The following is a 72,089-nucleotide window of genomic DNA, read 5'->3' as shown; positions in this document are numbered from 1 at the left end:
CTTCCAAATATCACTTTGCCAATTCCACAAGAACTGTCTTAGCGAAAGGCTTCTTGAGGGGAAAGCTGTAACTCTGTGAGATGATTTCACGGAACACAAAGAAGTTTCTCAGAAAGCTTCTTTCTCTTTGTTACCGGAGGATATTACCTTTGGCCCTATAGTCTTCAAAGGGATCCGAAATATCTGTTCTCAGATTCCACAGAAGTAAGGCTAGCAAAGAGTTCCACGAAATACAGATGTAACTCTGCGAGATGAATTAACAGAACACTAAGCAGTTTCTCAGAAAGCTTCTTTCCAGATTTCATCTGAGGATATTTCCTTTTTCACCCTAGCCCTCTATGGGCTTCCAAATATCACTTTGCCAATTCCACAAGAACTGTCTTAGCCAAAGGCTTCTTGAGGGGAAAGCTGTAACTCTGTGAGATGATTTCACAGAACACAAAGAAGTTTCTCAGAAAGCTTCTTTCTGTTTGTTATCGGAGGATATTTCCTTTGGCCCTATAGTCTTCAAAGGGATCCGAAATATCTGTTCTCAGGTTCCACAGAAATAAGGCCAGCAAAGAGATCCACGAAATAAAGATGTAACACTGTGAGATGAATTAACAGAACACTAAGCAGTTTCTCAGAAAGCTTCTTTCCAGATTTCATCTGAGGATATTTCCTTTTTCACCATAGCCCTCTATGGGCTTCCAAATATCACTTTGCCTATTCCACAAGAACTGTCTTAGCGAAAGGCATATTGAGGGGAAAGCTGTAACTCTGTGAGATGATTTCACAGAACACAAAGAAGTTTCTCAGAAAGCTTCTTTCTCTTTGTTACCGGAGGATATTACCTTTGGCCCTATAGTCTTCTAAGGGATCCGAAATATCTGTGCTCAGATTCCACAGAAATAAGGCTAGCAAAGAGATCCACGAAATACAGATGTAACTCTGTGAGATGAATTAACAGAACACTAAGCAGTTTCTCAGAAAGCTTCTTTCCAGATTTCATGTGAGGATATTTCCTTTTTCACCATAGCCCTCTATGGGCTTCCAAATATCACGTTGCCAATTCCACAAGAACTGTCTTAGCGAAAGGTTCCTTGAGGGGAAAGCTGTAACTCTGTGAGATGATTGCACAGAACACAAAGAAGTTTCTCAGAAAGCTTCTTTCCCTTTGTTTTCGGAGGATATTTCCTTTGGCCCCATAATCTTCAAAGGGATCCAAAATATCTGTTCTCAGATTCCACAGAAATAAGGCTAGCAAAGAGTTCCACGAAATACTGATGTAACACTGTGAGATGAATTAACAGAACACTAAGCAGTTTCTCAGAAAGCTTCTTTCCAGATTTCATCTGAGGATATATCCTTTTTCACCCTAGCCCTCTAAGGGCTTCCAAATATCACTTTGCCAATTCCCCAAGAACTGTCTTAGCGAAAGGCTTCTTGAGGGGAAAGCTGTAACTCTGTGAGATGATTTCACAGAACACAAAGAAGTTTCTCAGAAAGCTTCTTTCTGTTTGTTATCGGAGGATATTTCCTTTGGCCCTATAGTCTTCAAAGGGATCCGAAATATCTGTTCTCAGGTTCCACAGAAATAAGGCTAGCAAAGAGATCCACGAAATAAAGATGTAACACTGTGAGATGAATTAACAGAACCCTAAGCAGTTTCTCAGAAAGCTTCTTTCCAGATTTCATCTGAGGATATTTCCTTTTTCACCATAGCCCTCTATGGGCTTCCAAATATCACTTTGCCTATTCCACAAGAACTGTCTTAGCGAAAGGCTTCTTGAGGGGAAAGCTGTAACTCTGTGAGATGATTTCACAGAACACAAAGAAGTTTCTCAGAAAGCTTCTTTCTCTTTGTTACCGGAGGATATTTCCTTTGGCCCTATAGTCTTCAAAGGGATTCGAAATATCTGTTCTCAGGTTCCACAGAAATAAGGCTAGCAAAGAGATCCACGAAATAAAGATGTAACACTGTGAGATGAATTAACAGAACACTAAGCAGTTTCTCAGAAAGCTTCTTTCCAGATTTCATCTGAGGATATTTCCTTTTTCACCATAGCCCTCTATGGGCTTCCAAATATCACTTTGCCTATTCCACAAGAACTGTCTTAGCGAAAGGCTTCTTGAGGGGAAAGCTGTAACTCTGTGAGATGATTTCACAGAACACAAAGAAGTTTCTCAGAAAGGTTCTTTCTCTTTGTTACCGGAGGATATTACCTTTGGCCCTATAGTCTTCCAAGGGATCCGAAATATCTGTGCTCAGATTCCACAGAAATAAGGCTAGCAAAGAGATCCACGAAATACAGATGTAACTCTGTGAGATGAATTAACAGAACACTAAGCAGTTTCTCAGAAAGCTTCTTTCCAGATTTCATGTGAGGATATTTCCTTTTTCACCATAGCCCTCTATGGGCTTCCAAATATCACATTGCCAATTCCACAAGAACTATCTTAGCGAAAGGTTTCTTGAGGGGAAAGCTGTAACTCTGTGAGATGATTGCACAGAACACAAAGAAGTTTCTCAGAAAGCTTCTTTCCCTTTGTTATCGGAGGATATTTCCTTTGGCCCCATAATCTTCAAAGGGATCCGAAATATCTGTTCTCAGATTCCACAGAAATAAGGCTAGCAAAGAGTTCCACGAAATACAGATGTAACACTGTGAGATGAATTAACAGACACTAAGCAGTTTCTCAGAAAGCTTCTTTCCAGATTTCATCTGAGGATATTTCCTTTTTCACCCTAGCCCTCTATGGGCTTCCAAATATCACTTTGCCAATTCCACAAGACCTGTCTTAGCGAAAGGCTTCTTGAGGGGAAAGCTGTAACTCTGTGAGATGATTTCACAGAACACAAAGAAGTTTCTCAGAAAGCTTCTTTCTGTTTGTTATCGGAGGATATTTCCTTTGGCCCTATAGTCTTCAAAGGGATCCGAAATATCTGTTCTCAGGTTCCACAGAAATAAGGCTAGCAAAGAGATCCACGAAATAAAGATGTAACACTGTGAGATGAATTAACAGAACACTAAGCAGTTTCTCAGAAAGCTTCTTTCCAGATTTCATCTGAGGATATTTCCTTTTTCACCATAGCCCTCTATGGGCTTCCAAATATCACTTTGCCTATTCCACAAGAACTGTCTTAGCGAAAGGCTTCTTGAGGGGAAAGCTGTCACTCTGTGAGATGATTTCACAGAACACAAAGAAGTTTCTCAGAAAGCTTCTTTCTCTTTGTTACCGGAGGATATTACCTTTGGCCCTATAGTCTTCTAAGGGATCCGAAATATCTGTGCTCAGATTCCACAGAAATAAGGCTAGCAAAGAGATCCACGAAATACAGATGTAACTCTGTGAGATGAATTAACAGAACACTAAGCAGTTTCTCAGAAAGCTTCTTTCCAGATTTCATGTGAGGATATTTCCTTTTTCACCATAGCCCTCTATGGGCTTCCAAATATCACGTTGCCAATTCCACAAGAACTGTCTTAGCGAAAGATTTCTTGAGGGGAAAGCTGTAACTCTGTGAGATGATTGCACAGAACACAAAGAAGTTTCTCAGAAAGCTTCTTTCCCTTTGTTATCGGAGGATATTTCCTTTGGCCCCATAATCTTCAAAGGGATCCGAAATATCTGTTCTCAGATTCCACAGAAATAAGGCTAGCAAAGAGTTCCACGAAATACAGATGTAAAACTGTGAGATGAATTAACAGAACACTAAGCAGTTTCTCAGAAAGCTTCTTTCCAGATTTCATCTGAGGATATTTCCTTTTTCACCCTAGACCTCTATGGGCTTCCAAATATCACTTTGCCAATTCCACAAGAACTGTCTTAGCGAAAGGCTTCTTGAGGGGAAAGCTGTAACTCTGTGAGATGATTTCACAGAACACAAAGAAGTTTCTCAGAAAGCTTCTTTCTGTTTGTTATCGGAGGATATTTCCTTTGGTCCTATAGTCTTCAAAGGGATCCGAAATATCTGTTCTTGGATTCCACAGAAATAAGGCTAGAAAAGAGATCCACGAAATACAGATGTAACACTGTGAGATGAATTAACAGAACACTAAGCAGTTTCTCAGAAAGCTTCTTTCCAGATTTCATCTGAGGATATTTCCTTTTCCACCATAGTCCTCTATGGGCTACCAAGTATCATTTTGTCAATTCCACAAGAACGTTCTTAGCGAAAGGCTTCTTGAGGGGAAAGCTGTAAGTATGTGAGATGATTTCACAGAACACAAAGAAGTTTCTCAGAAAGCTTCTTTCTCTTTGTTATCGGAGGATAGTTCCTTTGGCCCTATAGTCTTCAAAGGGATCCGAAATATCTGTGCTCAGATTGCACAGAAATAAGGCTAGGAAAGAGATCTACGAAATACAGATGTAACTCTGTGAGATGAATTAACAGAACACTAAGCAGTTTCTCAGAAAGCTTCTTTCCAGATTCCATCTGAGGATATTTCCTTTTTCACCATAGCCCTCTATGGGCTTCCAAATATCACTTTGCCAATTCCACAAGAACTGTCTTAGCGAAAGGCTTCTTGAGTGGAAAGCTGTAATTCTGTGAGATGATTTCACAGAACACAAGGAAGTTTCTCAGAAAGCTTCTTTCTCTTTGTTATCCGAGGATATTTCCTTTAGCCCTATAGTCTTCAAAGGGATCCGAAATATCTGTGCTCAGATTCCACAGAAATAAGGCTAGCAAAGAGATCCACGAAATACAGATGTAACTCTGTGAGTGGAAGTCACAGAACACTAAGCGGTTTCTCAGAAAGCTTCTTTCCAGATTTCATCTGAGGATATTTCCTTTTTCACCATAGTCCTCTATGGGCTTCCAAATATCACTTTGCCAATTCCACAAGAACTGTCTTAGCGAAAGGCTTCTTGAGGGGAAAGCTGTAAGTATGTGAGATGATTTCACAGAACACAAAGAAGTTTCTCAGAAAGCTTCTTTCTCTTTGTTATCGGAGGATATTTCCTTTGGCCCTATAGTCTTCAAAGGGATCCGAAATATCTGTGCTCAGATTGCACAGAAATAAGGCTAGCAAAGAGATCCACGAAATACAGATGTAACTCTGTGAGATGAATTAACAGAACACTAAGCAGTTTCTCAGAAAGCTTCTTTCCAGATTTCATGTGAGGATATTTCCTTTTTCACCATAGCCCTCTAAGGGCTTCCAAATATCACGTTGCCAATTCCACAAGAACTGTCTTAGCGAAAGGCTTCTTGAGGGGAAAGCTGTAACTCTGTGAGATGATTTCACAGAACACAAAGAAGTTTCTCAGAAAGCTTCCTTCTCTTCGTTATCGGAGGATATTTCCTTTGGCCCTATAGTCTTCAAAGGGATCCGAAATATCTGTTCTCAGATTCCACAGAAATAAGGCTAGCAAAGAGGTCCACGAAATACAGATGTAACACTGTGAGATGAATTAACAGAACACTAAGCAGTTTCTCAGAAAGCTTCTTTCCAGATTTCATCTGAGGATATTTCCTTTTTCACCCTAGCCCTCTATGGGCTTCCAAATATCACTTTGCCAATTCCACAAGAACTGTCTTAGAGAAAGGCTTCTTGAGGGGAAAGCTGTAACTCTGTGAGATGATTTCACAGAACACAAAGCAGTTTCTCAGAAAGCTTCTTTCTCTTTGTTATCGGAGGATATTTCCTTTGGCCCTATAGTCTTCTAAGGGATCCGAAATATCTGTGCTCAGATTCCACAGAAATAAGGTTAGCAAAGAGATCCACGAAATACAGATGTAACTCTGTGAGATGAATTAACAGAACACTAAGCAGTTTCTCAGAAAGCTTCTTTCCAGATTTCATCTGAGAATATTTCCTTTTTCACCCTAGCCCTCTAGGGGCTTCCAAATATCACTTTGCCAATTCCACAAGAACTGTCTTAGCGAAAGGCTTCTTGAGGGGAAAGCTGTAACTCTGTGAGAATGATTTCACAGTACACAAAGAAGTTTCTCAGAAAGCTTCTTTCTCTTTGTTACCGGAGGATATTACCTTTGGCCCTATAGTCTTCCAAGGGATCCGAAATATCTGTTCTCAGATTCCACAGAAATAAGGGTAGCAAAGAGATCCACGAAATACAGATGTAACACTGTGAGATGAATTAACAGAACACTAAGCAGTTTCTCAGAAAGCTTCTTTCCAGATTTCATCTGAGGATATTTCCTTTTTCACCATAGCCCTCTATGGGCTTCCAAATATCACTTTGCCAATTCCACAAGAACTGTCTTAGCGAAAGTCTTCGTGAGTGGAAAGCTGTAACTCTGTGAGACGATTTCACAGAACACAAAGAAGTTTCTCAGAAAGCTTCTTTCTCTTTGTTATCGGGGGATATTTCCTTTGGCCCTACAGTCTTCAAAGGGATCCGAAATATCTGTGCTCAGATTCCACAGAAATAAGGCTAGGAAAGAGATCCACGAAATACAGATGTAACTCTGTGAGATGAATTAACATAACACTAAGAAGTTTCTCAGAAAGCTTCTTTTCAGATTTCACCTTAGGATATTTCCTTTTTCACCATAGCCCTCCATGGGCTTCCAAATATCACTTTGCCAATTCCACAAGAACTGTCTTAGCGAAAGGCTTCTTGAGGGGAAAGCAGTAAGTATGTGAGATGATTTCACAGAACCCAAAGAAGTTTCTCAGAAAGCTTCTTTCTCTTTGTTATCGGAGGATATTTCCTTTGGCCCTATAGTCTTCAAAGGGATCCGAAATATCTGTGCTCAGATTCCACAGAAATAAGGCTAGCAAAGAGATCCACGAAATACAGATGTAACTCTGTGAGATGAGTTAAAAGAACACTAAGCAGTTTCTCAGAAAGCTTCTTTCCAGATTTCATGTGAGGATATTTCCTTTTTCACCATAGCCCTCTATGGGCTTCCAAATATCACGTTGCCAATTCCACACGAACTGTCTTAGCAAAAGGCTTCTTGAGGGGAAAGCTGTAAGTATGTGAGATGATTTCACAGAACACAAAGAAGTTTCTCAGAAACCTTCTTTCTCTTTTTTATCGGAGGATATTTCCTTTGGCCCTATAGTCTTCAAAGGGACCTGAAATATCTGTTCTCAGATTCCACAGAAATGAGGCGAGCAAAGAGGTCCACGAAATACAGATGTAACACTGTGAGATGAATTAACAGAACACTAAGCAGTTTCTCAGAAAGCTTCTTTCCAGATTTCATCTGAGGATATTTCCTTTTTCAACCTAGCCCTCTATGGGCTTCCAAATATCACTTTGCCAATTCCACAAGAACTGTCTTAGCGAAAGGCTTCTTGAGGGGAAAGCTGTAAGTATGTGAGATGATTTCACAGAACACAAAGAAGTTTCTCAGAAAGCTTCTTTCTCTTTGTTATCGGAGGATATTTCCTTTGGCCCTATAGTCTTCCAAGGGATCTGAAATATCTGTGCTCAGATTCCACAGAAATAAGGCTAGCAAAGAGATCCACGAAATACAGATGTAACTCTGTGAGATGAATTAACAGAACACTAAGCAGTTTCTCAGAAAGCTTCTTTCCAGATTTCATCTTAGGATATTTCCTTTTTCACCGTAGCCCTCTATGGGCTTCCATATATCACGTTGCCAATTCCACAAGAACTGTCTTAGCAAAAGGCTTCTTGAGGGGAAAGCTGTAACTCTGTGAGATGATTTCACAGAACACAAAGAAGTTTCTCAGAAAGCTTCTTTCTCTTTGTTATCGGAGGATAATTCCTTTGGCCCCATAGTCTTCAAAGGGATCCGAAATATCTGTTCTCAGATTCCACAGAAATAAGGCTAGCAAAGAGGTCCACGAAATACAGATGTAACACTGTGAGATGAATTAACAGAACACTAAGCAGTTTGTCAGAAAGCTTCTTTCCAGATTTCATCTGAGGATATTTCCTTTTTCACCCTAGCCCTCTGTGGGCTTCCAAATATCACTTTGCCAATTCCACAAGAACTGTCTTAGCGAAAGGCTTCTTGAGGGGAAAGCTGTAACTCTGTGAGATGATTTCACAGAACACAAAGAAGTTTCTCAGAAAGCTTCTTTCTCTTTGTTATCGGAGGATATTTCCTTTGGCCCTATAGTCTTCAAAGGGATCCGAAATATCTGTTCTCAGATTCCACAGAAATAAGGCTAGCAATGAGTTCCACGAAATACAGATGTAACTCTGCGAGATGAATTAACAGAACACTAAGCAGTTTCTCAGAAAGCTTCTTTCCAGATTTCATGTGAGGATATTTCCTTTTTCACCATAGCCCTCTATGGGCTTCCAAATATCACGTTGCCAATTCCACAAGAACTGCCTTAGCGAAAGGTTTCTTGAGGGGAAAGCTGTAACTCTGTGAGATGATTGCACAGAACACAAAGAAGTTTCTCAGAAAGCTTCTTTCCCTTTGTTATCGGAGGATATTTACTTTGGCCCCATAATCTTCAAAGGGATCCGAAATATCTAAGCTCAGATTCCACAGAAATAAGGCTAGCAAAGAGTTCCACGAAATACAGATGTAACACTGTGAGATGAATTAACAGAACACTAAGCAGTTTCTCAGAAAGCTTCTTTCCAGATTTCATCTGAGGATATTTCCTTTTTCACCCTAGCCCTCTAAGGGCTTCCAAATATCACTTTGCCAATTCCACAAGAACTGTCTTAGCGAAAGGCTTCTTGAGGGGAAAGCTGTAACTCTGTGAGATGATTTCACAGAACACAAAGAAGTTTCTCAGAAAGCTTCTTTCTGTTTGTTATCGGAGGATATTTCCTTTGGCCCTATAGTCTTCAAAGGGATCCGAAATATCTGTTCTCAGGTTCCACAGAAATAAGGCTAGCAAAGAGATCCACGAAATAAAGATGTAACACTGTGAGATGAATTAACAGAACACTAAGCAGTTTCTCAGAAAGCTTCTTTCCAGATTTCATCTGAGGATATTTCCTTTTTCACCATAGCCCTCTATGGGCTTCCAAATATCACTTTGCCTATTCCACAAGAACTGTCTTAGCGAAAGGCTTCTTGAGGGGAAAGCTGTAACTCTGTGACATGATTTCACAGAACACAAAGAAGTTTCTCAGAAAGCTTCTTTCTCTTTGTTACCGGAGGATATTACCTTTGGCCCTATAGTCTTCTAAGGGATCCGAAATATCTGTGCTCAGATTCCACAGAAATAAGGCAAGCAAAGAGATCCACGAAATACAGATGTAACTCTGTGAGATGAATTAACAGAACACTAAGCAGTTTCTCAGAAAGCTTCTTTCCAGATTTCATGTGAGGATATTTCCTTTTTCACCATAGCCCTCTGTGGGCTTCCAAATATCACGTTGCCAATTCCACAAGAACTGTCTTAGCGAAAGGTTTCTTGAGGGGAAAGCTGTAACTCTGTGAGATGATTGCACAGAACACAAAGAAGTTTCTCAGAAAGCTTCTTTCCCTTTGTTATCGGAGGATATTTCCTTTGGCCCCATTATCTTCAAAGGGATCCGAAATATCTGTTCTCAGATTCCACAGAAATAAGGCTAGCAAAGAGTTCCACGAAATACAGATGTAACACTGTGAGATGAATTAACAGAACACTAAGCAGTTTCTCAGAAAGCTTCTTTCCAGATTTCATCTGAGGATATTTCCTTTTTCACCATAGCCCTCTATGGGCTTCCAAATATCACTTTGCCAATTCCACAAGAACTGTCTTAGCGAAAGGCTTCTTGAGGGGAAAGCTGTCACTCTGTGAGATGATTTCACAGAACACAAAGAAGTTTCTCAGAAAGCTTCTTTCTCTTTGTTATCGGAGGATATTTCCTTTGGCCCTATAGTCTTCAAAGGTATCTGAAATATCTGTGCTCAGGTTCCACAGAAATAAGGCTAGCAAAGAGTTCCACGAAATAAAGATGTAACACTGTGAGATGAATTAACAGAACACTAAGCAGTTTCTCAGAAAGCTTCTTTCCAGATTTCATGTGAGGATATTTCCTTTTTCACCATAGCCCTCTATGGGCTTCCAAATATCACTTTGCCTATTCCACAAGAACTGTCTTAGCGTAAGGCTTCTTGAGGGGAAAGCTGTAACTCTGTGAGATGATTTCACAGAACACAAAGAAGTTTCTCAGAAATCTTCTTTCTCTTTGTTATCGGAGGATATTTCCTTTGGTCCTATAGTCTTCAAAGGGATCCGAAATATCTGTTCTCGGATTCCACAGAAATAAGGCTAGCAAAGAGATCCACGAAATACAGATGTAACACTGTGAGATGAATTAACAGAACACTAAACAGTTTCTCAGAAAGCTTCTTTCCAGATTTCATCTGAGGATATTTCCTTTTTCACCATAGTCCTCTATGGGCTACCAAGTATCATTTTGTCAATTCCACAAGAACGTTCTTAGCGAAAGGCTTCTTGAGGGGAAAGCTGTAAGTATGTGAGATGATTTCACAGAACACAAAGAAGTTTCTCAGAAAGCTTCTTTCTCTTTTTATCGGAGGATATTTCCTTTGGCCCTATAGTCTTCAAAGGGATCCGAAATATCTGTGCTCAGATTGCACAGAAATAAGGCTAGGAAAGAGATCCACGAAATACAGATGTAACTCTGTGAGATGAATTAACAGAACACTAAGCAGTTTCTCAGAAAGCTTCTTTCCAGATTCCATCTGAGGATATTTCCTTTTTCACCATAGCCCTCTATGGTCTTCCAAATATCACTTTGCCAATTCCACAAGAACTGTCTTAGGGAAAGGCTTCTTGAGTGGAAAGCTGTAATTCTGTGAGATGATTTCACAGAACACAAAGAAGTTTCTCAGAAAGCTTCTTTCTCTTTGTTATCCGAGGATATTTCCTTTGGCCCTATAGTCTTCAAAGGGATCCGAAATATCTGTGCTCAGATTCCACAGAAATAAGGCTAGCAAAGAGATCCACGAAATACAGATGTAACTCTGTGAGTGGAAGTCACAGAACACTAAGCGGTTTCTCAGAAAGCTTCTTTCCAGATTTCATCTGAGGATATTTCCTTTTTCACCATAGTCCTCTATGGGCTTCAAATATCACTTTGCCAATTCCACAAGAACTGTCTTAGCGAAAGGCTTCTTGAGGGGAAAGCTGTAAGTATGTGAGATGATTTCACAGAACACAAAGAAGTTTCTCAGAAAGCTTCTTTCTCTTTGTTATCGGAGGATATTTCCTTTGGCCCTATAGTCTTCAAAGGGATCCCAAATATCTGTTCTCAGATTCCATAGAAATAAGGCTAGCAAATAGATCCACGAAATAAAGATGTAACACTGTGAGATGAATTAACAGAACACTAAGCAGTTTCTCAGAAAGCTTCTTTCCAGATTTCATCTGAGGATATTTCCTTTTTCACCCTAGCCCTCTATGGGCTTCCAAATATCACTTTGCCAATTCCACAAGAACTGTCTTAGCGAAAGGCTTCTTGAGGGGAAAGCTGTAACTCTGTGAGATGATTTCACAGAACACAAAGTAGTTTCTCAGAAAGCTTCTTTCTCTTTGTTATCGGAGGATATTTCCTATGGACCTATAGTCTTCTAAGGGATCCGAAATATCTGTTCTCAGATTCCACAGAAATAAGGCTAGCAAAGAGATCCACGAAATCAAGATGTAACACTGTGAGATGAATTAACAGAACACTAAGCAGTTTCTCAGAAAGCTTCTTTCCAGATTTCATCTGAGGATATTTCCTTTTTCACCATAGCCCTCTATGGGCTTCCAAATATCACTTTGCCAATTCCACAAGAACTGTCTTAGCGAAAGGCTTCTTGAGGGGAAAGCTGTAACCCTGTGATATGATTTCACAGAACACAAAGAAGTTTCTCAGAAATCTTCTTTCTCTTTGTTACCCGAGGATATTACCTTTGGCCCTATAGTCTTCAAAGGGATCCGAAATATCTGTTCTCAGATTCCACAGAAATAAGGCTAGGAAAGAGATCCACGAAATACAGATGTAACTCTGTGAGATAAATTAACAGAACACTAAGCAGTTTCTCAGAAAGCTTCTTGCCAGATTTCATCTGAGGATATTTCCTTTTTCACCATAGCCCTCTAGGGGTTCCAAATATCACTTTGCCAATTCCACAAGATCTGTCTTAGCGAAAGGCTTCTTGAGGGGAAAGCTGTAACTCTGTGAGATGATTTCACGGAACACAAAGAAGTTTCTCAGAAAGCTTCTTTGTCTTTGTTATCGGAGGATATTTCCTTTGGCCCTATAGTCTTCTAAGGGATCCGAATTATCTGTACTCAGATTCCACAGAAATAAAGCTAGCAAAGAGATCCACGAAATACAGATGTAACTCTGTGAGTGGAAGTCACAGAACAGTAAGGGGTTTCTCAGACAGCTTCTTTCCAGATTTCATCTGAGGATATTTCCTTTTTCACCATAGCCCTCTATGGGCTTCCAAATATCACTTTGCCAATTCCACAAGAACTGTCTTAGCGAAGGGCTTCCTGAGGGGAAAGCTGTAAATCTGTTAGATGATTTCACAGAACACAAAGAAGTTTCTCAGAAAACTTCTTACTCTTTTTTATCGGAGGATATTTCCTTTCGCCCTATAGTCTTCAAAGAGATCCGAAATATCTGTTCTCAGATTCCACAGAAAAAAGCTAGCAAAGAGATCCACGAAATACAGATGTAACACTGTGAGATGAATTAACAGAACACTAAGCAGTTTCTCAGAAAGCTTCTTTCCAGATTTCATCTGAGGATATTTCCTTTTTCACCATAGTCCTCTATGGGCTTCCAAACATCACTTTGCCAATTCCACAAGAACTGTCTTAGCGAAAGGCTTCTTGAGGGGAAAGATGTAACTATGTGAGATGATTTCACAGAAAACAAAGAATTTTCTCAGAAAGCTTCTTTCTCTTTGTTATCGGAGGATATTTCCTTTGGCCGTATAGTTTTCAAAGGGATCAGAAATATCTGTTCCCAGATTCCACAGATATAAGGCTAGCAAAGACATCCACGAAATACAGATGTAACTCTGTGAGTGGAAGTCACAGAACACTAAGCAGTTTCGCAGAAAGCTTCTTTCCAGATTTCATCTGAGGATATTTCCTTTTTCAGCATAGCCCTCTATGGCCTTCCCAATATCACTTTGCCAATTCCACAAGAACTGTCTTAGCGAAAGGCTTCTTGAGGGGAAAGCTGTAACTCTGTGAGATGATTTCACAGAACACAAAGAAGTTTCTCAGAAAGCTTCTTTCTATTTGTTATCGGAGGATATTTCCTTTGGCCCTATAGTCTTAAAAGCTATGCGAAATATCTGTTCTCAGATTCCACAGAAATAAGGCTAGCAAAGAGATTCACAAAACACCGATGTAACTCTGTGAGATGAATTAACAGTACACTAAGAAGTTTCACAGAAAGCTTCTTTCCAGATTTCATCTGAGGATATTTCCTTTTTCACCATAGCCCACTATGGGCTTCCAAATATCACTTCGTCAATTCCACAAGAACTGTCTTAGCGAAAGGCTTCTTGAGGGGAAATCTGTAACTCTGTGAGATGATTTCACAGAACACAAAAAAGTTTCTCAGAAAGCTTCTTTCTCTTTGTTATCGGAGGATATTTCCTTTGGCCCTATAGTCTTCAAAGGGATCCGAAATATCTGTTCTCAGATTCCACAGAAATAAGGCTGGCAAAGAGATCCACGAAATACAGATGTAACTCTGTGAGTGGAAGTCACAGAACACTAAGCGGTTTCTCAGAAACCTTCTTTCCTGATTTCATCTAAGGATATTTCCTTTTTCACCGTAGCCCTCAATGGGCTTCCAAATATCACTTTGCCAATTCCACAAGAACTGTCTTAGCGAAAGTCTTCTTGAGGGGAAAGCTGTAACTCTGTGAGATGATTTCACAGAACACAAAGGAGTTTCTCAGAAAGCTTCTTTCTCTTTGTTATCGGAGGATATTTCCTTTGGCCCTATAGTCTTCAAAGGGATCCGAAATATCTGTTCTCAGATTCCACAGAAAAAAGGCTAGCAAAGAGATCCACGAAATACAGATGTAACTCTGTGAGATGAATTAACAGAACACTAAGCAGTTTATCAGAAAGCTTCTTTCCAGATTTCATCTGAGGATATTTCCTTTTTCACCGTAGCCCTCGATGGGTTTCCAAATATCACTTTGCCAATTCCACAAGAACCGTCTAAGCGAAAGTCTTCTTGAGGGGAAAGCTGTAACTCTGTGAGATGATTTCACAGAATACAAGGAAGTTTCTCAGAAAGCTTCTTTCTCTTTGTTATCGGAGGATATTTCCTTTGGCCCTATAGTCTTCAAAGGGATCCGAAATATCTGTTCTCAGATTCCACAGAAATAAGGCTAGCAAAGAGATTCACGAAATACAGATGAAACACTGTGAGATTAATTAACAGAATACTAAGCAGTTTCTCAGAAAGGTTTTTTCCAGATTTCATCTGAGGATATTTCTTTTTTCACCATCGCCCACTATGGGCTTCCAAATATCACTTTGCCAATTCCACAAGAACTGTCTTAGCGAAAGGCTTCTAGAGGGGAAAGCTGTAACTCTGTGAGATGATTTCAGAGAACACAAAGAAGTTTCTGAGAAAGCTTCTTTCTCTTTGTTATCGGAGGATATTTCCTTTGGCTCTATAGTCTTCAAAGGGATCTGAAATATCTGTTCTCAGATTCCACAGAAATAAGGCTAGCAAAGAGATCCACGAAATACAGATGTAACTCTTTGAGTGGAAGTCACAGAACACTAAGCGGTTTCTCAGAAAGCTTCTTTCCAGATTTCATCTGAGGATATTTCCTTTTTTACCATAGCCCTCTATGGGCTTCCCAATATCACTTTGCCAATTCCACAAGAACTGTCTTAGCGAAAGGCTTCTTGAGGGGAAAGCTGTAACTCTGTGAGATGATTTCACAGAACACAAAGAGGTTTCTCAGAAAGCTTCTTTCTATTTGTTATCGTAGGATATTTCCTTAGGACCTATAGTCTTCAAAGGGATCCGAAATATCTGTTCTCAGATTCCACAGAAATAAGGCTAGCAAAGAGATCCACGAAATACAGATGTAACTCTGTGAGTGGAAGTAACAGACATTAAGCGGTTTCTCAGAAAGCTTCTTTCCAGATTTCATCTGAGGATATTTCCTTTTTCACCATAGCCCTCTATGGGCTTCCAAATATCACTTTGCCAATTCCACAAGAACTGTCTTAGCGAAAGGCTTCTTGAGGGGAAATCTGTAACTCTGTGAGATGATTTCACAGAACACAAAGAAGTTTCTCAGAAAGCTTCTTTCTCTTTGTTATCGGAGGATATTTCCTTTGGCCCTATAGTCTTCAAAGGGATCCGAAATATCTGTTCTCAGATTCCACAGAAATAAGGCTAGCAAAGACATCCACGAAATGCAGATGTAACTCTGTGAGAAGAATGAACAGAACACTAAGCAGTTTCTCAGGAAGCTTCTTTCCAGATTTCATCTGAGGATATTTCCTTTTTCACCATAGCCCTCTTTGGGCTTCCAAATATCACTTTGCCAATTCCACAAGAACTGTCTTAGCGAAAGGCTTCTTGAGGGGAAAGCTGTAACTCTGTGAAATGATATCACAGAACACAAAGAAGTTTCTCAGAAAGCTTCTTTCTCTTTGTTATCGGAGGATATTTCCTTTGGCCCTATTGTCTCCAAATGGATCCGAAATATCTGTTCTCAGATTCCACAGAAGTAAGGGTAGCAATGAGATGCACGAAATACAGATGTAACTCTGTGAGTGAAAGTCACAGAACACTAAGCAGTTTCTCAGAAAGCTTCTTTCCAGATTTCATCTGAGGATATTTCCTTTTTCACCGTATGGGCTTCCAAATATCACTTTGCCAATTCCACAAGAACTGTCTTATCGAAAGGCTTCTTGAGGGAAAAGCTGTAACTCTGTGAGATGATTTCACAGAACACAAAGAAGTTTCTCAGAAAGCTTCTTTCTCTTTGTTATCGGAGGATATTTCCTTTGGCCCTATAGTCTTCAAAGGGATCCCAAATATCTGTTCTCAGATTCCATAGAAATAAGGCTAGCAAATAGATCCACGAAATAAAGATGTAACACTGTGAGATGAATTAACAGAACACTAAGCAGTTTCTCAGAAAGCTTCTTTCCAGATTTCATCTGAGGATATTTCCTTTTTCACCCTAGCCCTCTATGGGCTTCCAAATATCACTTTGCCAATTCCACAAGAACTGTCTTAGCGAAAGGCTTCTTGAGGGGAAAGCTGTAACTCTGTGAGATGATTTCACAGAACACAAAGTAGTTTCTCAGAAAGCTTCTTTCTCTTTGTTATCGGAGGATATTTCCTATGGACCTATAGTCTTCTAAGGGATCCGAAATATCTGTTCTCAGATTCCACAGAAATAAGGCTAGCAAAGAGATCCACGAAATCAAGATGTAACACTGTGAGATGAATTAACAGAACACTAAGCAGTTTCTCAGAAAGCTTCTTTCCAGATTTCATCTGAGGATATTTCCTTTTTCACCATAGCCCTCTATGGGCTTCCAAATATCACTTTGCCAATTCCACAAGAACTGTCTTAGCGAAAGGCTTCTTGAGGGGAAAGCTGTAACCCTGTGATATGATTTCACAGAACACAAAGAAGTTTCTCAGAAATCTTCTTTCTCTTTGTTACCCGAGGATATTACCTTTGGCCCTATAGTCTTCAAAGGGATCCGAAATATCTGTTCTCAGATTCCACAGAAATAAGGCTAGGAAAGAGATCCACGAAATACAGATGTAACTCTGTGAGATAAATTAACAGAACACTAAGCAGTTTCTCAGAAAGCTTCTTGCCAGATTTCATCTGAGGATATTTCCTTTTTCACCATAGCCCTCTAGGGGTTCCAAATATCACTTTGCCAATTCCACAAGATCTGTCTTAGCGAAAGGCTTCTTGAGGGGAAAGCTGTAACTCTGTGAGATGATTTCACGGAACACAAAGAAGTTTCTCAGAAAGCTTCTTTGTCTTTGTTATCGGAGGATATTTCCTTTGGCCCTATAGTCTTCTAAGGGATCCGAATTATCTGTACTCAGATTCCACAGAAATAAAGCTAGCAAAGAGATCCACGAAATACAGATGTAACTCTGTGAGTGGAAGTCACAGAACAGTAAGGGGTTTCTCAGACAGCTTCTTTCCAGATTTCATCTGAGGATATTTCCTTTTTCACCATAGCCCTCTATGGGCTTCCAAATATCACTTTGCCAATTCCACAAGAACTGTCTTAGCGAAGGGCTTCCTGAGGGGAAAGCTGTAAATCTGTTAGATGATTTCACAGAACACAAAGAAGTTTCTCAGAAAACTTCTTACTCTTTTTTATCGGAGGATATTTCCTTTCGCCCTATAGTCTTCAAAGAGATCCGAAATATCTGTTCTCAGATTCCACAGAAAAAAGCTAGCAAAGAGATCCACGAAATACAGATGTAACACTGTGAGATGAATTAACAGAACACTAAGCAGTTTCTCAGAAAGCTTCTTTCCAGATTTCATCTGAGGATATTTCCTTTTTCACCATAGTCCTCTATGGGCTTCCAAACATCACTTTGCCAATTCCACAAGAACTGTCTTAGCGAAAGGCTTCTTGAGGGGAAAGATGTAACTATGTGAGATGATTTCACAGAAAACAAAGAATTTTCTCAGAAAGCTTCTTTCTCTTTGTTATCGGAGGATATTTCCTTTGGCCGTATAGTTTTCAAAGGGATCAGAAATATCTGTTCCCAGATTCCACAGATATAAGGCTAGCAAAGACATCCACGAAATACAGATGTAACTCTGTGAGTGGAAGTCACAGAACACTAAGCAGTTTCGCAGAAAGCTTCTTTCCAGATTTCATCTGAGGATATTTCCTTTTTCAGCATAGCCCTCTATGGCCTTCCCAATATCACTTTGCCAATTCCACAAGAACTGTCTTAGCGAAAGGCTTCTTGAGGGGAAAGCTGTAACTCTGTGAGATGATTTCACAGAACACAAAGAAGTTTCTCAGAAAGCTTCTTTCTATTTGTTATCGGAGGATATTTCCTTTGGCCCTATAGTCTTAAAAGCTATGCGAAATATCTGTTCTCAGATTCCACAGAAATAAGGCTAGCAAAGAGATTCACAAAACACCGATGTAACTCTGTGAGATGAATTAACAGTACACTAAGAAGTTTCACAGAAAGCTTCTTTCCAGATTTCATCTGAGGATATTTCCTTTTTCACCATAGCCCACTATGGGCTTCCAAATATCACTTCGTCAATTCCACAAGAACTGTCTTAGCGAAAGGCTTCTTGAGGGGAAATCTGTAACTCTGTGAGATGATTTCACAGAACACAAAAAAGTTTCTCAGAAAGCTTCTTTCTCTTTGTTATCGGAGGATATTTCCTTTGGCCCTATAGTCTTCAAAGGGATCCGAAATATCTGTTCTCAGATTCCACAGAAATAAGGCTGGCAAAGAGATCCACGAAATACAGATGTAACTCTGTGAGTGGAAGTCACAGAACACTAAGCGGTTTCTCAGAAACCTTCTTTCCTGATTTCATCTAAGGATATTTCCTTTTTCACCGTAGCCCTCAATGGGCTTCCAAATATCACTTTGCCAATTCCACAAGAACTGTCTTAGCGAAAGTCTTCTTGAGGGGAAAGCTGTAACTCTGTGAGATGATTTCACAGAACACAAAGGAGTTTCTCAGAAAGCTTCTTTCTCTTTGTTATCGGAGGATATTTCCTTTGGCCCTATAGTCTTCAAAGGGATCCGAAATATCTGTTCTCAGATTCCACAGAAAAAAGGCTAGCAAAGAGATCCACGAAATACAGATGTAACTCTGTGAGATGAATTAACAGAACACTAAGCAGTTTATCAGAAAGCTTCTTTCCAGATTTCATCTGAGGATATTTCCTTTTTCACCGTAGCCCTCGATGGGTTTCCAAATATCACTTTGCCAATTCCACAAGAACCGTCTAAGCGAAAGTCTTCTTGAGGGGAAAGCTGTAACTCTGTGAGATGATTTCACAGAATACAAGGAAGTTTCTCAGAAAGCTTCTTTCTCTTTGTTATCGGAGGATATTTCCTTTGGCCCTATAGTCTTCAAAGGGATCCGAAATATCTGTTCTCAGATTCCACAGAAATAAGGCTAGCAAAGAGATTCACGAAATACAGATGAAACACTGTGAGATTAATTAACAGAATACTAAGCAGTTTCTCAGAAAGGTTTTTTCCAGATTTCATCTGAGGATATTTCTTTTTTCACCATCGCCCACTATGGGCTTCCAAATATCACTTTGCCAATTCCACAAGAACTGTCTTAGCGAAAGGCTTCTAGAGGGGAAAGCTGTAACTCTGTGAGATGATTTCAGAGAACACAAAGAAGTTTCTGAGAAAGCTTCTTTCTCTTTGTTATCGGAGGATATTTCCTTTGGCTCTATAGTCTTCAAAGGGATCTGAAATATCTGTTCTCAGATTCCACAGAAATAAGGCTAGCAAAGAGATCCACGAAATACAGATGTAACTCTTTGAGTGGAAGTCACAGAACACTAAGCGGTTTCTCAGAAAGCTTCTTTCCAGATTTCATCTGAGGATATTTCCTTTTTCACCATAGCCCTCTATGGGCTTCCCAATATCACTTTGCCAATTCCACAAGAACTGTCTTAGCGAAAGGCTTCTTGAGGGGAAAGCTGTAACTCTGTGAGATGATTTCACAGAACACAAAGAGGTTTCTCAGAAAGCTTCTTTCTATTTGTTATCGTAGGATATTTCCTTAGGACCTATAGTCTTCAAAGGGATCCGAAATATCTGTTCTCAGATTCCACAGAAATAAGGCTAGCAAAGAGATCCACGAAATACAGATGTAACTCTGTGAGTGGAAGTAACAGACATTAAGCGGTTTCTCAGAAAGCTTCTTTCCAGATTTCATCTGAGGATATTTCCTTTTTCACCATAGCCCTCTATGGGCTTCCAAATATCACTTTGCCAATTCCACAAGAACTGTCTTAGCGAAAGGCTTCTTGAGGGGAAATCTGTAACTCTGTGAGATGATTTCACAGAACACAAAGAAGTTTCTCAGAAAGCTTCTTTCTCTTTGTTATCGGAGGATATTTCCTTTGGCCCTATAGTCTTCAAAGGGATCCGAAATATCTGTTCTCAGATTCCACAGAAATAAGGCTAGCAAAGACATCCACGAAATGCAGATGTAACTCTGTGAGAAGAATGAACAGAACACTAAGCAGTTTCTCAGGAAGCTTCTTTCCAGATTTCATCTGAGGATATTTCCTTTTTCACCATAGCCCTCTTTGGGCTTCCAAATATCACTTTGCCAATTCCACAAGAACTGTCTTAGCGAAAGGCTTCTTGAGGGGAAAGCTGTAACTCTGTGAAATGATATCACAGAACACAAAGAAGTTTCTCAGAAAGCTTCTTTCTCTTTGTTATCGGAGGATATTTCCTTTGGCCCTATTGTCTCCAAATGGATCCGAAATATCTGTTCTCAGATTCCACAGAAGTAAGGCTAGCAATGAGATGCACGAAATACAGATTTAACTCTGTGAGTGAAAGTCACAGAACACTAAGCAGTTTCTCAGAAAGCTTCTTTCCAGATTTCATCTGAGGATATTTCCTTTTTCACCGTAGCCCTCTATGGGCTTCCAAATATCACTTTGCCAATTCCACAAGAACTGTCTTATCGAAAGGCTTCTTGAGGGAAAAGCTGTAACTCTGTGAGATGATTTCACAAAACACAAAGAAGTTTCTCAGAAAGCTTCTTTCTCTTTGTTATCGGAGGATATTTCCTTTGGCCCTATAGTCTACAAAGGGATCCGAAATATCTGTTCTCAGATTCCACAGAAGTAAGGCTAGTAGAGAGATACACGAAATGCAGATGTAACTCTGTGAGTGGAAGTCACAGAATACTAAGCGGTTTCTCAGAAAGCTTCTTTCCAGATTTCATCTGAGGATATTTCTTTTTTCACCATAGCCCTCTATGGACTTCCAAATATCACTTTGCCAATTCCAGAAGAACTGTCTTAGCGAAAGGCTTCTTGAGGGGAAAGCTGTAACTCTGTGAGATGATTTCACAGAACACAAAGAAGTTTCTCAGAAAGCTTCTTTCTCTTTGTTATCGGTGGATATTTCCTTTGGCCCTATAGTCTTCAAACGGATCCGAAATATCTGTTCTCAGATTCCACAGAAAAAAGGCTAGCAAAGAGATCCACGAAATACAGATGTAACTCAGTGAGATGAATTAACAGAACACTAAGCAGTTTATCAGAAACTTCTTTCCAGATTTCATCTGAGCATATTTCCTTTTTCACCGTAGCCCTCTATGGGCTTCCAAATATCACGTTGCCAATTCCACAAGAACCGTCTTAGCGAAAGTCTTCTTGAGGGGAAAGCTGTAACTCTGTGAGATGATTTCACAGAATACAAGGAAGTTGCTCAGAAAGCTTCTTTCTCTTAGTTATCGGAGGATATTTCCTTTGGCCCTATAGTCTTCAAAGGTATCTGAAATATCTGTTTTCAGATTCCACAGAAATAAGGCTAGCAAAGAGATTCACGAAATACAGATGAAACACTGTGAGATTAATTAACAGAATACTAAGCAGTTTCGCAGAAAGGTTTTTTCCAGATTTCATCTGAGGATATTTCATTTTTCACCATCGCCCTCTATGGGCTTCCAAATATCACTTTGCCAATTCCCCAAGAACTGTCTTAGCAAAAGGCTTCTTGAGGGGAAAGCTGTAACTCTGTGAGATGATTTCAGATAACACAAAGACGTTTCTGAGAAAGCTTCTTTCTCTTTGTTATCGGAGGATATTTCCTTTGGCTCTATAGTCTTCAAAGGAATCCGAAATATTTGTTCTCAGATTCCCCAGAAATAAGGCTGGAAAAAGGATCCACGAAATACAGATGTAAGTCTATGAGATGAATTAACAGAACACTAAGCAGTTTCTCAGAAAGCTACTTTCCAGATTTCATCTGAGGATTTTTCCTTTTTAAACATAGCCCTCTATGGGCTTCCAAATATCACTTTGCCAATTCAACAAGAACTGTCTTAGCGAAAGGCTTCTTGAGAGGAAAGCTGTAACTCTGTGAGATGATTTCACGGAACACAAAGAAGTTTCTCAGAAAGCTTCTTTCTCTTTGTTATCGGAGGATATTTCCTTTGGCCCTATACTCCTCAAAGGGATCCGAAATATCTGTTCTCTGTTCCACAGAAATAAGGCTGGCAAAGAGATCCACGAAATACAGATGTAAATCTGTGAGTGGAAGTCACAGAACACTAAGCTGTTTCTCAGAAAACTTCTTTCCAGATTTCATCTGAGGATATTTCGTTTTTCAACCTAGCCCTCTATGGGCTTCCAAATATCACTTTGCCAATTCCACAAGAACTGTCTTATCGAAAGGCTTCTTAAGGGAAAAGCTTTCACTCTGTGAGATGATTTCACAGAACACAAACAAGTTTCTCAGAACGCTGCTTTCTCTTTGTTATCGGTGGATATTTCCTTTGGCCCTATAGTCTTCAAAGGGATCCGAAATATCTGTTCTCAGATTCCACAGAAGTAAGGCTAGTAGAGAGATCCACGAAATGCAGATGTAACTCTGTGAGTGGAAGTCCCAGAACACTAAGCGGTTTCTCAGAAAGCTTCTTTCCAGATTTCATCTGAGGATATTTCTTTTTTCACCATAGCCCTCTGTGGACTTCCAATTATCACTTTGCCAATTCCAGAAGAACTGTCTTAGCGAAAGGCTTCTTGAGGGGAAAGCTGTAACTCTGTGAGATGATTTCACAGAACGCAAAGAAGTTTCTCAGAAAGCTTCTTTCTCTTTGTTATCGCAGGATATTTCCTTTGGCCCTATTGCCTTCAAAGGGATCCGAAATATCTGTTCTCAGATTCCACAGAAATAAGGCTAGCAAAGAGATGCAAGAAATACAGATGTAACTCTGTGAGATGAATTAACGGAACACTAAGCAGTTTTTCAGAAAGCTTCTTTACAGATTTCATCTGAGGATATTTCCTTTTTCACCATAGCACTCTATGGACTTCCAAATATCACTTTGCCAATTCCAGAAGAACTGTCTTAGCGAAAGGCTTCTTGAGTGGAAAGCTGTATCTCTATGAGATGATTTCACAGAACACAAAGAAGTTTCTCAGAAAGCTTCTTTCTCTTTGTTATCCGAGGATATTTCCTTTGGCCCTATAGTCTTAAAAGGGATCCGAATTATCTGTTCTCAGATTCCACAGAAATAAGGCTAGCAAAGAGATCCACGAAATACAGATGTAACTCTGTGAGTGGAAGTCACACAACACTAAGCGGTTTCTCAGAAAGCTTCCTTACAGATTTCGTCTGAGGATATTTCCTTTTTCACCATAGCCCTCTATGGACTTCCAAATATCACTTTGCCAATTCCAGAAGAACTGTCTTAGCGAAAGGCTTCTTGAGTGGAAAGCTGTAACTCTGTGAGATGATTTCACAGAACACAAAGAGGTTTCTCAGAAAGCTTCTTTCTATTTGTTATCGGAGGATATTTCCTTTGGCCCTATAGTCTTAAAAGCGATTCGAAATATCTGTTCTCAGATTCCACAGAAATAAGGCTAGCAAAGAGATGCACGAAATACAGATGTAACTCTGTGAGATGAATTAACAGTACACTAAGCAGTTTCTCAGAAAGCTTCTTTCCAGATTTCATCTGAGGATATTTCCTTTTTCACCATAGCCCTCTACGGGCTTCCAAATATCACTTCGTCAATTCCACAAGAACTGACTTAGCGAAAGGCTTCTTGAGGGGAAATCTGTAACTCTGTGAGATGATTTCACAGAACACAAAAAAGTTTCTCAGAAAGCTTCTTTCTCTTTGTTATCGGAGGATATTTCCTTTGGCCCTATAGTCTTCAAAGGGATCCGAAATATCTGTTCTCAGATTCCACAGAAATAAGGCTGGCAAAGAGATCCACGAAATACAGATGTAACTCTGTGAGATGAATGAACAGAACTCTAAGCAGTTTCTCAGAAAGCTTCTTTCCAGATCTCATCTGAGGATATTTCCTTTTTCACCATAGCCCTCTATGGGCTTCCAAATATCACTTCGTCAATTCCACAAGAACTGTCTTAGCGAAAGGCTTCTTGTGGGGAAATCTGTAACTCTGTGAGATGATTTCACAGAACACAAAAAAGTTTCTCAGAAAGCTTCTTTCTCTTTGTTATCGGAGGATATTTCCTTTGGCCCTATAGTCTTCAAAGGGATCCGGAATATCTGTTCTCAGATTCCACAGAAAAAAGGCTAGGAAAGAGATCCACGAAATACAAATGTAACTCTGTGAGATGAATTAACAGAACACTAAGCAGTTTCTCAGAAAGCTTCTTTCCATATTTCATCTGAGGATATTTCCTTTTTCACCATAGCCCTCTATGGGCTTCCAAATATCACTTTGCCAATTCCACAAGAACTGTCTTAGCGAAAGTCTTCGTGAGTGGAAAGCTGTAACTCTGTGAGATGATTTCACAGAACACAAAGAAGTTTCTCAGAAAGCTTCTTTCTCTATGTTATCGGAGGATATTTCCTTTGGCCCTATTGTCTTCAAAGGGAGCCGAAAGATCTGTTCTCAGATTCCACAGAAATAAGGCTATCAAAGACATCCACAAAATACAGAGGTAACTCTGTGAGATGAATTAACAGAACACTAAGCAGTTTCTCAGAAAGCTTCTTTCCAGATTTCATCTGAGGATATTTCCTTTTTCACCATAGTCCTCTATGGGCTTCCCAATATCACTTTGCCAATTCCACAAGAACTGTCTTAGCGAAAGGCTTCTTGAGGGGAAAGCTGTAACTCTGTGAGATGATTTCACAGAACACAAAGAGGTTTCTCAGAAAGCTTCTTTCTATTTGTTATCGGAGGATATTTCCTTTGGCCCTATAGTCTTAAAAGCGATCCGAAATATCTGTTCTCAGATTCCACAGAAATAAGGCTAGCAAAGAGATGCACGAAATACAGATGTAACTCTGTGAGATGAATTAACAGTACACTTAGCATTTTCTCAGAAAGCTTCTTTCCAGATTTCATCTGAGGATATTTCCTTTTTCACCATAGCCCTCTACGGGCTTCCAAATATCACTTCGTCAATTCCACAAGAACTGTGTTAGCGAAAGGCTTATTGAGGGGTAAGCTGTAACTCTGTGAGATGATTTCAAAGAACACAAATAAGTTTCTCAGAAAGCTTCTTTCTCTTTGTTCTCGGAGGATATTTCCTTTGGCCCTATAGTCTTCAAAGGGATCCGAAATATCTGTTCTCAGATTCCACACAAATAAGGCTGGCAGAGAGATCCACGAAATACAGATGTAACTCTGTGAGATGAATGAAGAGAACACTAAGCAGTTTCTCAGAAAGCTTCTTTCCAGATTTCATCTGAGGATATTTCCTTTTTCACCATAGCCCTCTATGGGCTTCCCAATATCACTTTGCCAATTCCACAAGAACTGTCTTAGCGAAAGGCTTCTTGAGGGGAAAGCTGTAACTCTGTGAGATGATTTCACAGAACACAACGAAGTTTCTCAGAAAGCTTCTTTCTCTTTGTTATCGGAGGATATTTCCTTTGGCCCTATAGTCTTCAAAGGGATCTGAAATATCTGTTTTCAGATTCCACAGAAATAAGGCTAGCAAAGAGATTCACGAAATACTGATGAAACACTGTGAGATTAATTAACAGAATACTAAGCAGTTTCTCAGAAAGGTTTTTTCCAGATTTCATCTGAGGATATTTCTTTTTTCACCATCGCCCTCTAGGGGCTTCCAAATATCACTTTGCCAATTCCACAAGAACTGTCTTAGCGAAAGGCTTCTTGAGGGGAAAGCTGTAACTCTGTGAGATGATTTCAGAGAACACAAAGACGTTTCTGAGAAAGCTTCTTTCTCTTTGTTATCGGAGGATATTTCCTTTGGCTCTATAGTCTTCAAAGGAATCCGAAATATTTGTTCTCAGATTCCCCAGAAATAAGGCTGGAAAAGAGATCCACGAAATACAGATGTAAGTCTATGAGATGAATTAACAGAACACTAAGCAGTTTCTCAGAAAGCTACTTTCCAGATTTCATCTGAGGATTTTTCCTTTTTAAACATAGCCCTCTATGGGCTTCCAAATATCACTTTGCCAATTCCACAAGAACTGTCTTAGCGAAAGGCTTCTTGAGAGGAAAGCTGTAACTCTGTGAGATGATTTCACAGAACACAAAGAAGTTTCTCAGAAAGCTTCTTTCTCTTTGTTATCGGAGGATATTTCCTTTGGCCCTCTAGTCTTCAAAGTGATCCGAAATATCTGTTCTCAGATTCCACAGAAATAAGGCTAGCAAAGAGATTCACGAAATACAGATGAAACACTGTGAGATTAATTAACAGAATACTAAGCAGTTTCTCAGAAAGGTTTTTTCCAGATTTCATCTGAGGATATTTCTTTTTTCACCATCGCCCTCTATGGGCTTCCAAATATCACTTTGCCAATTCCCCAAGAACTGTCTTAGCAAAAGGCTTCTTGAGGGGAAAGCTGTAACTCTGTGAGATGATTTCAGAGAACACAAAGACGTTTCTGAGAAAGCTTCTTTCTCTTTGTTATCGGAGGATATTTCCTTTGGCTCTATAGTCTTCAAAGGAATCCGAAATATTTGTTCTCAGTTTCCCCAGAAATAAGGCTGGAAAAAAGATCCACGAAATACAGATGTAAGTCTATGAGATGAATTAACAGAACACTAAGCAGTTTCTCAGATAGCTACTTTCCAGATTTCATCTGAGGATTTTTCCTTTTTAAACATTCCCCTCTATGGGCTTCCAAATATCACTTTGCCAATTCAACAAGAACTGTCTTAGCGAAAGGCTTCTTGAGAGGAAAGCTGTAACTCTGTGAGATGATTTCACGGAACACAAAGAAGTTTCTCAGAAAGCTTCTTTCTCTTTGTTATCGGAGGATATTTCCTTTGGCCCTATAGTCCTCAAAGGGATCCGAAATATCTGTTCTCTGTTCCACAGAAATAAGGCTGGCAAAGAGATCCAAGAAATACAGATGTAAATCTGTGAGTGGAAGTCACAGAACACTAAGCTGTTTCTCAGAAGCTTCTTTCCAGATTTCATCTGAGGATATTTCCTTTTTCACCATAGCCCTCTATGGGCTTCCAAATATCACTTTGCCAATTCCACAAGAACTGTCTTAGCGAAAGGCTTCTTGACAGGAAAGCTGTAACTCTGTGAGATGATTTCACAGAACACAAAGAAGTTTCTCAGAAAGCTTCTTTCTCTTTGTTATTGTAGGATATTTCCTTTGGCCCTATAGTCTTCAAAGGGATCCGAAATATCTGTTTTCAGATTCCACAGAAATAAGGCTAGCAAAGACATTCACGAAATACAGATGTAAACCTGTGAGATTAATTAACAGAATACTAAGCTTTTTCTCAGAAAGCTTCTTTCCAGTTTTCATCTGAAGATATTCCTTTTTTCACCCTAGCCCTCTGAGGGCTTGCAAATATCACTTTGCCAATTCCACAGGAACTGTCTTAGCGAAAGGCTTCTTGAGGGGAAAGCTGTAACTCTGTGAGATGATTTCACAGAACACAAAGAAGTTTCTCAGAAAGCTTCTTTCTCTTTGTTATCGGAGGATATTTCCTTAGGACCTATAGTCTTCAAAGGGATCCGAAATATCTGTTCTCAGATTCCAGAGAAATAAGGCTAGCAAAGAGATCCACGAAATACAGATGTAACACTGTGAGTGGAAGTAACAGACACTAAGCGGTTTCTCAGAAAGCTTCTTTCCAGATTTCATCTGAGGCTATTTCCTTTTTCACCATAGCCCTCTATGGGCTTCCAAATATAACTTTGCCAATTCCACAAGAACTGTCTTATCGAAAGGCTTCTTTAGGGGAAATCTGTAACTCTGTGAGATGATTTCACAGAACACAAAGAAGTTTCTCAGATAGCTTCTTTCTCTTTGTTATCGGAGGATATTTCCTTTGGCCCTATATTCTTCAAAGGGATCCGAAATATCTGTTCTCAGATTCCACAGAAATAAGGCTAGCAAAGAGATCCACGAAATACAGATGTAACTCTGTGAGATGAATGAACAGAACACTAAGCAGTTTCTCAGAAAGCTTCTTTCCGGATTTCATCTGAGATATTTCCTTTTTCACCATAGCCCTCTATGGGCTTCCAAATATCACTTTGCCAATTCCACAAGAACTGTCTTAGCGAAAGGCTTCTTGAGGGGAAAGCTGTAACTCTGTGAGATGATTTCACAGAACACAAAGAAGTTTCTCAGAAAGCTTCTTTCTCTTTGTTATCGGAGGATATTTCCTTTGGCCCTATTGTCTCCAAATGGATCCGAAATATCTGTTCTCAGATTCCACAGAAATAAGGCTAGCAATGAGATGCACGAAATACAGATGTAACTCTGTGAGTGAAAGTCACAGAACACTAATCGGTTTCTCAGAAAGCGTCTTTCCAGATTTCATATGAGGATTCTTCCTTTTTCATCGTAGCCCTCTATGGTCTTCCAAATATCACTTTGCCAATTCCAGAAGAACTGTCTTATCGAAAGGCTTCTTAAGGGAAAAGCTTTAACTCTGTGAGATGATTTCACAGAACACAAACAAGTTTCTCAGAACGCTGCTTTCTCTTTGTTATCGGTGGATATTTCCTTTGGCCCTATAGTCTTCAAAGGGATCCGAAATATCTGTTCTCAGATTCCACAGAAGTAAGGCTAGTAGAGAGATCCACGAAATGCAGATGTAACTCTGTGAGTGGAAGTCCCAGAACACTAAGCGGTTTCTCAGAAAGCTTCTTTCCAGATTTCATCTGAGGATATTTCTTTTTTCACCATAGCCCTCTATGGACTTCCAATTATCACTTTGCCATTTCCAGAAGAACTGTCTTAGCGAAAGGCTTCTTGAGGGGAAAGCTGTAACTCTGTGAGATGATTTCACAGAACGCAAAGAAGTTTCTCAGAAAGCTTCTTTCTCTTTGTTATCGCAGGATATTTCCTTTGGCCCTATTGCCTTCAAAGGGATCCGAAATATCTGTTCTCAGATTCCACAGAAATAAGGCTAGCAAAGAGATGCAAGAAATACAGATGTAACTCTGTGAGATGAATTAACGGAACACTAAGCAGTTTTTCAGAAAGCTTCTTTACAGATTTCATCTGAGGATATTTCCTTTTTCACCATAGCACTCTATGGACTTCCAAATATCACTTTGCCAATTCCAGAAGAACTGTCTTAGCGAAAGGCTTCTTGAGTGGAAAGCTGTAACTCTGTGAGATGATTTCACAGAACACAAAGAAGTTTCTCAGAAAGCTTCTTTCTCTTTGTTATCCGAGGATATTTCCTTTGGCCCTATAGTCTTAAAAGGGATCCGAATTATCTGTTCTCAGATTCCACAGAAATAAGGCTAGCAAAGAGATCCACGAAATACAGATGTAACTCTGTGAGTGGAAGTCACAGAACACTAAGCGGTTTCTCAGAAAGCTTCCTTACAGATTTCGTCTGAGGATATTTCCTTTTTCACCATAGCCCTCTATGGACTTCCAAATATCACTTTGCCAATTCCAGAAGAACTGTCTTAGCGAAAGGCTTCTTGAGTGGAAAGCTGTAACTCTGTGAGATGATTTCACAGAACACAAAGAAGTTTCTCAGAAAGCTTCTTTCTCTTTGTTATCCGAGGATATTTCCTTTGGCCCTATAGTCTTCAAAGGGATCCGAATTATCTGTTTTCAGATTCCACAGAAGTAAGGCTAGCAAAGAGATTCACGAAATACAGATGAAACACTGTGAGATTAATTAACAGAATACTAAGCAGTTTCTCAGAAAGGTTTTTTCCAGATTTCATCTGAGGATATTTCTTTTTTCACCATAGCCCTCTATGGGCTTGCAAATATCAGTTTGCCAATTCCACAAGAACTGTCTTAGCGAAAGGCTTCTTGAGGGGAAAGCTGTAACTCTGTGAGACGATTTCACAAAACACAAATAAGTTTCTCAGAAATCTTTTTTCTCTTTGTTATCGGAGGATATTTCCTTTGGCTCTATAGTCTTCAAAGGGATCCGAAATATCTGTTCTCAGATTCCACAGAAATAAGGCTGGCAAAGAGATCCACGAAATACAGATGTAACTCTTTGAGTGGAAGTCACAGAACACTAAGCAGTTTCTCAGAAAGCTTCTTTCCAGATTTCATCTGAGGATATTTCCTTTTTCACCATAACCCTCTATGGGCTTCCCAATATCACATTGCCAATTCCACAAGAACTGTATTAGCGAAAGGCTTCTTGAGGGGAAAGCTGTAACTCTGTGAGATGATTTCACAGAACACAAAGAAGTTTCTCAGAAAGCTTCTTTCTATTTGTTATCGGAGGATATTTCCTTTGGCCCTATAGTCTTAAAAGCTATCCGAAATATCTGTTCTCAGATTCCACAGAAATAAGGCTAGCAAAGAGATTCACGAAATACAGATGTAACTCTGTGAAATGAATTAACAGTACACTAAGCAGTTTCTGAGAAAGCTTCTTTCCAGATTTCATCTGAGGATATTTCCTTTTTCACCTTAGCCTTCTATGGGCTTCCAAATATCACTTCGTCAATTCCACAAGAACTGTCTTAGCGAAAGGCTTCTTGAGGGGAAATCTGTAACTCTGTGAGATGATTTCACAGAACACAAAAAAGTTTCTCAGAAAGCTGCTTTCTCTTTGTTATCGGAGGATATTTCCTTTGGCCCTATAGTCTTCAAAGGGATCCGAAATATCTGTTCTCAGATTCCACAGAAATAAGGCTGGCAAAGAGATCCACGAAATACAGTTGTAACTCTTTGAGTGGAAGTCACAGAACACTAAGCGGTTTCTCAGAAAGCTTCTTTCCAGATTTCATCTGAGGATATTTCCTTTTTCACCATAGCCCTCTATGGGCTTCCCAATATTACTTTGCCAATTCCACAAGAACTGTCTTAGCGAAAGGCTTCTTGAGGGGAAAGCTGTAACTCTGTGAAATGATTTCACAGAACACAAAGAAGTTTCTCAGAAAGCTTCTTTCTCTTTGTTATCCGAGGATATTTCCTTTGGCCCTATAGTCTTAAAAGCGATCCGAAATATCTGTTCTCAGATTCCACAGAAATAAGGCTAGCAAAGAGATGCACGAAATACAGATGTAACTCTGTGAGATGAATTAACGGAACACTAAGCAGTTTTTCAGAAAGCTTCTTTACAGATTTCATCTGAGGATATTTCCTTTTTCACCATAGCCCTCTACGGGCTTCCAAATATCACTTCGTCAATTCCACAAGAACTGTCTTATCGAAAGGCTTCTTGAGGGGAAAGCTGTAACTCTGTGAGATGATTTCACAGAACACAAAGAGTTTCTCAGAAAGCTTCTTTCTCTTTGTTATCGGAGGATATTTCATTTGGCCCTGTAGTCTTCAAAGGGATCCGAAATATCTGTTCTCAGATTCCACTGAAATAAGGCTATGAAACAGTTCCACGAAATACAGATGTAACTCTGTGAGTGGAAGTCACAGAACACTAAGCGGTTTCTCAGAAGCTTCTTTCCAGATTTCATCTGAGGATATTTCCTTTTTCACCATAGCCCTCTACGGGCTTCCAAATATCACTTCGTCAATTCCACAAGAACTGTGTTAGCGAAAGGCTTATTGAGGGGTAAGCTGTAACTCTGTGAGATGATTTCAAAGAACACAAATAAGTTTCTCAGAAAGCTTCTTTCTCTTTGTTCTCGGAGGATATTTCCTTTGGCCCTATAGTCTTCAAAGGGATCCGAAATATCTGTTCTCAGATTCCACACAAATAAGGCTGGCAGAGAGATCCACGAAATACAGATGTAACTCTGTGAGATGAATGAAGAGAACACTAAGCAGTTTCTCAGAAAGCTTCTTTCCAGATTTCATCTGAGGATATTTCCTTTTTCACCATAGCCCTCTATGGGCTTCCCAATATCACTTTGCCAATTCCACAAGAACTGTCTTAGCGAAAGGCTTCTTGAGGGGAAAGCTGTAACTCTGTGAGATGATTTCACAGAACACAAAGAAGTTTCTCAGAAAGCTTCTTTCTCTTTGTTATCGGAGGATATTTCCTTTGGCCCTATAGTCTTCAAAGGGATCTGAAATATCTGTTTTCAGATTCCACAGAAATAAGGCTAGCAAAGAGATTCACGAAATACTGATGAAACACTGTGAGATTAATTAACAGAATACTAAGCAGTTTCTCAGAAAGGTTTTTTCCAGATTTCATCTGAGGATATTTCTTTTTTCACCATCGCCCACTAGGGGCTTCCAAATATCACTTTGCCAATTCCACAAGAACTGTCTTAGCGAAAGGCTTCTTGAGGGGAAAGCTGTAACTCTGTGAGATGATTTCAGAGAACACAAAGACGTTTCTGAGAAAGCTTCTTTCTCTTTGTTATCGGAGGATATTTCCTTTGGCTCTATAGTCTTCAAAGGAATCCGAAATATTTGTTCTCAGATTCCCCAGAAATAAGGCTGGAAAAGAGATCCACGAAATACAGATGTAAGTCTATGAGATGAATTAACAGAACACTAAGCAGTTTCTCAGAAAGCTACTTTCCAGATTTCATCTGAGGATTTTTCCTTTTTAAACATAGCCCTCTATGGGCTTCCAAATATCACTTTGCCAATTCCACAAGAACTGTCTTAGCGAAAGGCTTCTTGAGAGGAAAGCTGTAACTCTGTGAGATGATTTCACAGAACACAAAGAAGTTTCTCAGAAAGCTTCTTTCTCTTTGTTATCGGAGGATATTTCCTTTGGCCCTCTAGTCTTCAAAGGGATCCGAAATATCTGTTCTCAGATTCCACAGAAATAAGGCTAGCAAAGAGATTCACGAAATACAGATGAAACACTGTGAGATTAATTAACAGAATACTAACCAGTTTCTCAGAAAGGTTTTTTCCAGATTTCATCTGAGGATATTTCTTTTTTCACCATCGCCCTCTATGGGCTTCCAAATATCACTTTGCCAATTCCCCAAGAACTGTCTTAGCAAAAGGCTTCTTGAGGGGAAAGCTGTAACTCTGTGAGATGATTTCAGAGAACACAAAGACGTTTCTGAGAAAGCTTCTTTCTCTTTGTTATCGGAGGATATTTCCTTTGGCTCTATAGTTTTCAAAGGAATCCGAAATATTTGTTCTCAGTTTCCCCAGAAATAAGGCTGGAAAAAAGATCCACGAAATACAGATGTAAGTCTATGAGATGAATTAACAGAACACTAAGCAGTTTCTCAGAAAGCTACTTTCCAGATTTCATCTGAGGATTTTTCCTTTTTAAACATTCCCCTCTATGGGCTTCCAAATATCACTTTGCCAATTCAACAAGAACTGTCTTAGCGAAAGGCTTCTTGAGAGGAAAGCTGTAACTCTGTGAGATGATTTCACGGAACACAAAGAAGTTTCTCAGAAAGCTTCTTTCTCTTTGTTATCGGAGGATATTTCCTTTGGCCCTATAGTCCTCAAAGGGATCCGAAATATCTGTTCTCTGTTCCACAGAAATAAGGCTGGCAAAGAGATCCAAGAAATACAGATGTAAATCTGTGAGTGGAAGTCACAGAACACTAAGCTGTTTCTCAGAAGCTTCTTTCCAGATTTCATCTGAGGATATTTCCTTTTTCACCATAGCCCTCTATGGGCTTCCAAATATCACTTTGCCAATTCCACAAGAACTGTCTTAGCGAAAGGCTTCTTGACAGGAAAGCTGTAACTCTGTGAGATGATTTCACAGAACACAAAGAAGTTTCTCAGAAAGCTTCTTTCTCTTTGTTATTGTAGGATATTTCCTTTGGCCCTATAGTCTTCAAAGGGATCCGAAATATCTGTTTTCAGATTCCACAGAAATAAGGCTAGCAAAGACATTCACGAAATACAGATGTAAACCTGTGAGATTAATTAACAGAATACTAAGCTTTTTCTCAGAAAGCTTCTTTCCAGTTTTCATCTGAAGATATTCCTTTTTTCACCCTAGCCCTCTGAGGGCTTGCAAATATAACTTTGCAAATTCCACAGGAACTGTCTTAGCGAAAGGCTTCTTGAGGGGAAAGCTGTAACTCTGTGAGATGATTTCACAGAACACAAAGAAGTTTCTCAGAAAGCTTCTTTCTCTTTGTTATCGGAGGATATTTCCTTAGGACCTATAGTCTTCAAAGGGATCCGAAATATCTGTTCTCAGATTCCAGAGAAATAAGGCTAGCAAAGAGATCCACGAAATACAGATGTAACACTGTGAGTGGAAGTAACAGACACTAAGCGGTTTCTCAGAAAGCTTCTTTCCAGATTTCATCTGAGGCTATTTCCTTTTTCACCATAGCCCTCTATGGGCTTCCAAATATAACTTTGCCAATTCCACAAGAACTGTCTTAGCGAAAGGCTTCCTTAGGGGAAATCTGTAACTCTGTGAGATGATTTCACAGAACACAAAGAAGTTTCTCAGATAGCTTCTTTCTCTTTGTTATCTGAGGATATTTCCTTTGGCCCTATATTCTTCAAAGGGATCCGAAATATCTGTTCTCAGATTCCACAGAAATAAGGCTAGCAAAGACATCCACGAAATACAGATGTAACTCTGTGAGATGAATGAACAGAACACTAAGCAGTTTCTCAGAAAGCTTCTTTCCGGATTTCATCTGAGATATTTCCTTTTTCACCATAGCCCTCTATGGGCTTCCAAATATCACTTTGCCAATTCCACAAGAACTGTCTTAGCGAAAGGCTTCTTGAGGGGAAAGCTGTAACTCTGTGAGATGATTTCACAGAACACAAAGAAGTTTCTCAGAAAGCTTCTTTCTCTTTGTTATCGGAGGATATTTCCTTTGGCCCTCTAATCTTCAAAGGGATCCGAAATATCTGTTCTCAGATTCCACAGAAATAAGGCTAGCAAAGAGATTCACGAAATACAGATGAAACACTGTGAGATTAATTAACAGAATACTAAGCAGTTTCTCAGAAAGGTTTTTTCCAGATTTCATCTGAGGATATTTCTTTTTTCACCATCGCCCTCTATGGGCTTCCAAATATCACTTTGCCAATTCCCCAAGAACTGTCTTAGCAAAAGGCTTCTTGAGGGGAAAGCTGTAACTCTGTGAGATGATTTCAGAGAACACAAAGAAGTTTCTGAGAAAGCTTCTTTCTCTTTGTTATCGGAGGATATTTCCTTTGGCTCTATAATCTTCAAAGGAATCCGAAATATTTGTTCTCAGTTTCCCCAGAAATAAGGCTGGAAAAAAGATCCACGAAATACAGATGTAAGTCTATGAGATGAATTAACAGAACACTAAGCAGTTTCTCAGAAAGCTACTTTCCAGATTTCATCTGAGGATTTTTCCTTTTTAAACATTCCCCTCTATGGGCTTCCAAATATCACTTTGCCAATTCAACAAGAACTGTCTTAGCGAAAGGCTTCTTGAGAGGAAAGCTGTAACTCTGTGAGATGATTTCACGGAACACAAAGAAGTTTCTCAGAAAGCTTCTTTCTCTTTGTTATCGGAGGATATTTCCTTTGGCCCTATAGTCCTCAAAGGGATCCGAAATATCTGTTCTCTGTTCCACAGAAATAAGGCTGGCAAAGATATCCAAGAAATACAGATGTAAATCTGTGAGTGGAAGTCACAGAACACTAAGCTGTTTCTCAGAAGCTTCTTTCCAGATTTCATCTGAGGATATTTCCTTTTTCACCATAGCCCTCTATGGGCTTCCAAATATCACTTTGCCAATTCCACAAGAACTGTCTTAGCGAAAGGCTTCTTGACAGGAAAGCTGTAACTCTGTGAGATGATTTCACAGAACACAAAGAAGTTTCTCAGAAAGCTTCTTTCTCTTTGTTATTGTAGGATATTTCCTTTGGCCCTATAGTCTTCAAAGGGATCCGAAATATCTGTTTTCAGATTCCACAGAAATAAGGCTAGCAAAGACATTCACGAAATACAGATGTAAACCTGTGAGATTAATTAACAGAATACTAAGCTTTTTCTCAGAAAGCTTCTTTCCAGTTTTCATCTGAAGATATTCCTTTTTTCACCCTAGCCCTCTGAGGGCTTGCAAATATCACTTTGCCAATTCCACAGGAACTGTCTTAGCGAAAGGCTTCTTGAGGGGAAAGCTGTAACTCTGTGAGATGATTTCACAGAACACAAAGAAGTTTCTCAGAAAGCTTCTTTCTCTTTGTTATCGGAGGATATTTCCTTAGGACCTATAGTCTTCAAAGGGATCCGAAATATCTGTTCTCAGATTCCAGAGAAATAAGGCTAGCAAAGAGATCCACGAAATACAGATGTAACACTGTGAGTGGAAGTAACAGACACTAAGCGGTTTCTCAGAAAGCTTCTTTCCAGATTTCATCTGAGGCTATTTCCTTTTTCACCATAGCCCTCTATGGGCTTCCAAATATAACTTTGCCAATTCCACAAGAACTGTCTTAGCGAAAGGCTTCTTTAGGGGAAATCTGTAACTCTGTGAGATGATTTCACAGAACACAAAGAAGTTTCTCAGATAGCTTCTTTCTCTTTGTTATCGGAGGATATTTCCTTTGGCCCTATATTCTTCAAAGGGATCCGAAATATCTGTTCTCAGATTCCACAGAAATAAGGCTAGCAAAGACATCCACGAAATACAGATGTAACTCTGTGAGATGAATGAACAGAACACTAAGCAGTTTCTCAGAAAGCTTCTTTCCGGATTTCATCTGAGATATTTCCTTTTTCACCATAGCCCTCTATGGGCTTCCAAATATCACTTTGCCAATTCCACAAGAACTGTCTTAGCGAAAGGCTTCTTTAGGGGAAATCTGTAACTCTGTGAGATGATTTCACAGAACACAAAGAAGTTTCTCAGATAGCTTCTTTCTCTTTGTTATCGGAGGATATTTCCTTTGGCCCTATATTCTTCAAAGGGATCCGAAATATCTGTTCTCAGATTCCACAGAAATAAGGCTAGCAAAGACATCCACGAAATACAGATGTAACTCTGTGAGATGAATGAACAGAACACTAAGCAGTTTCTCAGAAAGCTTCTTTCCGGATTTCATCTGAGATATTTCCTTTTTCACCATAGCCCTCTATGGGCTTCCAAATATCACTTTGCCAATTCCACAAGAACTGTCTTAGCGAAAGGCTTCTTGAGGGGAAAGCTGTAACTCTGTGAGATGATTTCACAGAACACAAAGAAGTTTCTCAGAAAGCTTCTTTCTCTTTGTTATCGGAGGATATTTCCTTTGGCCCTATTGTCTCCAAATGGATCCTAAATATCTGTTCTCAGATTCCACAGAAATAAGGCTAGCAATGAGATGCACGAAATACAGATGTAACTCTGTGAGTGAAAGTCACAGAACACTAATCGGTTTCTCAGAAAGCGTCTTTCCAGATTTCATCTGAGGATTCTTCCTTTTTCATCGTAGCCCTCTATGGTCTTCCAAATATCACTTTGCCAATTCCAGAAGAACTGTCTTATCGAAAGGCTTCTTAAGGGAAAAGCTTTAACTCTGTGAGATGATTTCACAGAACACAAACAAGTTTCTCAGAACGCTGCTTTCTCTTTGTTATCGGTGGATATTTCCTTTGGCCCTATAGTCTTCAAAGGGATCCGAAATATCTGTTCTCAGATTCCACAGAAGTAAGGCTAGTAGAGAGATCCACGAAATGCAGATGTAACTCTGTGAGTGGAAGTCCCAGAACACTAAGCGGTTTCTCAGAAAGCTTCTTTCCAGATTTCATCTGAGGATATTTCTTTTTTCACCATAGCCCTCTATGGACTTCCAATTATCACTTTGCCATTTCCAGAAGAACTGTCTTAGCGAAAGGCTTCTTGAGGGGAAAGCTGTAACTCTGTGAGATGATTTCACAGAACGCAAAGAAGTTTCTCAGAAAGCTTCTTTCTCTTTGTTATCGCAGGATATTTCCTTTGGCCCTATTGCCTTCAAAGGGATCCGAAATATCTGTTCTCAGATTCCACAGAAATAAGGCTAGCAAAGAGATGCAAGAAATACAGATGTAACTCTGTGAGATGAATTAACGGAACACTAAGCAGTTTTTCAGAAAGCTTCTTTACAGATTTCATCTGAGGATATTTCCTTTTTCACCATAGCACTCTATGGACTTCCAAATATCACTTTGCCAATTCCAGAAGAACTGTCTTAGCGAAAGGCTTCTTGAGTGGAAAGCTGTAACTCTGTGAGATGATTTCACAGAACACAAAGAAGTTTCTCAGAAAGCTTCTTTCTCTTTGTTATCCGAGGATATTTCCTTTGGCCCTATAGTCTTAAAAGGGATCCGAATTATCTGTTCTCAGATTCCACAGAAATAAGGCTAGCAAAGAGATCCACGAAATACAGATGTAACTCTGTGAGTGGAAGTCACAGAACACTAAGCGGTTTCTCAGAAAGCTTCCTTACAGATTTCGTCTGAGGATATTTCCTTTTTCACCATAGCCCTCTATGGACTTCCAAATATCACTTTGCCAATTCCAGAAGAACTGTCTTAGCGAAAGGCTTCTTGAGTGGAAAGCTGTAACTCTGTGAGATGATTTCACAGAACACAAAGAAGTTTCTCAGAAAGCTTCTTTCTCTTTGTTATCCGAGGATATTTCCTTTGGCCCTATAGTCTTCAAAGGGATCCGAATTATCTGTTTTCAGATTCCACAGAAGTAAGGCTAGCAAAGAGATTCACGAAATACAGATGAAACACTGTGAGATTAATTAACAGAATACTAAGCAGTTTCTCAGAAAGGTTTTTTCCAGATTTCATCTGAGGATATTTCTTTTTTCACCATAGCCCTCTATGGGCTTGCAAATATCAGTTTGCCAATTCCACAAGAACTGTCTTAGCGAAAGGCTTCTTGAGGGGAAAGCTGTAACTCTGTGAGACGATTTCACAAAACACAAATAAGTTTCTCAGAAATCTTTTTTCTCTTTGTTATCGGAGGATATTTCCTTTGGCTCTATAGTCTTCAAAGGGATCCGAAATATCTGTTCTCAGATTCCACAGAAATAAGGCTGGCAAAGAGATCCACGAAATACAGATGTAACTCTTTGAGTGGAAGTCACAGAACACTAAGCAGTTTCTCAGAAAGCTTCTTTCCAGATTTCATCTGAGGATATTTCCTTTTTCACCATAACCCTCTATGGGCTTCCCAATATCACATTGCCAATTCCACAAGAACTGTATTAGCGAAAGGCTTCTTGAGGGGAAAGCTGTAACTCTGTGAGATGATTTCACAGAACACAAAGAAGTTTCTCAGAAAGCTTCTTTCTATTTGTTATCGGAGGATATTTCCTTTGGCCCTATAGTCTTAAAAGCTATCCGAAATATCTGTTCTCAGATTCCACAGAAATAAGGCTAGCAAAGAGATTCACGAAATACAGATGTAACTCTGTGAAATGAATTAACAGTACACTAAGCAGTTTCTGAGAAAGCTTCTTTCCAGATTTCATCTGAGGATATTTCCTTTTTCACCATAGCCCTCTATGGGCTTCCCAATATTACTTTGCCAATTCCACAAGAACTGTCTTAGCGAAAGGCTTCTTGAGGGGAAAGCTGTAACTCTGTGAAATGATTTCACAGAACACAAAGAAGTTTCTCAGAAAGCTTCTTTCTCTTTGTTATCCGAGGATATTTCCTTTGGCCCTATAGTCTTAAAAGCGATCCGAAATATCTGTTCTCAGATTCCACAGAAATAAGGCTAGCAAAGAGATGCACGAAATACAGATGTAACTCTGTGAGATGAATTAACGGAACACTAAGCAGTTTTTCAGAAAGCTTCTTTACAGATTTCATCTGAGGATATTTCCTTTTTCACCATAGCCCTCTACGGGCTTCCAAATATCACTTCGTCAATTCCACAAGAACTGTCTTATCGAAAGGCTTCTTGAGGGGAAAGCTGTAACTCTGTGAGATGATTTCACAGAACACAAAGAGTTTCTCAGAAAGCTTCTTTCTCTTTGTTATCGGAGGATATTTCATTTGGCCCTGTAGTCTTCAAAGGGATCCGAAATATCTGTTCTCAGATTCCACTGAAATAAGGCTATGAAACAGTTCCACGAAATACAGATGTAACTCTGTGAGTGGAAGTCACAGAACACTAAGCGGTTTCTCAGAAGCTTCTTTCCAGATTTCATCTGAGGATATTTCCTTTTTCACCATAGCCCTCTATGGGCTTCCAAATATCACGTTGCCAATTCCACAAGAAGTGTCTTAGCGAAAGGATTCTTGAAGGGAAAGCTGTAACTCTGTGAGATGATTTCACAGAACACAAAGAAGTTTCTCAGAAAGCTTCTTTCTCTTTGTTATCGGAGGATATTTCCTTTGGCCCTATAGTCTTCAAATGGGTCCGAAATATCTGTTCTCAGATTCCACAGAAATAAGGCTAGCAAAGAGATCCACCAAATACAGATGTAACTCTGTGAGTGGAAATCAAAGAACACTAAGCGGTTTCTCAGAGAGCTTCTTTCCAGATTTCATCTGAGGATATTTCCTTTTTCACCATAGCCCTCTATGGGCTTCCAAATACCACTTTGCCAATTCCACAAGAACTGTCTTAGCAAAAGGCTTCTTGAGGGGAAATCTGTAACTCTGTGAGATGATTTCAGAGAACACAAAGAAGTTTCTCGGAAAGCTTCTTTCTCTTTGTTATCGGAGGATATTTCCTTTGGCCCAATAGTCTTCAGAGGGATCCGAAATATCTGTTCTCAAATTCCACAGAAATAAGGCGGGCAAAGAAATCCACGAAATACAGATGTAACTCTGTGAGATGAATGAACAGAACACTAAGCAGTTTCTCAGAAAGCTTCTTTCCAGATTTCATCTGAGGATATTTCCTTTTTCACCATAGCCCTCTATGGGCTTCCAAATATCACTTTGCCAATTCCACAAGAACTGTCTTAGCGAAAGGCTTCTTGAGGGGAAAGCTGTAACTCTGTGAGACGATTTCACAGAACACAAAGAAGTTTCTCAGAAAGCTTCTTTCTCTTTGTTATCGGAGGATATTTCCTTTGGCCCTATAGTCTTCAAAGGGATCCGAAATATCTGTTCTCAGATTCCACAGAAATAAGGCTGGCAAAGAGATCCAAGAAATACAGATGTAACTCTGTCAGATGAATTAACAGAACACTAAGCAGTTTCTCAAAAAGCTTCTTTCCAGATTTCATCTGAGGATATTTCCTTTTTCACCGTAGCCCTCTCTGGGCTTCCAAATATCACTTTGCCAATTCCATAAGAACTGTCCTAGCGAAAGGTTTCTTGAGGGGAAAGCTGTAACTCTGTGAGATGATTTCACAGAAAACAAAGAAGTTTCTCAGAAAGCTTCTTTCTCTTTGTTATCGGAGGAAATTTCCTTTGGCCCTATAGTCTTCAAAGGGATCCGAAATATCTGCTCTCAGATTCCACAGAAATAAGGCTAGCAAAGAGATTCACGAAATACAGATGAAACCCTGTGAGATTAATTAACAGAATACTAAGCAGTTTCGCAGAAAGGCTTTTTCCACATTTCATCAGAGGATATTTCTTTTTTCACCATAGCCCTCCATTGGCTTCCAAATATCACTTAGCCAATTCTACAAAAACTGTCTTAGCGAAAGGCTTCTTGAAGGGAAAGCTGTAACTCTGTTAGATGATTTCACAGAACACAAAGAAGTTTCTCAGAAAGCTTCTTTCTCTTTGTTATCGGAGGATATTTCCTTAGGCCCGATAGTCTTCAAAGGGAACCGAAATATCTCTTCTCAGATTCCACAGAAATAAGGCTAGCAAAGAGATCCACGAAATACAGATGTAACTCTGTGAGTGGAAGTCACAGACACTAAGCGGTTTCTCAGAAAGCTTTCCAGATTTCATCTGAGGATATTTCCTTTTTCACCATAGCCCTCTATGGGCTTCCAAATATCACTTTGCCAATTCCACAAGAACTGTCTTAGCGAAAGGCTTCTTGAGGGGAAATCTGTAACTCTGTGAGATGATTTCACAGAACACAAAGAAGTTTCTCGGAAAGCTTCTACCTCTTTTTTATCGGAGGATATTTCCTTTGGCCCTATAGTCTTCAAAGGGATCCGAAATATCTGTTCTCAGATTGCACAGAAATAAGGCTGGCAAAGAGATTCACGAAATACAGTTGTAACTCTGTGAGTGGAAGTCACTGAACACTAAGCAGTTTCTCAGAAAGCGTCTTTCCAGATTTCATCTGAGGATATTTCCTTTTTCACCGTAGCCCTCTATGGACTTCCAAATATCACTTGGCCAATTACACAAGAATTATCTTAGCGAAAGGCTTCTTGAGGGGAAAGCTGTAACTCTGTGGGAGGATTTTACAGAACACAAAGAAGTTTCTCAGAAAACTTCTTTCTCTTTGTTATCTTAGGATATTCCCTTTGGCCCTCTAGTCTTCAAAGGGATCTGAAATATCTGTTTTCAGATTCCACAGAAATAAGGCTAGCAAAGAGATTCACGAAATACAGATGAAAAACTGTGAGATTAATTAACAGAATACTAAGCAGTTTCTCAGAAAGGTTTTTTCCAGATTTCATCTGACGATATTTCTTTTTTCACCATCGCCCTCTATGGGCTTGCAAATATCACTTTGCCAATTCCACAAGAACTGTCTTAGCGAAAGGCTTCTTGAGGGGAAAGCTGTAACTCTGTGAGATGATTTCACAGAACACAAAGAAGTTTCTCAGAAAGCTTCTTTCTCTTTGTTATCGGAGGATATTTCCTTTGGCTCTATAGTCTTCAAAGGGATCCGAAATATCTGTCCTCAGATTCCACAGAAATAAGGCTGGCAAAGAGATCCACAAAATACAGATGTAACTCTTTGAGGGGAAGTCACAGAACACTAAGCCGTTTCTCAGAAAGCTTCTTTCCAGATTTCATCTGAGGATATTTCCTTTTTCACCATAGCCCTCTATGGGCTTCCCAATATCACTTTGCCAATTCCACAAGAACTGTCTTAGAGAAAGGCTTCTTTAGGGGAAATCTGTAACTCTGTGAGATGATTTCACAGAACACAAAAAAGTTTCTCAGAAAGCTTCTTTCTATTTTTATCGGAGGATATTTCCTTTGTCCCTATAGTCTTCAAAGGGATCCGAAATATCTGTTCTCAGATTCCACTGAAATAAGGCTATGAAACAGTTCCACGAAATACAGATGTAACTCTGTGAGTGGAAGTCACAGAACACTAAGCGGTTTCTCAGAAGCTTCTTTCCAGATTTCATCTGAGGATATTTCCTTTTTCACCATAGCCCTCTATGGGCTTCGAAATATCACTTTGCCAATTACACAAGAACTGTCTTAGCGAAAGGCTTCTTGAGGGGAAAGCTGTAAATCTGTGAGATGATTTCACAGAACACAAAGAAGTTTCTCAGAAAGCTTCTTTCTCTTTGTTATCGGAGGATATTTCCTTTGGCCCTATAGTCTTCAAAGGGATCCGAAATATTTGTTCTCATATTCCACAGAAATAAGGCTAGCAAAGAGATCCACGAAATACAGATGTAACTCTGTGAGATGAATTAACAGAACACTAAGCAGTTTCTCAGAAACCTTCTTTCCAGATTTCATCTGAGGATACTTCCTTTTTCACCATAGCCATCTATGGGCTTCCAAATATCACTTTGCCAATTCCACAAGAACTGTCTTAGCGAAAGGCTTCTTGAGGGGAAAGCTGTAACTCTGTGAGATGACTTCACAGAACACAAAGACGTTTCTCAGAAAGCTTCTTTCTCTTTGTTATCGGAGGATATTTCCTTTGGCCCTATAGTCTTCAAAGGGATCCGAAATATCTGTTCTCAGATTCCACAGAAATAAGGCTAGCAAAGAGATCCACGAAATACAGATGTAACTCTGTGAGTGGAAGTCACAGACACTAAGCGGTTTGTCAGAAAGCTTCTTTCCAGATTTCAACTGAGGATATTTCCTTTTTCACCATAGCCATGTATGGGCTTCCAAATATCACTTTGCCAATTCCACAAGAACTGTCTTAGAGAAAGGCTTCTTGAGGGGAAAGCTGTAACTCTGTGAGATGATTTCACAGGACACAAAGAAGTTTCTCAGAAAGCTTCTTTCTCTTTGTAATTGGAGGATATTTCCTTTGGCCCTATAGTCTTCAAAGGGATCCGAAATATCTGTTCTCAGATTCCACAGAAATAAGGCTATGAAAGAGATCCATGAAATACAGATGCTATTCTGTGAGATGAATTAACAGAACACTAAGCAGTTTCTCAAAAACCTTCTTTCCAGATTTCATCTGAGGATATTTCCTTTTTCACCATAGCCCTCTATTAGCTTCCAAATATCACTTTGCCAATTCCACAAGAACTGTCTTAGGAAAGGCTTCTTGAGGGGAAAGCTGTAACTGAGTGAGATGATTTCACAGAACACAAAGAAGTTTCTCAGAAAGCTTCTTTCTCTTTGTTATCGGAGGATATTTCTTTTGGCCCTATAGTCTTCAAAGGGATCCGAAATATCTGTTCTCAGATTCCACAGAAATAAGGCTGGCAAAGAGATCCACGAAATACAGATGTAACTTTGTGAGATGAATTAACACAAAACTAAGCAGTATCTCAGAAAGCTTCTTTCCTGATTTCATCTGAGGATATTTCCTTTTTCATCAAAGCCCTCTATGGGCTTCCAAATATCACTTTGCCAATTCCACAAGAACTGTCTTAGCGAAAGGCTTCTTGAGGGGGAAGCTGTAACTCTGTGAGATGATTTCACAGAACACAAAGAAGTTTCTCAGAAAGCTTCTTTCTCTTTGTTATCGGAGGATATTTCCTTTGGCCCTATAGTCTTCCAAGGGATCCGAAATATCTGTTTTCAGATTCCACAGAAATAAGGCTACCAAACAGATTCACGAAATACAGATGTAACACTGTGACATTAATTAACAGAATACTAAACAGTTTCTCAGAAAGCTTCTTTCCAGTTTTAATCTGAAGATAATTCTTTTTTCACCCTGGCCCTCTATGGGCTTCCAAATATCACTTTGCCAATTCCACAAGAACTGTCTTAGCGAAAGACTTCTTGAGAGGAAATCTGTAACTTTGTGAGATGATTTCACAGAACACAAAAAAGTTTCTCAGAAAGCTTCTTTCTCTTTGTTATCGGAGGATATTTCCTTTGGCCGTATAGTCTTCAAAGGGGTCCGAAATATCTTTTCTGATTCCACAGAAATAAGGCTAGCAAAGAGATCCACGAAATACAGATGTAATTCAGTGAGATGAATGAGCAGAACACTAAGCAGTTTCTCAGAAAGCTTCTTTCCAGATTTCATGTGAGGATATTTCCTTTTTCACCATAGCCCTCTATGGTCTTCCAAATATCACTTTAACAATTCCCCATAAACTGTCTTAGCAAAAGGCCTCTTGAGGGGAAAGCTGTAACTCTGTGAGATGATTTCACAGAACACAAAGAATTTTCTCAGAAAGCTTCTTTCTCTTTGTTATCGGGGGATATTTCTTTTGGCCCTATAGTCTTCAAAGGGATCCGAAATATCTGTTCTCAGATTCCTCAGAAATAAGGCTAGCAAAGAGATCCACCAAATACAGTTGTAACTCTGTGAGTGGAAGTCACAGAACACTAAGCGGTTTCTCAGAAAGCGTCTTTCCAGATTTCATCTGAGGATATTTCCTTTTTCACCGTAGCCCTCTATGGACTTCCAAATATCACTTGGCCAATTACACAAGAATTATCTTAGCGAAAGGCTTCTTGAGGGGAAAGCTGTAACTCTGTGGGAGGATTTCACAGAACACAAAGAAGTTTCTCAGGAAACTTCTTTCTCTTTGTCATCGGAGGATATTCCCTTTGGCCCTCTAGTCTTCAAAGGGATCCGAAATATCTGTTCTCAGATTCCACAGAAATAAGGCTCGCAAAGAGATCCACGAAATACGGATGTAACTCTGTGAGTGGAAGTTCCAGAAACTAAGCGGTTTCTCAGAAACCTTCTTTCCAGTTTTCATCTGAGGATATTTCCTTTTTCACCATAGCCCTCTATGGGTTTCCCAATATCACTTTACCAATTCCACAAGAACTGTCTTAGCGAAAGGCTTCTTGAGGGGAAAGCTGTAACTCTGTGAGATGATTTCACAGAACACAAAGAAGTTTCTCAGAAAGCTTCTTTCTCTTTGTTATCGCAGATTATTTCCTTTGGCCCTATAGTCTTCAAAGGGATCCGAAATATCTGTTCTCAGATTCCACAGAAATAAGGCTGGCAAAGAGATCCACGAAATACAGATGTAACTCTTTGAGGGGAAGTCACAGAACACTAAGCAGTTTCTCAGAAAGCTTCTTTCCAGATTTCATCTGAGGATATTTCCTTTTTCACCATAGCCCTCTATGGGCTTCCCAAAATCACTTTGCCAATTCCACAAGAACTGTCTTAGAGAAAGGCTTCTTGAGGGGAAATCTGTAACTCTGTGAGATGATTTCACAGAACACAAAAAAGTTTCTCAGAAAGCTTCTCTCTATTTGTTATCGGAGGATATTTCCTTTGGCCCTATAGTCTTCAAAGGGATCCGAAATATCTGTTCTCAGATTCCACTGAAATAAGGCTATGAAACAGTTCCACGAAATACAGATGTAACTCTGTGAGTGGAAGTCACAGAACACTAAGCGGTTTCTCAGTAGCTTCTTTCCAGATTTCATCTGAGGATATTTCCTTTTTCACCATAGCCCTCTAGGGGCTTCGAAATATCACTTTGCCAATTCCACAAGAACTGTCTTAGCGAAAGGCTTCTTGAGGGGAAAGCTGTAACTCTGTGAGATGATTTCACAGAACACAAAGAAGTTTCTCAGAAAGCTTCTTTCTCTTTGTTATCGGAGGATATTTCGTTGGCCCTATAGTCTTCAAAGGGATCCGAAATATTTGTTCTCATATTCCACAGAAATAAGGCTAGCAAAGAGATCCACGAAATACAGATGTAACTCTGTGAGATGAATTAACAGAACACTAAGCAGTTTCTCAGAAAGCTTCTTTCCAGATTTCATCTGAGGATATTTCCATTTTTACCATAACCCTCTTTGGGCTTCCAAATATCACTTTGCCAATTCCACAAGAACTGTCTTAGCGAAAGGCTTCTTGAGGGGAAAGCTGTAACTCTGTGAGATGATTTCACAGAACACATAGAAGTTTCTCAGAAAGTTTCTTTCTCTTTGTTATCGGAGGATATTTCCATTGGCCCTATAGTCTTCAATGGGATCCGAAATATCTGTTCTCAGATTCCACAGAAATAAGGCTAGCAAAGAGTTCCACGAAATACAGATGTAACTCTGTGAGTTGAATTAACGGAATACTAAGCAGTTTCTCAGAAAGCTTCTTTCCAGTTTTAATCTGAAGATATTTCTTTTTTCACCCTGGCCCTCTATGGGCTTCCAAATGTCACTTTGCCAATTCCACAAGAACTGTCTCAGCGAAAGACTTCTTGAGAGGAAATCTGTAACTCTGTGAGATGATTTCACAGAACACAAAAAAGTTTCTCAGAAAGTTTCTTTCTCTTTGTTATCGGAGGATATTTCCTTGGCCCTATAGTCTTCAAAGGGATCCGAAATATCTGTTCTCAGATTCCACAGAAATAAGGCTAGCAAAGAGATCCACCAAATACAGTTGTAACTCTGTGAGTGGAAGTCACAGAACACTAAGCAGTTTCTCAGAAAGCGTCTTTCCAGATTTCTTCTGAGGATATTTCCTTTTTCACCGTAGCCCTCTATGGACTTCCAAATATCATTTGGCCAATTACACAAGAATTATCTTAGTGAAAGGCTTCTTGAGGGGAAAGCTGTAACTCTGTGGGAGGATTTTACAGAACACAAAGAAGTTTCTCAGAAAACTTCTTTCTCTTTGTTATCGGAGGATATTCCCTTTGGCCCTCTAGTCTTCAAAGGGATCCGAAATATCTGTTCTCAGATTCTACAGAAATAAGGCTCGCAAGGAGATCCACGAAATACCGATGTAACTCTGTGAGTGGAAGTTCCAGAAACTAAGTGGTTTCTCAGAAACCTTCTTTCCAGATTTCATCTGAGGATATTTCCTTTTTCACCATAGCCCTCTAAGGGCTTTCAAATATCACTTTGCCAATTCCACAAGAACTGTCTTAGCGAAAGACTTCTTGAGAAGAAAGCTGTATCTCTGTGAGATGATTTCACAGAACACAAAGAAGTTTCTCAGAAAGCTTCTTTCTCTTTGTTATCGGAGGATATTTCCTTTGTCCCTATAGTCTTCAAAGGGATCCGAAATATCTCTTCTCTGATTCCACAGAAATAAGGCTAGCAAAGAGATCCACGAAGTACAGATGTAACTCTGTGAGATGAATTAACAGAACACTAAGCAGTTTCTCAGAAAGCTTCTTTCCAGATTTCATCTGAGGATATTTCCTTTTTCACCATAGCCCTCTATGGGCTTCCAAATATCACTTTGCCAATTCCACAAGAACTGTCTTAGCGAAAGGCTTCTTGAGAGGAAACCTGTAACTCTGTGAGATGATTTCACAGAACACAAAGAAGTTTCTCAGAAAGCTTCTTTCTCTTTGTTATTGTAGGATATTTCCTTTGGCCCTATAGTCTTCAAAGGGATCCGAAATATCTGTTTTCAGATTCCACAGAAATAAGGCTAGCAAAGACATTCACGAAATACAGATGTAAACCTGTGAGATTAATTAACGGAATACTAAGCTGTTTCTCAGAAAGCTTCTTTGCAGTTTTCATCTGAAGATATTCCTTTTTTCACCCTAGCCCGCTGAGGGCTTCCAAATATCACTTTGCCAATTCCACAAGAACTGTCTTAGCGAAAGGCTTCTTGAGGGGAAAGCTGTAACTCTGTGAGATGATTTCACAGAACACAAAGAAGTTTCTCAGAAAGCTTCTTTCTCTTTTTTATCGGAGGATATTTCCTTAGGACCTATAGTCTTCAAAGGGATCCGAAATATCTGTTCTCCGATTCCACAGAAATAAGGCTAGCAAAGAGATCCACGAAATACAGATGTAACTCTGTGAGTGGAAGTAACAGACACTAAGCGGTTTCTCAGAAAGCTTCTTTCCAGATTTAATCTGAGGATATTTCCTTTTTCACCATTGCCCTCTAAGGGCTTCCAAATATCACTTTGCCAATTCCACAAGAACTGTCTTAGCGAAAGGCTTCTTGAGGGGAAAGCTGTAACTCTGTGAGATGATTTCACAGAACACAAAGAAGTTTCTCAGAAAGCTTCTTTCTCTTTGTTATCGGAGGTTATTTCCTTTGGCCCTCTTGTCTCCAAATGGATCCGAAATATCTGCTCTCAGATACCACAGAAATAAGATTAGCAATGAGATGCACGAAATACAGATGTAACTCTGTGAGTGAAAGTCACAGAACACTAAGCGGTTCCTCAGAAACCGTCTTTCCAGATTTCATCTGAGGATATTTCCTTTTTCACCGTAGCCCTCTATGGGCTTCCAAATATCACTTTGCCAATTCCACAATAACTGTCTTATCGAAAGGCTTCTTGAGGGAAAAGCTGTAACTCTGTGAGATGATTTCACAGAACACAAAGAAGTTTCTCAGAAAGCTGCTTTCTCTTTGTTATCGGAGGATATTTCCTTTGGCCCTATAGTCTTCAAAGGGATCCGAAATATCTGTTCTCAGATTCCACAGAAATAAGGCTAGCAAAGAGATCCACGAAATACAGATGTAACTCTGTGAGTGGAAGTCACAGAACACTAAGCGGTTTCTCAGAATGCTTCTTTCCAGATTTCATCTAAGGATATTTCCTTTTTCACCGTAGCCCTCTATGGGCTTCCAAATATCACTTTGCCAATTCCACAAGAACTGTCTTAGCGAAAGGCTTCTTGAGGGGAAAGCTGTAACTCTGTGAGATGATTTCACAGAACACAAAGAAGTTTCTCAGAAAGCTTCTTTCTCTTTTTTATCGGAGGATATTTCCTTTGGCCCTATAGTCTTCAAAGGGATCCGAAATATCTGTTCTCAGATTCCACAGAAAAAAGGCTAGCAAAGAGATCCACGAAATACAGATGTAACTCTGTGAGATGAATTAACAGAACACTAAGCAGTTTCTCAGAAAGCTTCTTTCCAGATTTCATCTGAGGATATTTCCTTTTTCAACATAGCCCTCTATGGGCTTCCAAATATCACTTTGCCAATTCCACAAGAACTGTCTTAGCGAAAGGCTTCTTGAGGGGAAAGCTGTAAGTCTGTGAGATGATTTCACAGAAAACAAAGAAGTTTCTCCGAAAGCTTCTTTCTCTTTTTTATCGGAGGATATTTCCTTTGGCCGTATAGTCTTCAAAGGGATCCGAAATATCTGTTCTCAGATTCCACAGATATAAGGCTAAGAAAGAGATCCACGAAATACAGATGTAATTCTGTGAGTGGAAGTCACAGAACACTAAGCGCTTTCTCAGAGAGCTTCTTTCCAGATTTCATCTAAGGATATTTCCTTTTTCACCGTAGCCCTCTATAGGCTTCCAAATATCACTTTGCCAATTCCACAACAACTGTCTTAGCGAAAGGCTTCTTGAGGGGAAAGCTGTAACTCTGTGAGATGATTTCACAGAACACAAAGAAGTTTCTCAGAAAGCTTCTTTCTCTTTGTTATCGGAGGATATTTCCTTTGGCTCTATAGTCTTCAAAGGGATCCGAAATATCTGTTCTGAGATTCCACAGAAAAAAGGCTAGCAAAGAGATCCACGAAATACAGATGTAACTCTGTGAGATGAATTAACAGAAGACTAAGCAGTTTCTCAGAAAGCTTCTTTCCAGATTTCATCTGAGGATATTTCCTTTTTCAACATAGCCCTCTATGGGCTTCCAAATATCACTTTGCCAATTCCACAAGAACTGTCTTAGCGAAAGGCTTCTTGAGGGGAAAGCTGTAAGTCTGTGAGATGATTTCACAGAAAACGAAGAAGTTTCTCAGAAAGCTTCTTTCTCTTTGTTATCGGAGGATATTTCCTTTGGCCGTATAGTCTTCAAAGGGATCCGAAATATCTGTTCTCAGATTCCACAGATATAAGGCTAGCAAAGAGATCCACGAAATACAGATGTAACTTTGTGAGTGGAAGTCACAGAACACTAAGCGCTTTCTCAGAAAGCTTCTTTCCAGATTTCATCGAAGGATATTTCCTTTTTCACCGTAGCCCTCTATAGGCTTCCAAATATCACTTTGCCAAGTGCACAAGAACTGTGTTAGCGAAAGGCTTCTTGAGGGGAAAGCTGTAACTCTGTGAGATGATTTCACAGAATACAAAGAAGTTTCTCAGAAAGCTTCTTTCTCTTTGTTATCGGAGGATATTTCCTTTGGCCCTGTAGTCTTCAAAGGGATCTGAAATATCTGTTTTCAGATTCCACAGAAATAAGGCTAGCAAAGAGATTCACGAAATACAGATGAAACACTGTGAGATTAATTAACAGAATACTAAGCAGTTTCTCAGAAAGGTTTTTTCCAGATTTCATCTGAGGATATTTCTTTTTTCACCATCGCCCTCTATGGGCTTGCAAATATCACTTTGCCAATTCCACAAGAACTGTCTTAGCAAAAGGCTTCTTGAGGGGAAAGCTGTAACTCTGTGAGATGATTTCACAGAAAACAAAAAAGTTTCTCAGAAAGCTTCTCTCTATTTGTTATCGGAGGATATTTCCTTTGGCCCTATAGTCTTCAAAGGGATCCGAAATATCTGTTCTCAGATTCCACTGAAATAAGGCTATGAAACAGTTCCACGAAATACAGATGTAACTCTGTGAGTGGAAGTCACAGAACACTAAGCGGTTTCTCAGTAGCTTCTTTCCAGATTTCATCTGAGGATATTTCCTTTTTCACCATAGCCCTCTAGGGGCTTCGAAATATCACTTTGCCAATTCCACAAGAACTGTCTTAGCGAAAGGCTTCTTGAGGGGAAAGCTGTAACTCTGTGAGATGATTTCACAGAACACAAAGAAGTTTCTCAGAAAGCCTCTTTCTCTTTGTTATCGGAGGATATTTCCTTTGGCCCTATAGTCTTCAAAGGGATCCGAAATATTTGTTCTCATATTCCACAGAAATAAGGCTAGCAAAGAGATCCACGAAATACAGATGTAACTCTGTGAGATGAATTAACAGAACACTAAGCAGTTTCTCAGAAACCTTCTTTCCAGATTTCATCTGAGGATACTTCCTTTTTCACCATAGCCATCTATGGGCTTCCAAATATCACTTAGCCAATTCCACAAGAACTGTCTTAGCGAAAGGCTTCTTGAGGGGAAAGCTGTAACTCTGTGAGATGATTTCACAGAACACAAAGAACTTTCTCAGAAAGCTTCTTTCTCTTTGTTATCGGAGGATATTTCCTTTGGCCCTATAGTCTTCAAAGGGATCCGAAATATCTGTTCTCAGATTCCACAGAAATAAGGCTAGCAAAGAGATCCACGAAATACAGATGTAACTCTGTGAGTGGAAGTCACAGACACTAAGCGGTTTGTCAGAAAGCTTCTTTCCAGATTTCAACTGAGGATATTTCCTTTTTCACCATAGCCATGTATGGGCTTCCAAATATCACTTTGCCAATTCCACAAGAACTGTCTTAGAGAAAGGCTTCTTGAGGGGAAAGCTGTAACTCTGTGAGATGATTTCACAGGACACAAAGAAGTTTCTCAGAAAGCTTCTTTCTCTTTGTAATTGGAGGATATTTCCTTTGGCCCTATAGTCTTCAAAGGGATCCGAAATATCTGTTCTCAGATTCCACAGAAATAAGGCTATCAAAGAGATCCACGAAATACAGATGCTATTCTGTGAGATGAATTAACAGAACACTAACCAGTTTCTCAAAAACCTTCTTTCCAGATTTCATCTGAGGATATTTCCTTTTTCACCATAGCCCTCTATGGGCTTCCAAATATCACTTTGCCAATTCCACAAGAACTGTCTTAGCGAAAGGCTTCTTGAGGGGAAAGCTGTAACTTAGTGAGATGATTTCACAGAACACAAAGAAGTTTCTCAGAAAGCTTCTTTCTCTTTGTTATCGGAGGATATTTCTTTTGGCCCTATAGTCTTCAAAGGGATCCGAAATATCTGTTCTCAGATTCCACAGAAATAAGGCTAGCAAAGAGATCCACGAAATACAGATGTCACTCTGTGAGATGAATTAACAGAACACTAAGCAGTTTCTAAGAAAGCTTCTTTCAGATTTCATCTGAGGGTATTTCCTTTTTCACCATAGCCCTCTATGGGCTTCCAAATATCAGTTTGCCAATTCCACAAGAACTGTCTTAGCGAAAGGCTTCTTGAGGGGAAATCTGTAACTCTGTGAGACGATTTCAAAGAACACAAAGAAGTTTCTCAGAAAGCTTCTTTCTCTTTGTTATCGGGGGATATTTCCTTTGGCCCTATAGTCTTCAAAGGGATCCGAAATATCTGTTCTCAGATTCCACAGAAATAAGGCTGGCAAAGAGATCCACGAAATACAGATGTAACTTTGTGAGATGAATTAACAGAAAACTAAGCAGTTTCTCAGAAAGCTTCTTTCCAGATTTCATCTGAGGATATTTCCTTTTTCACCATAGCCCTCTATGGGCTTCCCAAAATCACTTTGCCAATTCCACAAGAACTGTCTTAGAGAAAGGCTTCTTGAGGGGAAATCTGTAACTCTGTGAGATGATTTCACAGAACACAAAAAAGTTTCTCAGAAAGCTTCTCTCTATTTGTTATCGGAGGATATTTCCTTTGGCCCTATAGTCTTCAAAGGGATCCGAAATATCTGTTCTCAGATTCCACTGAAATAAGGCTATGAAACAGTTCCACGAAATACAGATGTAACTCTGTGAGTGGAAGTCACAGAACACTAAGCGGTTTCTCAGTAGCTTCTTTCCAGATTTCATCTGAGGATATTTCCTTTTTCACCATAGCCCTCTAGGGGCTTCGAAATATCACTTTGCCAATTCCACAAGAACTGTCTTAGCGAAAGGCTTCTTGAGGGGAAAGCTGTAACTCTGTGAGATGATTTCACAGAACACAAAGAAGTTTCTCAGAAAGCTTCTTTCTCTTTGTTATCGGAGGATATTTCGTTGGCCCTATAGTCTTCAAAGGGATCCGAAATATTTGTTCTCATATTCCACAGAAATAAGGCTAGCAAAGAGATCCAGGAAATACAGATGTAACTCTGTGAGATGAATTAACAGAACACTAAGCAGTTTCTCAGAAAGCTTCTTTCCAGATTTCATCTGAGGATATTTCCATTTTTACCATAACCCTCTTTGGGCTTCCAAATATCACTTTGCCAATTCCACAAGAACTGTCTTAGCGAAAGGCTTCTTGAGGGGAAAGCTGTAACTCTGTGAGATGATTTCACAGAACACATAGAAGTTTCTCAGAAAGTTTCTTTCTCTTTGTTATCGGAGGATATTTCCATTGGCCCTATAGTCTTCAATGGGATCCGAAATATCTGTTCTCAGATTCCACAGAAATAAGGCTAGCAAAGAGTTCCACGAAATACAGATGTAACTCTGTGAGTTGAATTAACGGAATACTAAGCAGTTTCTCAGACAGCTTCTTTCCAGTTTTAATCTGAAGATATTTCTTTTTTCACCCTGGCCCTCTATGGGCTTCCAAATGTCACTTTGCCAATTCCACAAGAACTGTCTTAGCGAAAGACTTCTTGAGAGGAAATCTGTAACTCTGTGAGATGATTTCACAGAACACAAAAAAGTTTCTCAGAAAGTTTCTTTCTCTTTGTTATCGGAGGATATTTCCTTTGGCCCTATAGTCTTCAAAGGGATCCGAAATATCTGTTCTCAGATTCCACAGAAATAAGGCTAGCAAAGAGATCCACCAAATACAGTTGTAACTCTGTGAGTGGAAGTCACAGAACACTAAGCAGTTTCTCAGAAAGCGTCTTTCCAGATTTCTTCTGAGGATATTTCCTTTTTCACCGTAGCCCTCTATGGACTTCCAAATATCATTTGGCCAATTACACAAGAATTATCTTAGCGAAAGGCTTCTTGAGGGGAAAGCTGTAACTCTGTGGGAGGATTTTACAGAACACAAAGAAGTTTCTCAGAAAACTTCTTTCTCTTTGTTATCGGAGGATATTCCCTTTGGCCCTCTAGTCTTCAAAGGGATCCGAAATATCTGTTCTCAGATTCTACAGAAATAAGGCTCGCAAAGAGATCCACGAAATACCGATGTAACTCTGTGAGTGGAAGTTCCAGAAACTAAGTGGTTTCTCAGAAACCTTCTTTCCAGATTTCATCTGAGGATATTTCCTTTTTCACCATAGCCCTCTAAGGGCTTCCAAATATCACTTTGCCAATTCCACAAGAACTGTCTTAGCGAAAGACTTCTTGAGAAGAAAGCTGTATCTCTGTGAGATGATTTCACAGAACACAAAGAAGTTTCTCAGAAAGCTTCTTTCTCTTTGTTATCGGAGGATATTTCCTTTGTCCCTATAGTCTTCAAAGGGATCCGAAATATCTCTTCTCTGATTCCACAGAAATAAGGCTAGCAAAGAGATCCACGAAGTACAGATGTAACTCTGTGAGATGATTTAACAGAACACTAAGCAGTTTCTCAGAAAGCTTCTTTCCAGATTTCATCTGAGGATATTTCCTTTTTCACCATAGCCCTCTATGGGCTTCCAAATATCACTTTGCCAATTCCACAAGAACTGTCTTAGCGAAAGGCTTCTTGAGAGGAAACCTGTAACTCTGTGAGATGATTTCACAGAACACAAAGAAGTTTCTCAGAAAGCTTCTTTCTCTTTGTTATTGTAGGATATTTCCTTTGGCCCTATAGTCTTCAAAGGGATCCGAAATATCTGTTTTCAGATTCCACAGAAATAAGGCTAGCAAAGACATTCACGAAATACAGATGTAAACCTGTGAGATTAATTAACGGAATACTAAGCTGTTTCTCAGAAAGCTTCTTTGCAGTTTTCATCTGAAGATATTCCTTTTTTCACCCTAGCCCGCTGAGGGCTTCCATATATCACTTTGCCAATTCCACAAGAACTGTCTTAGCGAAAGGCTTCTTGAGGGGAAAGCTGTAACTCTGTGAGATGATTTCACAGAACACAAAGAAGTTTCTCAGAAAGCTTCTTTCTCTTTTTTATCGGAGGATATTTCCTTAGGACCTATAGTCTTCAAAGGGATCCGAAATATCTGTTCTCCAATTCCACAGAAATAAGGCTAGCAAAGAGATCCACGAAATACAGATGTAACTCTGTGAGTGGAAGTAACAGACACTAAGCGGTTTCTCAGAAAGCTTCTTTCCAGATTTAATCTGAGGATATTTCCTTTTTCACCATTGCCCTCTAAGGGCTTCCAAATATCACTTTGCCAATTCCACAAGAACTGTCTTAGCGAAAGGCTTCTTGAGGGGAAAGCTGTAACTCTGTGAGATGATTTCACAGAACACAAAGAAGTTTCTCAGAAAGCTTCTTTCTCTTTGTTATCGGAGGTTATTTCCTTTGGCCCTCTTGTCTCCAAATGGATCCGAAATATCTGCTCTCAGATACCACAGAAATAAGATTAGCAATGAGATGCACGAAATACAGATGTAACTCTGTGAGTGAAAGTCACAGAACACTAAGCGGTTCCTCAGAAACCGTCTTTCCAGATTTCATCTGAGGATATTTCCTTTTTCACCGTAGCCCTCTATGGGCTTCCAAATATCACTTTGCCAATTCCACAATAACTGTCTTATCGAAAGGCTTCTTGAGGGAAAAGCTGTAACTCTGTGAGATGATTTCACAGAACACAAAGAAGTTTCTCAGAAAGCTGCTTTCTCTTTGTTATCGGAGGATATTTCCTTTGGCCCTATAGTCTTCAAAGGGATCCGAAATATCTGTTCTCAGATTCCACAGAAATAAGGCTAGCAAAGAGATCCACGAAATACAGATGTAACTCTGTGAGTGGAAGTCACAGAACACTAAGCGGTTTCTCAGAATGCTTCTTTCCAGATTTCATCTAAGGATATTTCCTTTTTCACCGTAGCCCTCTATGGGCTTCCAAATATCACTTTGCCAATTCCACAAGAACTGTCTTAGCGAAAGGCTTCTTGAGGGGAAAGCTGTAACTCTGTGAGATGATTTCACAGAACACAAAGAAGTTTCTCAGAAAGCTTCTTTCTCTTTTTTATCGGAGGATATTTCCTTTGGCCCTATAGTCTTCAAAGGGATCCGAAATATCTGTTCTCAGATTCCACAGAAAAAAGGCTAGCAAAGAGATCCACGAAATACAGATGTAACTCTGTGAGATGAATTAACAGAACACTAAGCAGTTTCTCAGAAAGCTTCTTTCCAGATTTCATCTGAGGATATTTCCTTTTTCAACATAGCCCTCTATGGGCTTCCAAATATCACTTTGCCAATTCCACAAGAACTGTCTTAGCGAAAGGCTTCTTGAGGGGAAAGCTGTAAGTCTGTGAGATGATTTCACAGAAAACAAAGAAGTTTCTCCGAAAGCTTCTTTCTCTTTGTTATCGGAGGATATTTCCTTTGGCCGTATAGTCTTCAAAGGGATCCGAAATATCTGTTCTCAGATTCCACAGATATAAGGCTAGCAAAGAGATCCACGAAATACATATGTAACTTTGTGAGTGGAAGTCACAGAACACTAAGCGCTTTCTCAGAAAGCTTCTTTCCAGATTTCATCGAAGGATATTTCCTTTTTCACCGTAGCCCTCTATAGGCTTCCAAATATCACTTTGCCAAGTGCACAAGAACTGTGTTAGCGAAAGGCTTCTTGAGGGGAAAGCTGTAACTCTGTGAGATGATTTCACAGAATACAAAGAAGTTTCTCAGAAAGCTTCTTTCTCTTTGTTATCGGAGGATGTTTCCTTTGGCCCTGTAGTCTTCAAAGGGATCTGAAATATCTGTTTTCAGATTCCACAGAAATAAGGCTAGCAAAGAGATTCACGAAATACAGATGAAACACTGTGAGATTAATTAACAGAATACTAAGCAGTTTCTCAGAAAGGTTTTTTCCAGATTTCATCTGAGGATATTTCTTTTTTCACCATCGCCCTCTATGGGCTTGCAAATATCACTTTGCCAATTCCACAAGAACTGTCTTAGCGAAAGGCTTCTTGAGGGGAAAGCTGTAACTCTGTGAGATGATTTCACAGAAAACAAAAAAGTTTCTCAGAAAGCTTCTCTCTATTTGTTATCGGAGGATATTTCCTTTGGTCCTATAGTCTTCAAAGGGATCCGAAATATCTGTTCTCAGATTCCACTGAAATAAGGCTATGAAACAGTTCCACGAAATACAGATGTAACTCTGTGAGTGGAAGTCACAGAACACTAAGCGGTTTCTCAGTAGCTTCTTTCCAGATTTCATCTGAGGATATTTCCTTTTTCACCATAGCCCTCTAGGGGCTTCGAAATATCACTTTGCCAATTCCACAAGAACTGTCTTAGCGAAAGGCTTCTTGAGGGGAAAGCTGTAACTCTGTGAGATGATTTCACAGAACACAAAGAAGTTTCTCAGAAAGCCTCTTTCTCTTTCTTATCGGAGGATATTTCCTTTGGCCCTATAGTCTTCAAAGGGATCCGAAATATTTGTTCTCATATTCCACAGAAATAAGGCTAGCAAAGAGATCCACGAAATACAGATGTAACTCTGTGAGATGAATTAACAGAACACTAAGCAGTTTCTCAGAAACCTTCTTTCCAGATTTCATCTGAGGATACTTCCTTTTTCACCATAGCCATCTATGGGCTTCCAAATATCACTTTGCCAATTCCACAAGAACTGTCTTAGCGAAAGGCTTCTTGAGGGGAAAGCTGTAACTCTGTGAGATGATTTCACAGAACACAAAGAACTTTCTCAGAAAGCTTCTTTCTCTTTGTTATCGGAGGATATTTCCTTTGGCCCTATAGTCTTCAAAGGGATCCGAAATATCTGTTCTCAGATTCCACAGAAATAAGGCTAGCAAAGAGATCCACGAAATACAGATGTAACTCTGTGAGTGGAAGTCACAGACACTAAGCGGTTTGTCAGAAAGCTTCTTTCCAGATTTCAACTGAGGATATTTCCTTTTTCACCATAGCCATGTATGGGCTTCCAAATATCACTTTGCCAATTCCACAAGAACTGTCTTAGAGAAAGGCTTCTTGAGGGGAAAGCTGTAACTCTGTGAGATGATTTCACAGGACACAAAGAAGTTTCTCAGAAAGCTTCTTTCTCTTTGTAATTTGAGGATATTTCCTTTGGCCCTATAGTCTTCAAAGGGATCCGAAATATCTGTTCTCAGATTCCACAGAAATAAGGCTACCAAAGAGATCCACGAAATACAGATGCTATTCTGTGAGATGAATTAACAGAACACTAACCAGTTTCTCAAAAACCTTCTTTCCAGATTTCATCTGAGGATATTTCCTTTTTCACCATAGCCCTCTATGGGCTTCCAAATATCACTTTGCCAATTCCACAAGAACTGTCTTAGCGAAAGGCTTCTTGAGGGGAAAGCTGTAACTTAGTGAGATGATTTCACAGAACACAAAGAAGTTTCTCAGAAAGCTTCTTTCTCTTTGTTATCGGAGGATATTTCTTTTTGCCCTATAGTCTTCAAAGGGATCCGAAATATCTGTTCTCAGATTCCACAGAAATAAGGCTAGCAAAGAGATCCACGAAATACAGATGTAACTCTGTGAGATGAATTAACAGAACACTAAGCAGTTTCTAAGAAAGCTTCTTTCAGATTTCATCTGAGGGTATTTCCTTTTTCACCATAGCCCTCTATGGGCTTCCAAATATCAGTTTGCCAATTCCACAAGAACTGTCTTAGCGAAAGGCTTCTTGAGGGGAAATCTGTAACTCTGTGAGACGATTTCAAAGAACACAAAGAAGTTTCTCAGAAAGCTTCTTTCTCTTTGTTATCGGGGGATATTTCCTTTGGCCCTATAGTCTTCAAAGGGATCCGAAATATCTGTTCTCAGATTCCACAGAAATAAGGCTGGCAAAGAGATCCACGAAATACAGATGTAACTTTGTGAGATGAATTAACAGAAAACTAAGCAGTTTCTCAGAAAGCTTCTTTCCTGATTTCATCTGAGGATATTTCCTTTTTCATCATAGCCCTCTATGGGCTTCCAAATATCACTTTGCCAATTCCACAAGAACTGTCTTAGCGAAAGGCTTCTTGAGGGGAAAGCTGTAACTCTGTGAGATGATTTCACAGAACACAAAGAAGTTTCTCAGAAAGCTTCTTTCTCTTTGTTATCGGAGGATATTTCCATTCGCCCTATAGTCTTCAAAGGGATCCGAAATATCTCTTCTCAGATTCCACAGAAATAAGGCTGGCAATGAGAACCACGAAATACAGATGTAACTTTGTGAGATGAATTAACAGAACACTAAGCAGTTTCTCAGAAAGCTTCTTTCCAGATTTCATCTGAGGGTATTTCCTTTTTCACCATAGCCCTCTTTGGGCTTCCAAATATCACTCTGGCAATTCCAAAAGAACTGTCTTAGCGAAAGACTTCTTGAGAGGAAATCTGTAACTTTGTGAGATGATTTCACAGAACACAAAAAAGTTTCTCAGAAAGCTTCTTTCTCTTTGTTATCGGAGGATATTTCCTTTGGCCCTATAGTCTTCAAAGTGGTCCGAAATATCTGTTCTGATTCCACAGAAATAAGGCTAGCAAAGAGATCCACGAAATACAGATGTAATTCAGTGAGATGAATGAGCAGAACACTAAGCAGTTTCTCAGAAAGCTTCTTTCCAGATTTCATCTGAGGATATTTCCTTTTTCACCATAGCCCTCTATGGGCTTCCAAATATCACTTTAACAATTCCACATGAGTTGTCATAGCGAAAGGCTTCATGAGGCGAAAGCTGTAACTCTGTGAGATGATTTCACAGAACACAAAGAAGTTTCTCGGAAAGCTTCTTTCTCTTTTTTATCGGAGGATATTTCCTTTGGCCCTATAGTCTTCAAAGGGATCCGAAATATCTGTTCTCAGATTCCACCGAAATAAGGCTGGCAAAGAGATCCACCAAATACAGATGTAACTCTGTGAGATGAATTAACAGAACACTAAGCAGTTTCTCAGAAAGCTTCTTTCCAGATTTCATCTGAGGATATTTCCTTTTTCACCATAGCCCTCTATGGGCTTCCAAATATCACTTTGCCAATTCCACAAGAACTGTCTTAGCGAAAGGCTTCTCTAGGGGAAAGCTGTAACTCTGTGAGATGATTTCACAGAAAACAAAGAAGTTTCTCAGAAAGCTTCTTTCTCTTTGTTATCGGAGGATATTTCCTTTGGCCCTTTAGTCTTCAAAGGGATCCGAAATATCTGTTCTCAGATTCCACAGAAATAAGTGTAGAAAAGAGATCCACGAAATACAGATGTAACTCTGTGAGATGAATTAACAGAACACTAAGCAGTTTCTCAGAAAGCTTCTTTCCAGATTTCATCTGAGGATATTTCCATTTTTACCATAACCCTCTTTGGGCTTCCAAATATCACTTTGCCAATTCCACAAGAACTGTCTTAGCGAAAGGCTTCTTGAGGGGAAAGCTGTAACTCTGTGAGATGATTTCACAGAAAACATAGAAGTTTCTCAGAAAGTTTCTTTCTCTTTGTTATCGGAGGATATTTCCATTGGCCCTTTAGTCTTCAATGGGATCCGAAATATCTGTTCTCAGATTCCACAGAAATAAGGCTAGCAAAGAGTTCCACGAAATACAGATGTAACTCTGTGAGTTGAATTAACGGAATACTAAGCAGTTTCTCAGAAAGCTTTTTTCCAGTTTTAATCTGAAGATATTTCTTTTTTCACCCTGGCCCTCTATGGGCTTCCAAATGTCACTTTGCCAATTCCACAAGAACTGTCTTAGCGAAAGACTTCTTGAGAGGAAATCTGTAACTCTGTGAGATGATTTCACAGAACACAAAAGAGTTTCTCAGAAAGTTTCTTTCTCTTTGTTATCGGAGGATATTTCCTTTGGCCCTATAGTCTTCAAAGGGATCCGAAATATCTGTTCTCAGATTCCACAGAAATAAGGCTAGCAAAGAGATCCACCAAATACAGTTGTAACTCTGTGAGTGGAAGTCACAGAACACTAAGCAGTTTCTCAGAAAGCGTCTTTCCAGATTTCTTCTGAGGATATTTCCTTTTTCACCGTAGCCCTCTATGGACTTCCAAATATCATTTGGCCAATTACACAAGAATTATCTTAGCGAAAGGCTTCTTGAGGGGAAAGCTGTAACTCTGTGGGAGGATTTTACAGAACACAAAGAAGTTTCTCAGAAAACTTCTTTCTCTTTGTTATCGGAGGATATTCCCTTTGGCCCTCTAGTCTTCAAAGGGATCCGAAATATCTGTTCTCAGATTCTACAGAAATAAGGCTCGCAAAGAGATCCACGAAATACCGATGTAACTCTGTGAGTGGAAGTTCCAGAAACTAAGTGGTTTCTCAGAAACCTTCTTTCCAGATTTCATCTGAGAATATTTCCTTTTTCACCATAGCCCTCTAAGGGCTTCCAAATATCACTTTGCCAATTCCACAAGAACTGTCTTAGCGAAAGACTTCTTGAGAAGAAAGCTGTATCTCTGTGAGATGATTTCACAGAACACAAAGAAGTTTCTCAGAAAGCTTCTTTCTCTTTGTTATCGGAGGATATTTCCTTTGTCCCTATGGTCTTCAAAGGGATCCGAAATATCTCTTCTCTGATTCCACAGAAATAAGGCTAGCAAAGAGATCCACGAAGTACAGATGTAACTCTGTGAGATGATTTAACAGAACACTAAGCAGTTTCTCAGAAAGCTTCTTTCCAGATTTCATCTGAGGATATTTCCTTTTTCACCATAGCCCTCTATGGGCTTCCAAATATCACTTTGCCAATTCCACAAGAACTGTCTTAGCGAAAGGCTTCTTGAGAGGAAACCTGTAACTCTGTGAGATGATTTCACAGAACACAAAGAAGTTTCTCAGAAAGCTTCTTTCTCTTTGTTATTGTAGGATATTTCCTTTGGCCCTATAGTCTTCAAAGGGATCCGAAATATCTGTTTTCAGATTCCACAGAAATAAGGCTAGCAAAGACATTCACGAAATACAGATGTAAACCTGTGAGATTAATTAACGGAATACTAAGCTGTTTCTCAGAAAGCTTCTTTGCAGTTTTCATCTGAAGATATTCCTTTTTTCACCCTAGCCCGCTGAGGGCTTCCAAATATCACTTTGCCAATTCCACAAGAACTGTCTTAGCGAAAGGCTTCTTGAGGGGAAAGCTGTAACTCTGTGAGATGATTTCACAGAACACAAAGAAGTTTCTCAGAAAGCTTCTTTCTCTTTTTTATCGGAGGATATTTCCTTAGGACCTATAGTCTTCAAAGGGATCCGAAATATCTGTTCTCCGATTCCACAGAAATAAGGCTAGCAAAGAGATCCACGAAATACAGATGTAACTCTGTGAGTGGAAGTAACAGACACTAAGCGGTTTCTCAGAAAGCTTCTTTCCAGATTTAATCTGAGGATATTTCCTTTTTCACCATTGCCCTCTAAGGGCTTCCAAATATCACTTTGCCAATTCCACAAGAACTGTCTTAGCGAAAGGCTTCTTGAGGGGAAAGGTGTAACTCTGTGAGATGATTTCACAGAACACAAAGAAGTTTCTCAGAAAGCTTCTTTCTCTTTGTTATCGGAGGATATTTCCTTTGGCCCTCTTGTCTCCAAATGGATCCGAAATATCTGCTCTCAGATACCACAGAAATAAGATTAGCAATGAGATGCACGAAATACAGATGTAACTCTGTGAGTGAAAGTCACAGAACACTAAGCGGTTCCTCAGAAACCGTCTTTCCAGATTTCATCTGAGGATATTTCCTTTTTCACCGTAGCCCTCTATGGGCTTCCAAATATCACTTTGCCAATTCCACAATAACTGTCTTATCGAAAGGCTTCTTGAGGGAAAAGCTGTAACTCTGTGAGATGATTTCACAGAACACAAAGAAGTTTCTCAGAAAGCTGCTTTCTCTTTGTTATCGGAGGATATTTCCTTTGGCCCTATAGTCTTCAAAGGGATCCGAAATATCTGTTCTCAGATTCCACAGAAATAAGGCTAGCAAAGAGATCCACGAAATACAGATGTAACTCTGTGAGTGGAAGTCACAGAACACTAAGCGGTTTCTCAGAATGCTTCTTTCCAGATTTCATCTAAGGATATTTCCTTTTTCACCGTAGCCCTCTATGGGCTTCCAAATATCACTTTGCCAATTCCACAAGAACTGTCTTAGCGAAAGGCTTCTTGAGGGGAAAGCTGTAACTCTGTGAGATGATTTCACAGAACACAAAGAAGTTTCTCAGAAATCTTCTTTCTCTTTTTTATCGTAGGATATTTCCTTTGGCCCTATAGTCTTCAAAGGGATCCGAAATATCTGTTCTCAGATTCCACAGAAAAAAGGCTAACAAAGAGATCCACGAAATACAGATGTAACTCTGTGAGATGAATTAACAGAACACTAAGCAGTTTCTCAGAAAGCTTCTTTCCAGATTTCATCTGAGGATATTTCCTTTTTCAACATAGCCCTCTATGGGCTTCCAAATATCACTTTGCCAATTCCACAAGAACTGTCTTAGCGAAAGGCTTCTTGAGGGGAAAGCTGTAAGTCTGTGAGATGATTTCACAGAAAACAAAGAAGTTTCTCCGAAAGCTTCTTTCTCTTTGTTATCGGAGGATATTTCCTTTGGCCGTATAGTCTTCAAAGGGATCCGAAATATCTGTTCTCAGATTCCACAGAAATAACGTTAGCGAAGAGATCCACGAAACGCAGATGTAACTCTGTGATTGGAAGTCACAGAACACTAAGAGGTTTCTCAGAAAGCTTCTTTCCAGTTTTCATCTGAAGATATTTCTTTTTTTACCCTAGCCCTCTATGGGCTTCCAAATATCACTTTGTCAATTCCACAAGAACTGTCTTAGCGAAAGGCTTCTTGAGGGGAAAGCTGTATCTCTGTGAGATGATTTCACAGAACACAAAGAAGTTTATCGGAAAGCTTCTTACTCTTTGTTATCGGAGGATATTTCCTTTGGCCCTATAGACTTCAAAGGGATCCGAAATATCTGTTCTCAGATTCCACAGAAATAAGGCTGACAAAGAGATCCACGAAATACAGATGTAACTCTGTGAGATGAATTAACAGAACACTAAGCAGTTTCTCAGAAAGCTTCTTTCCAGATTTCATCTGAGGATATTTCCTTTTTCACCATAGCCCTCTATGGGCTTCCAAATATCACTTTGCCAATTCCACAAGAACTGTCTTAGCGAAAGGCTTCCTGAGGGGAAAGCTGTAACTCTGTGAGATGATTTCACAGAACACAAAGAAGTTTCTCAGAAAGCTTCTTTCTCTTTGTTATCGGAGGATATTTCCTATGGCCCTCTAGTCTTCAAACTGATCCGAAATATCTGTTCTCATATTCCACAGAAATAAGGCTAGCAAAGAGATCCACGAAATACAGATGTAACTCCGTGAGATGAATGAGCAGAACACTAAGCAGTTTCTCAGAAAGCTTCTTTCCAGATTTCCTCTGAGGATATTTCCTTTTTCACCATAGCCCTCTATGGGTTTCCAAATATCACTTTTCCAATTCCACAAGAACTGTCTTAGCGAAAGGCTTCTTGAGGGGAAAGCTGTAACTCTGTGAGATGATTTCACAGAACACAAAGAAGTTTCTCAGAAAGCTTCTTTCTCTTTGTTATCGGAGGATATTTCCTTTGGCCCTATAGTCTTCAAAGGGATCCGAAATATCTGTTCTCAGATTCCACAGAAATAAGGCTGGCAAAGAGATCCACGAAATACAGATGTAACTCTGTGAGATGAATGAGCAGAACACTAAGCAGTTTCTCAGAAAGCTTCTTTCCAGATTTCATCTGAGGATATTTCCTTTTTAACCATAGCCCTCTATGGGCTTCCAAATATCACTTTGCCAATTCCACAAGAACTGTGTTTGCGAAAGGCCTCTTGAGGGGAAAGCTGTAACTCTGTTGGATGATTTCACAGAACACAAAGAAGTTTCTCAGAAAGCTTCTTTCTCTTTGTTATCGGAGGATATTTCCTTTGGCCCTATAGTCTTCAAAGGGATCCGAAATATCTGTTCTCAGATTCCACAGAAATAAGGCTGGCAAAGAGATCCACAAAAATACAGATGTAACTCTGTGAGATGAATTAACAGAACACTAAGCAGTTTCTCAGAAAGCTTCTTTCCAGATTTCATCTGAGGATATTTCCTTTTTCACCATAGCCCTCTATGGGCTTCCAAATATCACTTTGCCTATTCCACAAGAACTGTCTTAGCGAAAGGCTTCTTGATGGGAAAGCTGTAACTCTGTGAGATGATTTCAAAGAACACAAAGAACTTTCTCAGAAAGCTTCTTTCTCTTTGTAATCGGAGGATATTTCCTTTGGCCCTATAGACTTCAAAGGGATCTGAAATATCTGCTCTCAGATTCCACAGAAATAAGGCTAGGAAACAGATCCACGAAATACAGATGTAACTCTGTGAGTGGAAGTCACAGACACTATGCGGTTTCTCAGAAAGCTTCTTTCCAGATTTCAACTGAGGATATTTCCTTTTTCACCATAGCCCTCTATGGACTTCCAAATATCACTTTGCCAATTCCACAAGAACTGTCTTAGCGAAAGGCTTCTTGAGGGGAAAGCTGTAACTCTGTGAGATGATTTCACAGAGCACAAAGGAGTTTCTCAGAAAGCTTTTTTGTCTTTGTTATTAGAGGATATTTCCTTTGTCCCTATAGTCTTCAAAGGGATCCGAAATATCCGTTCTCAGATTCCACAGAAATAAGTCTAGCAAAGTGATCCACGAAATACAGATGTAACTCTGTGAGATGAATTAACAGAACACTAAGCAGTTTCTCAAAAAGCTTCTTTCCAGATTTCATCTGTGGAGATTTCCTTTTTCACCATAGCACTCTCTGGGATTCCAAATATCACTTTGCCAATTCCATAAGAACTGTCTTAGCGAAAGTTTTCTTGAGGGGAAAGCTGTAACTCTGTGAGATGATTTCACAGAACACAAAGAAGTTTCTCTGAAAGCTTCTTTCTCTTTGTTATCGGAGGATATTTCCTTTGGCCCTATAGTCTTCAAAGGGATCCGAAATATCTCTTCTCAGATTCCACAGAAATAAGGCTAGCAAAGAGATCCACGAAATACAGATGTAACTCTGTGAGTGGAAGTCACAGACACTAAGCGGTTTCTCAGAAATCTTCTTTCCAGATTTCATCTGAGGATATTTCCTTTTTCACCATAGCCCTCTATGGGCTTCCAAATACCACTTTGCCAATTCCACAAGAAATGTCTTAGCGAAAGGTTTCTTGAGGGGAAATCTGTAACTCTGTGAGATGATTTCACAGAACACAAAGAAGTTTCTCAGAAAGCTTCTTTCTCTTTGTTATCGGAGGATATTTAATTTGGCCCTATAGTCTTCAAAGGGATCCGAAATATCTGTTCTCAGATTCCACAGAAATAAGGCTAGCAAAGAGATGCACGAAATACAGATGTAAATCTCTGAGATGAATTAACAGTACACTAAGCAGTTTCTCAGAAAGCTTCTTTCCAGATTTCATCTGAGGATATTTCCTTTATCAGCATAGCCCTCTACGGGCATCCAAATATCACTTTGCCAATTCCACAAGAACTGTCTTAGTGAAAGGCTTCTTGAGAGGAAATCTGTAACTCTGTGAGATGATTTCACAGAACACAAAAAAGTTTCTCAGAAAGCTTCCTTCTCTTTGTTATCGGAGGATATTTCCTTTGGCCCTATAGTCTTCAAAGGGGTCCGAAATATCTGTTCTCAGATTCCACAGAAATAAGGCTAGCAAAGAGATCCACGAAATACAGATGTAACTCTGTGAGATGAATGAGCAGAACACTAAGCAGTTTCTCAGAAAGCTTCTTTCCAGATTTCATCTGAGGATATTTCCTTTTTAACCATAGCCCTCTATGGGCTTCCAAATATCACTTTGCCAATTCCACAAGAACTGTCTTTGCGAAAGGCCTCTTGAGGGGAAAGCTGTAACTCTGTGAGATGATTTCACAGAACACGAAGAAGTTTCTCAGAAAGCTTCTTTCTCTTTGTTATCGGAGGATAATTCCTTTGGCCCTATAGTCTTCAAAGGGATCCGAAATATCTGTTCTCAGATTCCACACAAATACGGCTAGCAAATAGACCAACGAAATACAGATGTAACTTTGTGAGATGAATTAACCGAACACTAAGCAGTTTCTCAGAAAGCTTCTTTCCAGATTTAATCTGAGGAGATTTCCTTTTTCACCATAGCCCTCTCTGGGCTTCCAAATATCACTTTGCCAATTCCATAAGAACTGTCTTAGCGAAAGGTTTCTTGAGGGGAAAGCTGTAACTCTGTGAGATGATTTCACAGAACACAAAGGAGTTTCTGAGAAAACTTCCTTCTCTATGTTATCGGAGGATATTTCCTTTGTCCCTGTAGACTTCAAAGGGATCCGAAATATCTGTTTTCAGATTCCACAGAAATAAGGCTAGCAAAGAGATTCACGAAATACAGATGTAAACCTGTGTGATTAATTAACAGAACACTAAGCAGTTTCTCAGAAAGCTTCTTTCCAGATTTCATCTGAGGATATTTCCTTTTTCACCATAGCCCTCTATGAGCTTCCAAATATCACTTTGCCAATTCCAAAAGAACTGTCTCAGCGAAAGGCTTCTTGAGGGGAAAGCTGTAACTCTGTGAGATGATTTCACAGAACACAAAGAAGTTTCTCCGAAAGCTTCTTTCTCTTTGTTATCGGAGGATATTTCCTTTGGCCTTATAGTCTTCAAATTGATCCGAAATATCTGTTCTCAGATTCCACAGAAATAAGGCTAGCAAAGAGATCCACGGAATACAGATGTAACTCTGTGAGATGAATTAACAGAACACTAAGCAGATTCTCAGAAAGCTACTTTCCAGATTTCATCTGAGGATATTTCCTTTTTCACCATAGCCCTCTATGGGCTTCCAAATATCACTTTGCCAATTCCAAAAGAACTGTCTCAGCGAAAGGTTTCTTGAGGGGAAAGCTGTAACTCTGTGAGATGATTTCACAGAACACAAAGAAGTTTTTCAGAAAGCATCTTTCTCTTTGTTATCGGAGGATATTTCCTTTGGCCCTATAGTCTTCAAAGGGATCCGAAATATGTGTTCTCAAATTCCACAGAAATAAGGCTAGCAAAGAGATCCACGAAATACAGATGTAACTTTGTGAGTGGAAGTCACAGAACACTAAGCGGTCTCTCAGAAAGCTTCTGTTCATATTTCATCTGAGGATATTTCCTTTTTCACCATAGCCCTCTATGGGCTTCCAAATATCACTTTTCCAATTCCACAAGAACTGTCTTAGCGAAAGGCTTCTTGAGGGGAAAGCTGTAACTCTGTGAGATGATTTCACAGAACATAAAGAAGTTTCTCAGAAAGCTTCTTTCTCTTTGTTATCGGAGGATATTTCCTTTGGCCCTATAGTCTTCAAAGGGATCCGAAATATCTGTTCTCAGATTCCACAGAAATAAGGCCAGCAAAGAGATACAAGAAATACAGATGTAACTCTGTGAGATGAATTAACAGAACACTAAGCAGTTTCTCAGAAAGCTTCTTTCCAGATTTCATCTGAGGATATTTCCTTTTTCACCGTAGCCCTCTATGGGATTCCAAATATCCCTTTGCCAATTCCACAAGAACTGTCTTAGCGAAAGGCTTCTTGAGGGGAAAGCTGTAACTCTGTGAGATGATTTCGAGAACACAAAGAAGTTTCTCAGAAAGCTTCTTTCTCTTTGTTATCGGAGGATATTTCCTTTCGCCCTATAGTCTTCAAAGGGATCCGAAATATCTGTTCTCAGATTGCACAGAAATAAGGCTAGCAAAGAGAGCGAAGAAATACAGATGTATCTCTGAGATGAATGAACAGAACACTAAGGAGTTTCTCAGAAAGCTTCTTTCCAGATTTGATCTGAGGATATTTCCTTTTTCACCATAGCCCTCTAAGGGCTTCGAAATATCACTTTGCCAATTCCACAAGAACTGTCTTAGCGAAAGGCTTCTTGAGGGGAAAGCTGTAACTCTGTGAGATGATTTCACAGAACACAAAGAAGTTTCTCCGAAAGCTTCTTTATCTTTGTCATTGGAGGATATTTCCTTTGGCCGTATAGTCTTCAAAGGGATCCGAAATATCTGTTCTCAGATTCCACAGAAATAAGGCTAGCAAAGAGATCCACGACATACAGATGTAACTCTGCGAGATGAATGAACAGAACACTAAGCGGTTTCTCAGAAAGCTTCTTTCCAGATTTCATCTGAGGATATTTCCTTTTTCACCATAGCCCTCTATGGGCTTCCAAATATCACTTTGCCAATTCCACAAGAACTGTCTTAGCGAAAGGCTTCTTGAGGGGAAAGCTGTAACTCTGTGAGATGATTTCACAGAACACAAAGAAGTTTCTCAGAAAGCTTCTCTCTCTTTGTTATCGGAGGATATTTCCTTTGGCCCTATAGTCTTCAAAGGGATCCGAAATATCTGTTCTCAGATTCCACAGAAATACGGCTAGTCAAGAGATCCACGAAATACAGATGTAACTCTACAAGATGGATTAACAGAACACTAAGCAGTTTCTCAGAAAGGTTCTTTCCAGATTTCATCTGAGGATATTTCCTTTTTCACCATAGCCCTCTATGGGCTTCCAAATATCACTTTGCCAATTCCACAAGAACTGTCTTAGCGAAAGGCTTCTTGAGGGGAAAGCTGTAACTCTGTGAGATGATTTCACAGAACACAAAGAAGTTTCTCAGAAAGCTTCTTTCTCTTTGTTATCGGAGGATATTTCCTTTGGCCCTACAGTCTTCAAAGGGATCCGAAATATCTGTTCTCAGATTCCACAGAAATAAGGCTAGCAAAGAGATCCACGGAATACAGAAGTAACTCTGTGAGATGAATGAACAGAACACTAAGCAGATTCTCAGAAAGCTACTTTCCAGATTTCATCTGAGGATATTTCCTTTTTCACCATAGCCCTCTATGGGCTTCCAAATATCACTTTGCCAATTCCAAAAGAACTGTCTCAGCGAAAGGCTTCTTGAGGGGAAAGCTGTAACTCTGTGAGATGATTTCACAGAACACAAAGAAGTTTCTCAGAAAACATCTTTCTCTTTGTTATCGGAGGATATTTCCTTTGGCCCTATAGTCTTCAAAGGGATCCGAAATATGTGTTCTCAAATTCCACAGAAATAAGGCTAGCAAAGAGATCCACGAAATACAGATGTAACTTTGTGAGTGGAAGTCACAGAACACTAAGCGGTCTCTCAGAAAGCTTCTTTTCATATTTCATCTGAGGATATTTCCTTTTTCACCATAGCCCTCTATGGGCTTCCAATTATCACTTTGCCAATTCCACAAGAACTGTGTTAGCGAAAGGCTTCTTGAGGGGAAAGCTGTAACTCTGTGAGATGATTTCACAGAACTCAAAGAAGTTTCTCCGAAAGCTTCTTTCTCTTTGTCATTGGAGGATATTTCCTTTGGCCGTATAGTCTTCAAAGGGATCCGAAATATGTGTTCTCAGATTCCACAGAAATAACGCTAGCAAAGAGATCCACGATATACAGATGTAACTCTGTGAGATGAATTAACAGAACACTAAGCGGTTTCTCAGAAAGCTTCTTTCCAGATTTCATCTGCGGATATATCCTTTTTCACCATAGCCCTCTATGGGCTTCCATATATCACTTTGTCAATTCCACAAGAACTGTCTTAGCGAAAGGCTTCTTGAGGGGAAAGCTGTAACTCTGTGAGATGATTTCACAGAACACAAAGAAGTTTCTCAGAAAGCTTCTCTCTCTTTGTTATCGGAGGATATTTCCTTTGGCCCTATCGTCTTCAAAGGGATCCGAAATATCTATTCTCAGATTCCACAGAAATACGGCTAGTCAAGAGATCCACGAAATACAGATGTAACTCTGCAAGATGAATTAACAGAACACTAAGCAGTTTCTCAGAAAGCTTCTTTCCAGATTTCAACTGAGGATATTTCCTTTTTCAACATAGCCCTCTATGGGCTTCCAAATATCACTTTGCCAATTCCACAAAAACTGTCTTAGCGAAAGGCTTCTTGAGGGGAAAGCTGTAACTCTGTGAGATGATTTCACAGAACACAAAGAAGTTTCTCCGAAAGCTTCTTTCTCTT

Source organism: Macaca mulatta, chromosome 5, assembly GCF_049350105.2.
Source record: "Macaca mulatta isolate MMU2019108-1 chromosome 5, T2T-MMU8v2.0, whole genome shotgun sequence".
Classification (NCBI taxonomy): domain Eukaryota; kingdom Metazoa; phylum Chordata; class Mammalia; order Primates; family Cercopithecidae; genus Macaca; species Macaca mulatta.
Note: the sequence above shows the minus strand (reverse complement) of the source record.